General features: G+C 31.5%; 3 protein-coding genes across 13 annotated transcripts in view; 1 reads left to right on the top strand and 2 right to left on the bottom strand.

The window, feature by feature from the left end:
- Nucleotides 1-989: 989 nt before the first annotated feature.
- Nucleotides 990-57,332, top strand: LOC139498184 (sodium-dependent phosphate transporter 1-A-like). 11 transcript variants are annotated; one of them, XR_011657839.1, is made up of 20 exons: nt 1,059-1,083; nt 3,615-3,778; nt 5,443-5,531; nt 19,738-19,815; nt 25,460-25,658; nt 26,793-27,038; nt 27,721-27,806; nt 28,389-28,485; nt 29,911-30,030; nt 31,082-31,177; nt 46,250-46,336; nt 47,674-47,732; nt 49,137-49,194; nt 49,372-49,437; nt 50,435-50,508; nt 51,207-51,328; nt 51,755-51,940; nt 52,953-53,471; nt 53,524-53,868; nt 54,087-57,332. XR_011657839.1 is itself a non-coding variant. In XM_071286529.1 (17 exons), the coding sequence occupies exons 4-17, from the start codon at nt 25,466-25,468 to the stop codon at nt 53,188-53,190; spliced, it is 1,728 nt and encodes a 575-aa protein (XP_071142630.1). In that variant the 5' UTR covers nt 1,065-1,083; nt 5,443-5,531; nt 19,738-19,815; nt 25,460-25,465; the 3' UTR covers nt 53,191-57,332. The 11 variants fall into 11 exon arrangements, 5 of the variants coding, with proteins under 5 accessions (XP_071142630.1, XP_071142633.1, XP_071142631.1 ...); XR_011657837.1 differs by lacking the exon at nt 3,615-3,778 and having other exon boundaries at nt 990-1,083; XR_011657841.1 differs by lacking the exons at nt 1,059-1,083; nt 3,615-3,778; nt 5,443-5,531 and adding an exon at nt 12,079-12,131.
- On the bottom strand, nt 33,431-46,058 carry LOC139498183 (uncharacterized). Its single transcript, XM_071286527.1, has 7 exons — nt 44,703-46,058; nt 42,988-43,065; nt 42,318-42,392; nt 41,457-41,525; nt 36,781-38,595; nt 36,105-36,241; nt 33,431-35,143 (listed from the first exon to the last, which is right to left on the bottom strand). The coding sequence occupies exons 1-7, from the start codon at nt 45,115-45,117 to the stop codon at nt 34,337-34,339; spliced, it is 3,396 nt and encodes a 1,131-aa protein (XP_071142628.1). The 5' UTR covers nt 45,118-46,058; the 3' UTR covers nt 33,431-34,336.
- A 7,177-nt stretch (nt 57,333-64,509) lies between the features above and the next one.
- Nucleotides 64,510-72,089, bottom strand: part of LOC139499247 (uncharacterized) — a 13,780-nt gene continuing 6,200 nt past the window's right edge. The window contains exons 5-10 of the mRNA XM_071287920.1: nt 71,614-71,692; nt 70,540-70,673; nt 68,749-68,773; nt 67,853-67,947; nt 67,413-67,481; nt 64,510-64,769 (exon numbers count right to left, since the gene is read on the bottom strand). Coding sequence (XP_071144021.1) covers nt 64,510-64,769; nt 67,413-67,481; nt 67,853-67,947; nt 68,749-68,773; nt 70,540-70,673; nt 71,614-71,692 — 662 coding nt within the window. The remainder of the gene's footprint in view (nt 64,770-67,412; nt 67,482-67,852; nt 67,948-68,748; nt 68,774-70,539; nt 70,674-71,613; nt 71,693-72,089) is intronic.

Genomic DNA, 72,089 nt, shown 5'->3' on the forward strand with positions numbered 1-72,089 from the left:
ACTTCAACTCATCCACGATTTTGACACAACTGAGTTCGACACAACGAAGTTCGACAAAACACGAAGACCAAACGATTAACGATGCCTAAAGTATGTGATGATAAGTTCAATATGATGTAAATATATCAAATTTGCGTTATAAACACAACTATATTGTAAACCTTTTTAATGTTATATTTAACATTGCCATAAAAGCGGGAGGTTTGGCATGCCACAAAACCAGGTTCAACCCACCATTTGTCCTGTACTAAGTCCTGGAAAATGGCCATTGTTATATTATAGTTCGTTTCTTTGTGTGTTACATTTCAATGTTGTGTTTCTGTTGTGTCGTAATTCTCCTCTTATTTTGATCCGTTTCCTTCAGTTTTAGTTTGTAACCCGGATTTGTTTTTTTTTTTCTCAATCGATTTATGGATTTCGAACAGCGGTATACTACTTTTGCCTTTATTTTTCGATATTCGGAGTTTCTGACACTGGACCCATTTTAATATTTAACCTATAAACGACACATACATAGCAATCGTTTAAACTGTTATGTCGATCATTATTCTTGTAACGTCATTTTACCTGGTTTGTAATAACATGAGCAACACGACGGGTGCCACATGTGGAGCAGGATATGCTTACCCTTCCGGAGTCACTGATATCACCTCATGTTTGTCTTTTTCTTTTTAAGCCATGGCGTTGTGAGTTTATTTTCGATCTATGAGTTTGACTCTCCCTCTGGTATCTTTAGCCCCTCTTTTAATGAGGACATCGGGCTAAGGCAGAAGAATAGTCACAAGGTGTATTCTGCATCGGTATAAAAGATATCTTTAACGTAATTTAACAAAATGGTATATTGTTTTCAGTTTATTCATGTTCACAGTCATACATATATAATTTCGATGGTTATCTAACATTAATTTTGTTTAATGCATACCGGCCTTGCAATTGTCACGTGATTATCATTGATGCAATTTGATCTTTGCAAACGGCAACATCAAGTTATCACCTGACGTTTGTGACGTAGCAAATAAATATGTTTTCTTTTAAAGATTCTGTTCCCTTTTCTTGCTCATTTTAATTCGGTACTGATGCACGGTAAGATGGTTTTCTATTACTGTAATAACCCATCTCTTTTTTAATGTGTTTTGTAAGGATAAAGATGGTTGTTTAAATCTTATACCAGTCAAGTGTCTCAAACTGGGGCAGTAGGTTTTTCTTCAAATATCATATATTTGTTATTTCAATTGTTTTCGTTCATTTGATTATTTTCATATTTAAAAAAAACTCATCTTTTTAACAATTCTTTATTCGAGCGTCACTGATGAGTCTTATGTAGACGAAACGCGCGTCTGGCGTAAATATAAAATTCCAATCCTGGTATCTACAATGAGTTTATTTCATACTTTTTGCTTTGTATCTGTGATTATATCTTTATTTCTGCTCAGGAAAACATGGAAGATTTAAATTAAAACAGGAGAAAAGGATGTCATATTTTGCAAATGTATATACTGCAGCCTTTTGACAAACATTTATTGCAGATTTTGTTTTCAAGGATTGGGAATTAAAAAACTTTAAATCGTTGCATGACAACAGAACACCTTAAAAGTGTGTTGCTTTAATTTTGAAACGCTTTTTTAGGATTCACATCTATACCGACGATTAATTCCAATCCTGTCTGTTTTATTATTTTCGGGTGGAATCGAGTGGTTTAATGTCAAATTTATGGTCCTGTGAATGGTTGTCAATATATGTTTCTGTCTTTCAATGCTTTGATGAACACTATCCAATTTTCAGCTCTATAGCTGGTTTTTTAATCCTTCGCTCCTCTCATAATTCACTGTTTACATAATCTTGTAATTGGAAAAATCTGTATTCAAGATTTTAGGGAACTTAACTTATTCGTCGTGTAAACGTTTCGGATTATTCAACAAATGTTTGTTTAGATGCAAGATTGTTTCATCTTCTGGATTCGAAAACGAAAATTTTTGAACGTTCAAATCTTAAGCTAACTGATCAGGATATTTCAAATGTTTATATTAAATCATTTACAATAGGCAACGTTAAGTACCACGAATTTAAAAACCCGTATAGTTTACGTTCTCTATTTTAACATTACTCAAAAGTAACCATTTGGTAGAAATCGATTGCAGACCCGGCATTCGGAATATATATTTATTAGTTGATATGATATGTAGCAGCAAAACATAGCTTCTTTTTCCTATCGTGATTTTCTTGATAGTGGGTTACTGCTATTATATTAAGAGTTCCAAATGGTAAAGTTGCAATCATATGTTCGTATACTTCACGGACGCCTTCACGAGTTTATTGTTATGGAATATCTGTTTCACAGATGACGACGGTCATCTTCTAATTGTCGTTACTACAAACTCATCTCCTTGTCCACATATCATTACCTACCAAATTACACTTATCCCTGGGTCCTGTTTACAAAAGTTTGAATTTTTCGAAAAACTAAGGATTTTCTTATCCCTAGCATAGATTACCTTAGCCGTATTTGGCACAACTTTTTGGAATTTTGGATCCTCAATGCTCTTCAACTTTGTACTTGTTTGGCTTTATAAATATTTTGATATGAGCGTCACTGATGAGTCTTATGTAGACGAAACGCGCGTCTGGCGTACTAAATTATAACCCTGGTACCTTTGATAACTATTTGTACTTACATAAGCAACACGCAGAGTGCCACATGTGGCAATGGATCTAAAATCCCTTCCGGAGCACCTTAGATCACCCCCAGTTTGCTATGTAGTGTTTTCTGTACTGCTGTTTGTCTGTTTGTCTATTTTTTAGCCATGGCGTTGTCTGCTTATTTTCGATTTATGAATTGTTCTTTACTATCCTTCGCCTCTCTATTCAAATGAATTGTTTCCTCTCATTGGTGCTCTTAACGTCAACTATTGAAAATCCTTCAAAACATTGTTGAAAAGAGTTGAACACAAACAACATAACACCATAACGTGCATCTAGGTAGTTGTTTAAGAATTGAACAAAATTACTTTACTCAACTGAAACAGAAGTATATTTTCTGGAGGACACTTTTAGAATTCAAAACATTTGTGAGCAATTTATATGTTTTCTAATTTTTACATTTAAGCACTACAGTACACGTCTCGTATGAGTAATGTTACAAGCATTATGAAACAAGAAGAATTTTCTTAAATGTACGTGGGTTTTCAGTGCTCTTCAACATTATATTTGTTTGACGTTTTACTATATATATCTGAGCGTCAATGATGAGTTTTATGTAGACGAAATGCGCTTCTGGTGTATCAAATTATAAGCCTGGTACCTTTGATAACTAATTAGACACTAACTCAGTTTTACTTCAAACTCCAAAGCAAAAACTTGTACAAGTTGTATTAATAACGCTATGTTATATCAAAATACGTTAAGCATTTGCTTGATAAATATCACGTCATTTAAAATTATATGCATGCATTGCGTGTGCATCCAAAGCTATAACGTGATTTATTGGAAAATCGTTAACAGTGTTAGTTTTATTTAATTTGTTGTTTTGTTGGGGTTTTTTTTATATTTTGCCTGCTATCTAAATCCTCTCATTAATTAGTTTCAAAAAAGATTATCCTGCATTTAAAACGTTGAAGATCATGGTTTAAAAAAGTATAAATGTCGAGTGTTCTACTTAGAACATATATATGTACGTTTTAGAACACCATCCACCTTTCTGCATAGTGCGTACTTAGAGGTACAAGTAGTTTACCAATGTTAACATATAATAAAATCATTTAAAAGCCATGATAAACTTCAGGTGTATACAATAAATTAAGGGTATTGTAAAAAAAAACATGACCAGTTCAAGGCTATTCCTATATTTTGTGTCATTAGAAAACTTCAAAACTCAAGTTTCGACTTTTTTTCTATAATCATGAGTCATATACTCTTAATAAGCAGCACAGCCAATTTGACTAAAGATGCACATACTACTTCCCTTGCTGAGCACCTGATATCACCTCTGTTTTGGTCAAAGAGTTCATACCTTTTTATGTTTCAATATATAAAATGTTTCTCTCATAATAAGTTGAATAAAACTTGATAAGCGTGGTATCTTAGATGAGTTTTTTTATTTATCCTCTGTACATATATGTGTGTCGGTTTTAATACTTTGTTTATTCGGACATGTATTAGAATTAGACTTTGTATTGAATTAACGATTGAAAATTTGGTAGTTCGTAATGGTACCCCCCCCCCTCCCCCAGTCCCTCTCGCTCTTAACTTAATTGTTTGGGAAAAATTGATTGACCAATATGGATATATGTAAAATCGATTTCAGATAAACAAAACTTGCAGCGAGATCTTTCTCAATTTGACTGGGTTCGTGTTGATCATTCCTTACTTTTTCAAGTACCAGTAGTGTTTGTCAATTGTTCCTTATCGCTTTGTCCTTTTTTGCTATTGCATTTTCTGTTAGTCTTCGACTTATTCTCTGATTGTAACCTTTTGAATTGTATCACCCTATTTATGTGCAACCCAAATATTACCAAAAACATATTAGAATGGACAATTGATTAACTCTATATTTGTTAAGTGAATGGCATTTGTGAAAGCGTCTACCATCGTTAAAAAATATCCAATATATAGCAATACAAGTCAAGCTCGCGATAGAATGACCAAATTGGATATGTTCGTCAAATTACAATATCTACATCAGAAAACACTCTTACCAGGAATATGACAGCTGTCAAATCTATTCGTTTGAGCTTTTAATTTTATTTGATTAGGGACTCTCCGTTTGATTTTTCCTCGAGGTTCCGTGTTTTAGTTATTTTACTTTTCACCAACTTAAAAGATTTTTCAAAATGTGTCCATAGTTTCATGTCATAAGAACATTGACTTAAAAACACCTAGTACATGTTTAAAAAGTACATTGTTGGTACATCAAGTACAACTCTATTGCGAGTTGATTTACAATATGTTGATATCTAACTATTTGTAGAATTACATTTGATTACAGAAACCGGGTTTAAAGTCCAGTGTTGCATAGATAAGGCAAAAAATCTTAATGTCAAAAGCTATTTATTTTACTTATATTTATATCTGTTTTGTATTTGCATTGCACGTGAACAATAGGCTTCGATCATAAAATATTTACCACTATAACTTATAATTTAAGATAGACGCCAAAACTCAGTAAAAAATAGTTCAAAGTGGTAGTTCAACTATCATAGATTATAAGGAGTACTGGAACAATACACCAAGTTAAGGGTATCATAAATAAGCTAAATCTAAAATAATGAAATATAAATTTGATCAGTTCTAGGTATATGTAAACCTTAATACAACGCCTTCAAATTAAACAATTATCAATGTTGGGTATATGTTTATTTATGGCATACATACTACTTTTTGTATCTTTATTTCAATAAGCTATAAATCTATCGTTTGGTATATTTGTTTTTGAACATAAAATTGCAGTTAGATGCACAATTTGAAACCATATGCTGACCGATAAACAACTGAGAAGCAGAACACAAACGTATACTGGCAGATGATCAGCTCTGAAGGTACGATAATTTCTTCTATTTTCAATACGCATCCACATCATATCACTTGTATAAGGCATTCGTCTCAACTCGGCCGATTCTGTACCCTCATCTGGATAGAAAGAGAGTAGCGGATTCTACCGAGGATTGCCGAATGTTGTATAAGGATAACATTTTTCATTCTGGGGCCGGTAACAAGAAGCATTCCTATGTCTTACGAACGTCTAAGGGCGTCTTAAGGTTTAAGAATGTGACAATACCCAACCTCAGACCTTTCTTAGAATGATTGGCAGCCCTTAATGTTTTGAAAAAGTGCATGATTTAAGAACGATTCTTACGTCTACCTTAAAGCATTCTTTCTAATTCCGGTAACACAAAATCATTCTTAAATTTTTGTCAGTTATTAAGTGTTCTTGAAACAAACTTAGCAACTTAGGGGTGTACCAAGAACAATTCGCTTGATATTTTTTGTAAGAGTGGTCCCGACTACTCTTAGCTGTACATTTACTTGTTAATAATAGAACAAGTTGCTTAAAAAAGTTAATACGTGAATCTTAGGACTTTTTTGTTTTTTATCTAATTATCAATTCATCTGAATTGGAAATTATATATCAATGTTTTCTTGGCCATGTATATGGAGGATGGTAGTTTCTCTTTATTGTAAATCATTACAATTTTGGCTTGTTGAGAGAAGTGTTAAATATAAAGCAAGGAGAAATTTGTGACCTTTTTCAATTTTAAACCAAGTGTTCCAAATGGTGAAGTTTAAATCATCACTTCTTAAATTTTATGGAAGCCATCATGAGTTGGTTAACCAATATGGAATATCCGTTATACAGATGATACTGAATATGTTCATTATGTCGTAACTATAGTCCTGTTCCTTTTTCACGAATGTGACCTAACTACTTAGATTATTTATCGGCTTCGTAATATAATGAGCAACACGATGAAGCTGGATTTGCTTACCCTTCCGGATCATCTAAAATCATCCCCAGTTTTAAGTGGGTTTCGTGTTGTTGTTGTTTACCATTTTTTTTTTACATTTTTGCCTTTTGTGTCTTTTTTGTTCACGCATCGTTATTAATATAATTGCATTTGTTAAGACTGTCATACAAGTGAGAGGTGCAGCACTTTAACCAGGTTCAATCCATCCTTTTTTTACACTTTGAAAATGCCTGTAACAAGTCAGGAATATGACAAGTTTCGTCAATTCGTTTGGTGTGTTTAATCATTTGATTTTGCCATTTGCAATTGGTTAAGGACTTTCCGTTTTGAATTTTCCTCGAAGTTCAGTATTTTTGTGATTTTATGTTTTGTAAGAAGGCTTTTAAAATGTGAAAAAAAACATATTGTTTAAAGTGGAAAAATATAGGAAGATGGGGTATGAGTACTAATGAGACAACTCTCCATTCAAATTACAATTCATAAAAGTAAACCATTCTAGTAGTGATTTGACCGAATTGAAAGAAGGATAGAAACATAAGCCTAGTACGTCATTAATACACGATTCAAATCCTACCATTGGCCTGGAGAATAATAGGGCCCTCAAAAAAAAAGCACTGATGGATTGTCCCGAGACAAGCATATTTATTTTAGAATAATAATGTTCTATAAGCAGTTAAAATAAGATAATGTTTGAAGCGGTGCAAATTTTTTAATTCAATTTGACTTTTATCAAAAAAGGGCCGGAAAATAATGGTGGTCTGAGGCCAGAATTGTTTTCCTTAGATTAAATAGGTAGTTGATTGTTATGCGTATTTTATCGTTCATTATAACGTTTTTATGATTCATTGGAGGTAATTCTAATTTCTATGCGAGGAACCAAAAATGGAGACGCCGGAAAGTTATCAAGAACTCGTAACTTGATAACTATTACGTGTACGATGCAACTTAAAGGGGGAAAAAGACCGATCTTCGAACAACCTGAGGGAGCTTTGATTCACACTCTTTGAGTGATCTTCGAATTATCGTATCTTCCCCTTAATTCAATACTTACGACCTCTCTTAATAAAATTCCTTGTTACCGGTCCCAGGTCCTTATTCTGCCTTGAAACATATTCTCAGTTAAAGAGAGCTTTTTCTATATGAACTACCTCATTAAATAGTTGGTACGCAATAAATATACCGATATCTGCGCACATAACAAGTGTATCCTGTAAAAAAGCCCTGACAAACTATATGGCGTAAGGTGTAGTGAGTACTATTAAAATGCAACAAAGACTCATTACCACCAACTTAGTTTTTCAACTTTTCATTTAATACGATAATAATCGCTGCTTCGTTTTTTCGACAAACCTGACGACTTCAAACACTCTTCCATTTTAACATTATAAATATTAATGACTAAACGTGTATATTCTATATATAAGGCATATATTAAAAGTCCATGTTTCTTTATATCCGTCGATTATAGTACCCCTCAAATACACTAAAAACAACACAAACACTAAAAACACGGAAAGAAAAATTTCTAAACGGTCGTATTTGTAAAGAATGTGAATTCTGTTTTGGTTGTGGCCTGTTTTCTATTTCTTGCATAATCCCCCCCCCCCCCCCCCCCCCCCGTCATAAATAGATATTTCTCTTATCACACTACACAGAGTGTGATACGAAAAAAAGCTGTTACGGAGATCTGTGTTAATTTGATTGGCCTATACAGCATCATAAGACTATATTACAGCATTTCATTGCATATTCCTTACGTCATCGATGACTTTCATAGATAACGACGAATTACAATTCGTCCTTGGCAACGGAAATATGTGATTTCACCATAAACATACAAAACACTCACACTATTCGCCTGACAATCGTCTTTTTTTTGGTCAAATTTTCAAACATTCTGAAAGTCTTAATTTTTCTGTTAAAGTTTGCCACATGAAAAAAAAATATGAAGTCATACTGGAATGAGCAGAAGACCAGATCAACGATTCGTGATTCGTGGATTTTTTTATCCAACACAATGATAGTGTTGACCATAACAGAAATATGTTTAGCAACTTGTGAGAATGGAATATCGCTTGATATCAACTCTCGTTATTTAGTTTGAATAATAGCAATAAACTAGCGTTAATATCAAGAGATATCCCATTCTCAAATCGTTATGAAACCTATAATTATCATCCATGTTTATCGAAATTTATATAGTAAGTGACGAATCCGCTGCCACTTTTCAGAAATTTCAGACTATTTTTCCGACGTTTAATTGAAATACAATGATGTGTTGATTTTTCAGCATCCTTGTATTTATAGTTGCATCGAAATTTCGAAAATAATTTTAGCTGCATTCCCGCATTTGTATTGCAAGCTTAGAAAGTGGCCATTGTTACATTATAGTTCGTTTCGGTGTGTGTTACGTTTCAGTATTGTGTATCTGTAGTGTCGTAGTTCTATTATATTTGATACGTTGCCCTCAGTTTTAGTTTGTAACCCGGATTTGTATTTTCTCTATCGATTTATGAATTTTGAACAGCGGTATACTACTGTTGCCTTTATTTAGGATTCTCTCCCCTGGTCAACTATTAACCGAAGTACAAATCATTTATTTATACCACAGCCCATTCGATAACAAGTAGTCAATATTTTGTCCAGTGTAAACACAATTAAAGTACAATACTTTCGAGGGAAATGTATTTCCACAAATCCTTTATGTCACGATTTATTCTATAATCTATGAACCTTGACCATGTTGAGACACAAATTCAAGATACAAACAGGCAAATAAATTTCAACATTCTCAAATCTTACAAGTCATGATTTTACAAGGTCGTTGTGCCAAATGGGTGTGCTGTGTTTATAAACAGTGTTACGATAGTTACTGGATAATTCTGTCTTTTATCAGCACTTAATAATTCGTTTATCATAATTTATCAAATAGTTAACCATACATTTAAGGATCTCTGTGTTTTATACAATAATAACTTCATATAAAAACCGTAAGATGGTATTTAGAGCAATTCCTCTTGTGCTTAGTAGGAAAGGCATTTTCTTTTACAAGTTCATTGCCAAGTTAATAATGTAGGTGACCGATTTCTTATCGATGTTAATATTGTAAATATTAAACAAGTGTGCCATTTCCAGTCCTACACATTATTATGTATGAACGACGGTTCCATTCATTACCGCTGTTTAGTATTTTTCAGGAAGGCCTAGTTGAAAATGATAAGTCTTAAAAACTCTTGAAAATTTAAAAAAAACAAATCAGGAATTAAAGATACTAGTTATCAGAATACAGGAACACTAGACTACAAAAACAAACAAACTATCAATAGTCCACGAATCACGTCATACAAAACTATAGATAAGGCAACACAAAATCAGTCCATGGAACATCGTTAACTTCGAAACTCCGTATGCGGTACCACAGGTACAATGTCTCTATCAAAATCCAGAATATCGTCATGTATTTACACTTATCTGTGCAGATTGCGCAGGAATAATAATAATATCTAAACTATTAATAGTTTTATATATATATATATATACGTGTAACAGTGACTTGATTTTGTTCGATATATTTTGTAGTTATTTATCAGCAACACTCGATGTATCAGAGAAACATGATTAAGATATTTCCACAAAGAAAAGCAACTCATGCAAAGATTTACGTGTTGTTCTTCCTATATACACACTCGTTGGACACATTCAAGACTTCTATCGAATTAAAGAAAAACGTAATGTCATTCAATAGCTCTGTCTTTGGAATGAACAAACATGCGTAATGTAATGCTGCCTAATCGGGTTATTTTCGCGGGGGTGTAAATTCTCAGTCATTTTCGTGGATAGAACAAAATCGCTAAAATAAATTCCGCCAATTTAAAAGTGTTCATGCAAATATATTGATATCCGCCAAAATAATTACCGCCAAAATATTTCGTTTTGCTTAGTCTATAAAAATCGCGATAGTTTGCACCTGCGACAATAACCCGCTATACGGTATCCAGTATAACTACTGTAATGCAACCAGTGATGGCATTGGTTTTTGTTTAAAGTTATGTTTTCCAACTGGTAGAATACGTTTTTATAGTTTATAACAAGATGATTCTGTTAAAGGAAATTAAATTTCCGTTTCTCGGTTTGTGTTTCTACCTCTGAACATTTAGAGAATTTTTGGAAAATGATAACTTCAGAATTTTTAATCGATCATGTTCTCGTTTGTTTATTGAAACTTTCACACTCCACCTCTCAGGGAAAGCCTGGGATATATTAATTGTAGCATTTGTGAGACCTTTTGACCTTGTTTCCGGGATGTCTCCTCGGCCACTGTTTTGATTTAAGTTTAACTTTCCATGACCCTCAAGTTTCTAATGTCATTGTTGGGCTTTATGTGTTATCCAAAACATTTTCGAAGTAGTCCCTAGTCTTCAACAGGAAATAGGCATTTGGTCCACAGATATTTCAAACCTGTTAACTTGATTACAAAGACGCTCTCACCAAATCGGTCTTATATGTATATTCTACATTTTAACTTTTTTTATTCGAACTTCATTTTCGAGTTCTTTATAAGTGCAAAGCTAGTCTTGCGTACACAATTACCAGCCTGATATCTTAAATGATGTGTCGCGTTTTTAGTCTTCTGTACCTTAGGGCATGGTGAACCTTTTAATCATGTATAAGGAATTCGAATTTCAGACCTGTATCAAATCATGCGACGTTTGATGTGTTAAGTTTGCTAAGGGATTGTCTTTTTTGAATTTTCCTTTTAAGTTCTATATTTTTGTTATTTTATTTTTTCCCGTACCGATTGTCGGTGATAGGTTGCAATAAGTTGTGAATACACATTGAATTAATAATGTTCGATGCTCATAAATGAAATATGATTTTTGTAAAAAATAATGTATATGTTACCAGTTCTCATAAAATTGTGAAAAATAAACTCATCATAGACAACAGGATTTTTTGTATTTAGCCAGACGCGCGTTTCGTCTACAAAAGACTTTATCAGTGACGCGCGAATAAAAAAAATTAAAAAGGTCAAATAAAGTACTAAGTCAGTGGCGGATCCAGGGGGGGGGTGTCCGGGGGTGCGCACCCCCCCTTTATTTTTGCCGATCAATGCATTTGTATCGGGACATATGTTTTGCACCCCCCTTTGCCCTGGGTGCCCTGGGTTAGCACCCCCCTTTTCGAAAATTCCTGCATCCGCCCCTGTAAGTTGAAGAGCATTGAGGACCAAAGTTCCTAAAAGTTTTGCCAAATACAGCCAAGGTAATCTATTCCTGAGGTAAAAAAAAGCCTTAGTATTATAAAAATTAAAAAATTTTGTAAACAGTTAATTTGTAAATATGACCATATCAATGATAACTTATGTCAGTACAAAATTAAGTGCTGACCACTGGGCTGGGGAAAAAACTTAATACTTACATTTTATAGGAAATCTTTTGACCTAATTTATTGAACCTTTTAAAAGCAAACATCAAGCTATTTTCATCAATAGACGTACCCAAAGTTTGTTTAATCAAATTCAGAAGACAACCACCACATGCATACATTTTATTTTCATTGGTACGTTATATTTCTACACTCATGTTCACTACTACCTACATATGTTGCATAAACAAATGTCATTCATAATCTGGTTTTATGTAATGAACTTCAAAGGTAGATCATAAACCTCAGGTAAGATATTTATATTATATCATCATTACCTAAAGTATATATGATCATGGAGCAACGTAGAGCGAAGGGAGGAGAGAAAAATATGTAACTTTTACTATCTTTTTAAATTTTGATCTGATAATTTTTCTTTTTCTTATTGATTATGATAAATAAAACCATCTATGGCGGGACATTCATGAATAGTTTATAGCAAAGAGAAAAGCGGGTTTTTCCTATTTATATTATATACTCATTACTTTCTGGAGCTTTACCATACAGCTATGTATAGCGAAGGGAGAATGGAGAAACATAAAAAAAATCTATTTAAAAAAAAAAAAAGATCAGAGATTTTCTGGATTTTTTTTTTATTGATTGTGATAAATCAAACATTAATGAAGGGACATTCATAAATAGTTTATACATGTACTGTCGAAATGCGCATCTGGTGCAAGAAATTGGTACCAATAATTTTATTATAGCAAAGAGAAAAGCGGGTTTTTCCATTATATTATATCCTCATTACTTGCAAGAGCTTTACCATACAGCTATGTATAGCGAAGGGAGAAGGGAAAAACATAAAAAAAAAATCTATTTAAAAAAAAAAGATCAGATATTTTTTGAATTTTTTTTATTGATTGTGATAATTCAAACATTAATGAAGGGACATTTAATAAATATTTTCATGGAATTAGAAACGCAAATTTTGTAAAAGTTAAATTATAATAGGAACGAAAAAAATAATTTAGATTTTCACACAGCACAAATTTATCAAGTTCGCAAGAAACACAGAAGATTTCCTAATTTCCGTGGCACGAAGTGTATCGGGAATTAATTGTCTTCTCACGTAGTAGTTCGAAGGCGTATGAATTTTTTGGGCGGGAAAAATTATTGTGTTAAATGATAGGTGTATATATGGTCATTTCTAGTTCTGCCTTACTTGAGTGAACATCAAAATTTTTTAACATGTACGTTAAGAAACGTTTTTTAAATATTAAGTATATAAGTATGTTCAAATTAGCATTAAAGTTAAAACTCTTTTTTTTCTATATACACAAGCAGCAAGCTAGTCGACAATTATACGTTTGTGTTTTAGTTGTTTATTGGTAGAAGTGTTGCTATGTTAGGAACATAAAGTATAAAGAAGACATAAAGTAGTAATGTATCGTCTGCATACCAGTTGTGGTCTTATATCATATCTACTGGAGTGTGTTCAAATCATTTTTTTTTTCGGTTTGTTATGCCTATTTGCAGCTAAAGTTACATTCTTTATTATTAGCCGATAAATCATGAAATAGTTCAAAAAAGGATCACTGAAAAAGAAACATGACAAATTGTTTCTATCGTATATTCTTATGAATGGAAAAACAACTATCGTATTGCTAAATTTTTACAGGAATTTTCCCCAAAAAAGTATTAATTATACCTGATTCCAATCATGAAAGGGGTAGCATAATTGCCTGTCACGGTTTGAATAAAACCGATCAATTTAATTAATTGTCTTTATTTTGCGCTAAAAAAATACTATTTTCGATTACAATGGAGGACGTTTGCCATTTACACCCTCACCTGAATTAAACAATGGAATTGTATATTTTTCTAGTTTGTTGTGTTATGCTTTTAAGGGTATAGTGAGAAAAAAAAAACACATTTAATATACATTTTGTCCTTTACTTTCAAACATGTAAAACCAACCTGAAAAGGTGAATCTTCGTATCTCAGATTGACAGCAAGCGAATGCGTATAACACACATTACCGTGTCTTCCGTAAAACTAGCATAAATTTGTACATACTTAACATTTTTTTGGTTTAAATATTTTAGATGATATTAAGATAGTTTAGTTAAGATTAATTTTCATAATTTTGAGGTTATTTTTTCCGATAGCATTTAACATATGCTTATGATGCTAATGTTGAAGTACTGATGTTCCCAGAGTGAAAATGACAAATTTTAATCGAGTTAGGACATTCCAATGATAAAAGTTCAAATGTCACCATTTAAACATACTTTTTTAACATTTTCAAATGATTTTCATATGACCTGTTTGTATCTAACCTCATGAATCGGCATCGATACCTTGCAATAAAAGTCCAAATTCTTCATTTCCCGCAAAATATTTCCGAGAATAGATTTATATCCGGTTAACAAAGAAATATGGCTATTTATTGACTCTTTGTTTTTCGTTCACTTTTCTTGAAAGATTTGATTGTGGTCTAAGAAAAAAAAAAAAAAAAAAAAAAAAAAAAAGAGATCCGTGGTGTAGTGGTTAGTGCATCGACTGCTATCACAAACGGCTTCCTGGTTCGATTCCCGTTCGGGATGAAAATTTCAGGCTCTCCTTTGACACCATTTGCAAGTATGGTCTTGAGGAAACGATGATAGTCCGTCGGAAGGGGACAATAAATGGCTGACCCCTGTTAAGAGAGAGCCATATCTCTTGCACGTTAAAGACATCCTAATAAAGGCTTGTAGATTTCGAAAAAGAGCAGGTTATAATGCCGCTACAAGGCAGCACTCGCACCCGCAAAGTGGAAAGGGATTAATATAACTTGCAAAACTTGTTTCTCAATCCACTATACATAATTGTGTTAAACTAACTAACTGAGATATAAAAAAAAACAAACAAAAAAAACCAGCTGTATGTGTTTATGTTTAACCTCCTACACCAAACCCAAGAGGACGGAAAACAATAAAAACAAAAATTTATATATAAATCTGACGAAGCCTCTCATTGGAATTCACTGATGCACATCGTTGCTTTCTCCGAGTTTTTAACTTAATTATATGCAAAGCGGAACGCCCGTCGATAGAATACTTGTTTCCTAGACATTTTAAAGGATTTTCATGTTTTGAAACTTTCCTTATTTTTTATCTAAATTTATTAATCAATATAAAAGTTGATGTTGTTATTTATTTATCAGTTCAAGTATGTTTTATTCACCTCTAGGTATTACATGTTATGCACTTATAAACTGAGTGTTTTGTGCCCTTGAGATAGTGAGATACTGCGTTGAATGTTTGAAAGGATGCATGGAAAATTTGAGTGCTTTTGTTTATCTTGAATAATTATGTAGGCTGTACATAGTAAGCTCTTAAGATATTTCTTATACGTAAAATCTGTCATATTTTATTAACCTGGAAATTCCGAAAAATGAAAGAAGACGATTTATTTGATACATGTGCACAATTAAGAGCACAGTGTGATATATGATAGTATATACTTAAACATTGACATTTCCGAGAATAGATCTATATCGTTTTCAATGACACATATATGTATATTTATTGACAAAGATATGTGTGGGTTTTTTTTGTCGTCTACTTTCTCTGACAAGATTTGACTGTGGTCTTAGATATTTAAAAAAAAACAAAAAAAAACCAGAAAAAAAACAAAACAAACCACAAAATCAACACTATAATTTTTATATTTATGAAATACCGTCCACATGTTGTCAATAAATATCACGAGAACCATAAGAATAACGGTATCACATTGTTACTTTATCACATGATATAAAGCAGTATCGATACAGTTATATTGTACTCCTTCGACAAACTCAGTTCGGTCCCTAATTTCCCTTCATATATGAGTATATATAGTGTTGATTGATTGATTGTTGGTTGCTTAACGTCCAGTGGCAAATATTTCATGCATATTCAGGACGACGTATATATAGTGTGGAGGGCAAGTTTCAGAGGCGGATTTAGGGGGGGCAGGGAGCCCGGGCCCCCCTTTTTGGGAAAAAATTTTGTTGCTTATATAGGGAATCACTGAAGCGTGACTGGAGCGGGCCCCCTCTTAGGTCAGTCAGTGGGCCCCCACTTATGAAAATTTCTGGATCCGCCACTGAGTTTCTCAGTCTCGATCGTAGTTCGAGACTGAGAGACGAGCAAAGACTAAACCGCACAAAAGTCTTATAGTTAAGAAGTAGTTAGTCATCATTATCTAGATGTTTCAGCATTTCCAATATGTTTTGGTCGAAAAGTGTGGGAACAGTTTACCCCCCCCCCCTTTTTCAAGTTTCCTCCCACAAACTAAGTATATATGCAGCTTTTAAACTTTTTTGTATTAGGTTTTCAATTTGTGTCTGTCAATGTACAATATATATCAGATTAGACCTCAGGATAAGACAAGATAAGATATTATAAGAATAGATGAGATGAGATACGATAAGATATTTGATTGGTTTAAAATCCTCAATTTATAGACAATAGACATTCAATTTGGCTATATGTACATGCAATTATAAAACATATAAGTGAAACATACATCTGATCACATTTATCAACATTGAATAAAAGTTTATATATCCCACCATTATCAACAGGAAACTGAGTATATATGAAGTCTAGTTTGCATGCACATATACCGTGCAATGGAGATAAAATTAACTTCTTATAAATGCGCCGTCGAAAGTATTTTTTTTTAAGCTTAACCCACGCATGCGCTGCGTCGGAAATTAAATCATGGCTTTTAGATGACAACTAATTAGTTCTGGTAAGCATGTTTTGTTTTCTTTCAATAATAATTGCATGACATGAACATTTTGTTTTAAAGCACAATGTAGAGCGTTTTCTCCTTTGTTCCGTAAACCCGATATTCTCCTAATCCCCGAAAACTCTTTTATAAAAAGAAGAAAGATTCACACGTGGAATCAAACATTTATTATGTAACAGTAGCTGAAAAATAGATTACAGAATATTTTTGATAACACATAATTTAATTGAATATAGGAATCCCTTTTAAGGATTGATATCTGTCATAAAAATTGATCATTAAGTCGAAAAATAGTAATGTATCATTATTTGTCATATAAACTTATCGATTTCATTTGGTAAATTTTAATATAATTCTGTGTATTGACTTGTTTTTAGGCGAAGCCGATTAATTTTAATCGAATTTAAATCATTGTTTGTTAATATTTATTATCGCGAAGTAGATGATTGACAGAATTGATGGACAGCTTACAAGGTCAAATAAGTAAATATCAGAATCAGAATCAGAATCAGAATAATTTATTATAGTGTCACATACCAATATAAAACACAATGAATACATATAATAACATAATATGCAATTAAAAATTATTAAATATTACAATTAAAATATTGGTACCCAGCCAAATTACTGACTTATGAGACACTTTAAAAATATCACACATATTATAAAACAATTAAAACTAATGTACTAAAATATTACTATACACAATACCTTCTTCGATAAAACATTTGATATAAAGTTTTAGCTAAAAATGGTTGAATAGCATCATTTGACATTAAAAAAATAAATTTTTCCTGTAAATCAAGATCATTAAAAGAATCACAAATATCACCAGATTTTTTCATTAAATCATATCTTAAATCTGCATAAAAATCGCACCCTAATAAAAAATGTTTTTCATCTTCTACACAATTATCTGTACAATATATACAAGTGCGCTCATTTAAAGGAATTTTTGGCTTGGTGTATCTACCCGTTTCAACTGCCAGTGGTAAACAGCCACTTCTAAAATTTGACAAAACACGTCTATGCTGCCTGTTACGAACTAATTTTACATAAGAACTAAATTCTAAAACATGTTTATACTCTCTATAAATACGTAATTTATTACCATTACATTGATTTCTGTCATTAAACAATTTTTCAACCCACTCATTTTTATCTTTTTCACATAGTTTAGATTTGATATCTTGCAGTTTATGTTTAATGGAAAAAGTATCATTAATAACATTTTCAATACCTAAAATTTGTGCTTTCTTTATACAATTTTTATCCCATGACCTAGAACAATCCTTACTCCACATATGAACCTTATACGTAAGTCTTGTATCATAAGCTTTGCTCACTCTAAGAAATAAACGAAAAGTTTCCAAAATTTCTGCTGATTTCGTACTTGTAAGTCCCATATCACCTTGAATGGCTATATTTGACGCATTTGAAGCACTTCCTAAGAATAACCGACATGCTTTGTTCTGTATAACTTGTACCTCTCTCCAATTTGTATGTCCCCATATTCCAGAACCATAGTATAGAACAGGCTCAACTACCGACCTATATAGTTTCGTAAACACATCACAAGTCATTCCACCACACGAAATAAATTTAGCATATAAGGCTGAAAGTGCTCTGCTTGCTGATTTAGTAATTTCTCGTACTGTATGTTTATAATCCAAAAATTCATTCAAATGTAGTCCCAAATATCTGTAGGATGAAATATAATTAACTGAAATCACAAGTGAAGATTTACTCGGGGTTCTCGGGATTTATCGAGCTATTTGAATGAAAATCCTGCAACTGCTGGTTCTTCCCTAAATAATGCAAATATGTTCGGTACCAGTTACATAAACACGACACGAACTTCCCCGCTAAAAAATAGCGGTACTTTCAACTGACCAGGAAAGGGACAAAGGTCGCAGTAATTTTACGTATGTACGTAAACAAAAACAATGAAAGCGTGAATTTAAGATGCAGTCATGTAACTGGGTAGTGCATAAAAGCCATCTTTTAAGATTTTTTAGCGAATTTGAAAGAAAATCCGTTGGAAAATTAAAGTCTAAAGAAAAGAAAAAACAGATTAAAACGGAAACTATAATTTTCTTGGTTAAAATATATTGGACACAACGCATAATATAATCTTTTAGGAGAAACTGCTACTGAAATAACAGAATGAGATACAACTTCAAGTTTGTTCAAGTTTGAATGGAAAATGTTTAAATGAAATCATAAAAAGAGGGGGATAGGAGGGTGGGTCATCCTGATTATAACAAAAAAAATATTTTTTTCCTGGATCCCAAAAAATTAGTTCTTGAGTCCAAGTAAGTATAAACTTATCAGAATTCCCTTATAAATAAGGACAATATTAAATTGAACATGTTGAACTTGAAATGTAACGTAACAGTACCTAGATTGCACCCAGTACCCAAATTGCACCTATTTAGCAAAAATAGCAGCGGGAATCTTGCAAGATTTTCTAGAGACTAAACAATTTTTATATTTATGATTTGATACTATGCACGTCTTTCAACATAGGTAAAAATATTTAGATTTTAAAGCAAAATGTACCATAACGTCGCCATGCGATGTCATCAAAACGTCATCTTTTTAAAATTAGCAAATACATTATGTTTCAAGTATTAATTTCAATAATGAAGAGTAAGCATGGACAAACATCCAATTGTTCAAAATATTTGAAAAAAAATAAACAAAAGCTTTGATACTCGACTTTTGACGATGCAAATTTAAGCATGGATGCAATTTGGGTACTCCTCATTTCAGAATCATTGATGGTTTGGAGGTTTGTTCAGACCAATTTTTCTATAATTCCATATGGATTGAAAATCTAATTGGTGTACCTATATAATAAAGAAGGATAGGGCTACAAAATAAAAACTAAATGGAAATTGTTGTCTTGATCATGAAAAAAACGTAGTTCAAAAAACTGTCAAAATAGGTGCAATTTGGGTACTGTCACGTTAAAAAGGTTATTTTTAGTTAAAACAAGTAACAATTTCATTCGGACAATTAAGTTTGGTATGTATTTGTCCTACTGGACAGGTTGAAAAAAAAGTTATTGTAGAGGCCTGACATAGTTGTCATACAAATTGAACATTGTGAATATCTTTTACAGGAATTTTCCCAGACACAGCTGATATTTGTGAATCAGAGAAGAAGGAATAACAACTGGATAGATCGAAAACATAGATAGGTAAATATAATGTTTGATAAATGGTAATGACCAACTGTGTATTCAGAATTTCTGTCCGTAGTTATTTCAATATTGTTGCTCTAAAATGTTATGATATATATAAAATTAAAATCCAGAATGTAAACATTTTTCACCTCATTGAGTCGAATGAGTTCTGATTCTGACTCCTCCTTTTGGAATTACCTCAGAATTTGGTGTTTTTGAACCATAATGTTTTTACATGTACATGTAGTTGTATGTATAGTACTACCTGTGACATACTCTGATAAATGTTGGCCATAAAAATTATGTCCACCATGATGACCCTACATGTCCATCATAATACCTATAGTCGCCGTCACGTAAAATTGGTACCATGTTTTTTGTCAAAAATTTTTTAAATTTCAGCCGCGTTTACTCAAGATGATGTTTTTCATTTAGCGGAATTAAAATCCTTTCCAAATATCCACTACTGTCCTACCTTTTATTGTGTTTGCACTGTATAATCCTGACCTTCACATTTTTCAAGATTATTTACATTGTAAAACCGCCATCTTGGTTTCTATGAGGATCCCTTATGCCATAACATTCGTTACTCTCTGGTAATATCATTGTCATTGATGATACAATTTCCCGCGCTTTTTACGTAAAGATGACGAAAAGCTCCGAGAGACACAAGAAAATGGAGAGCACGTGGAACTCCACGGCAACACTTCCTGTAATAACAATGTCGGATTCCACCATACAAAATAATCTTGGATTATGGGAAGGTCAGGATTATACAGTGCAAACACAATAAAAGGTATGACAGTAGTGGATATTTGGACAGGATTTGTATTCCGCTAATTGAAAAACATGATCTTTAGTAAACGCGGTCGATATTTAAGAAAATTTAGACAAAAAACATTGTGCCAATTTTATGTGACGGCGACTATAATGTTGCTTTATAATACACAAGGTATTAATCAAAACCTAGAACATGTATATAAAATTTTGAAATAAAAAAGGTCTCCAAATATGATAAACATGCTGTTATATAATTAGCAGGGTTTGAAATTAGGAGGGCCCACTTACCAATGGCTTCTAAAAAGATAGTGGTGGGTTCCAACAGTTTCAACTTTTCTTGTATAGAACTATATACATGATATATATTGGCTACAATATTTAAGCTGTGGGCTGCCATTGCCAAAATCTTACTTCAATCCCTGTTTATAATAATTTTACCAAAAATATTCTGTTTTCATACACTGAGCATACATATTAAAACATAATGTAAAAACAACTATTCTAATAAAAGATATTTGTGTATTAAATATCTAATGGAAAAAAATATAAAAAAGTTGTAAACCAAGTTTCCAATCACTGTAACATGTCTTTGATTATAATATCCATTTCTTAAATTACATGTTCAATCTAAGTTAATCTATTGATGTTATTTATAATTAAATTCCAGTTGGCACTTAAAAAATACACTTCTAATCTTTATGTAGAAATAAATCTACTACTGAAATTTTGGGGATTTATGATAATTTCAAACTGCAACTGCAGGTTACAAAAAGTATTAAGTAACTTTGAAATTGTAATTTTATTGATTGCACATGGGTAAAAAGATAGACTTGTAGCAATTTATTTATTCATGGATTGATTAAATTATATATCAATGTAATTAAAGTACTTAATGGGAACAGATGTAAAAAATAGCAAACATTGATTAAACAATTATCAACTTTTCAGATGAATAGTTCAAGGAAAATATATTTTGATAGTATACATACAGCTTTGTTTCTGAAACACTAATAATTGCATATTGTAAAGTGATTATATAATCTACATTATTCTGTACGGAGGAACCTGTTTAACCTTGACTTTTTACTGGCACTTCCATGAAATGTACCTTATTTTGTTTATAAATCTTATGTATTGATTGTATGGGTGTATAGATAAAAATGATGATTTGGCTTGATTGCCAATGACGCAACTATTATCCAAGAATGAGGTAAACTAAAAATCTAAAGATTAGAGTTCATCATAACGACTGAATTGTGGAAGACAATCAATTTTAGTCAAAACATTTTTAGTGGAAGAAGACGTCAAGTCTTCTGAAGACTTAAGGGGCTGACCATTGGCATTGAGTCTCCGTATGCCGCATTCATTTCGTGTATTACAATTTCAAAACAACTTAGATTCCTGACACCGATTTTTACACATGATTAGGCATCTGAATCATTTAATTTGTAAATTATGATTGTAAAACAATCACTATCGTAAATATGACCCTTTTATTTATGTAAATTATTAGATTTCATCTCATCCACATGAACGTTATTTGTTTACTTGTAACAGGATGTTTTAACTGTAGATATTTGTATTACGCATGCGTGAATTTGGTATCGGGAAAACTCGCCCTGTTTACAAGTTCGCCCTTGAAGTTACGAATTTGCAATCCTGCAGACAAGAAGATTTTCTTTTTATATAAATAAAAAGGATATATAAAGTGTTGTCTTTATTCATGGTTTTCCTTTGTCATGTGTTTCCTTTGTCATGTGAATTAGATGCCCTTCGTAACATACATGTGAACATCCCGTTTAGGAGAAAAAACTCCTGTGTATGAAATTTTTCAGACGCCATATTTGATCATTTCTTACTACTGTACAGGTGTAATTGACACCTGTGTTAAATTTTACCTGAACATCAAAGAAGATGTATAATTATATGGCTTCACTTGACAGCTTGGGTGTCAAACATACTGGTAATCAACGATGTTTACCTCCGGCTAACTGCCGTTGTGTTATCAAAACGATGTGTATTGGGAATATTGAAATACTTTTTTGTTACTTCCCTTTGTTTTATCCTGTTTTCAGTTATTTTGCTTTTAAAAATGTAAATTGTAAAAAGACTATAAATGATTAATATTTTAATCAAATAATCATAAAAGGATGTTGATTAAATGAATTTAAATGATTTTGGACAAATAAAAAAATTAAAATTTATAAATTATTTTAGCAATCTAGACCTCCTTTCAAGGATTAAATTGAAGTTTATATCATAATTTTGTTTACAACAGAAATTTTATTTAATTAATTTACGATGTTGCAAATATACATGTGGAGCTTATTTCTTTCTTATTTGTCTATACATTTACAAATGATAAGGAGATGAAGACATGAACAAAAATATATACAGATAAGATATATAAATATAATGATTCATTTGCTAGCAGTGAACAATCACTTGTCAAAAACAAAACAAAACAAAACAAGAAACAGATTCTTCTTATTATTTTATTTGATTCAAATAGAGAGGCAATAATGGAACTATAAACATTACAATTTGATGGAAATTTGAAGAAAAAACACAATTTCTACATCATTTGGTTACATTTATGACAAAATTTATGTCGATAAAAAAACATGATGTTTTGACCATTCAGTACTTAACCCTTTCCTCCATTATGACGCTTTTTGACGCCACCCCTTTTACTCCATAATGACGCCTTTTGACGCCTTTGTAGTACCTCAGTTGAAACACTTTGACTACAAAGTGTCTGCAGTAGACTCAATAAAATTTGTATCCAATATGAAAAGGAATATCATAGGAATATTCTACTTAAATTTATTTAATGAAATATTTGTTTTTTGCAATGCATTTTAATACTTTAAAGCCTATTTTCAGCATTTTATTGAAAAAATCTATTTTGTGTTCATTTTTTACAGTGGGTTGTGATGATCTTCCAGTTAGGTTACCCTCATTTGGAGTGTTGTTCCCAACCTGTTAAAGGTCCATCTTTGTGCATAATTCAAAATTGGAAATTTCAACAAGCATCTAATATTCTTAATCTGGAAAATAAACCCTGGTCTGCTAGCTTCATGTATATTTTTTCTACCGATTTGATATATAATTAGAATCATGCAAACAGACTTAAGGAAAAGGCATGTAAGTTCATCATACAAATATGACACTTTTTCTAGACAATCCAGATCTTGCAAAATACGTCGCTAAAAATTGTAACCTTTAAAATTGTTGTGCAGTAAAAACCCATATGGGAACTTTCAAAAGTTGGCAGGTATGTAACAAGTCTTACTATTTTTATGCTCCATTTATGGGCAATATGTTTTCTAGTCTGTCCGTCCGTCCTGCTTCTGGTTATAAAGGTTATGGTCGAGGTAGTTTTTGATGAAGTTGAAATCCAATCAACTTGAAACTTAGTACACATGTGTTCCTCTTGATATGATCTTCTTAATTACTGCCAAATTAAAGATTTTACCTAATTTTCATAGTCAACTGAACATAGAAAACGATTGTACGGATGGGAAATCCATGTACTTATGATCTTTTCTTGTTTGAAGAAAAAAAATACATTTTAACGATAATGGAACAAAGCAGCCTGGGTAAGTGGGGCTGCTTTTATGGTAATTCAAGTTACCTTTTATTCACCTTCTTCCACTTCAGAGCTATCAGCTCTTTGATTTGTGTAACTCATTCCAGAGTTCACAAAACAACTATTTGCTTGGACAAATGACATGGATGTAAGCAACTTTACATGTAGGTCACTGTCCACTATCAATAATAGTTATCAAAGGTATCAGGATTATAATTTAGTATGCCAGACGTGCATTTCGTCTACATAAGACTCATCAGTGATGCTCATATCAAAATATTTATAAAGCCAAACAAGTACAAAGTTGAGCATTGAGGATCCAAAATTCCAAAAAGTTGTGCCAAATACGGCTAAGGTAATAATCTATGCCTGGGATACAAACCATACCATACATGTACAGTCAAACCAGCTGCTTGATAGACCACCTATATTATTCATTAACCTGTGAAATAAGATCATTAATTTTTGGTCCCTCTGTAGTGCATTTCATAAAGATTGAACCAGTATTAAAAAATCACCTGTCTTATGAGACCACTTTTGACCCTCCTTTTGGGTTGTCTCTTTAAACAGGTGTCATTGTATTTTCATCTTTAAACATGTTCTTAAAAGGCATGACAAAAAGTGAAATTATTTAAACCTTATAGATTAATGGTATAACATAGGAAACAAGAATGTGTCCCCAGTACACGGATGCCCCACTGGCACTATCATTTTCTATGTTCAGTGGACCGTGAAATTGAGGTCAGAACTCTAATTTGACATTAAAATTAGAAAGATCATATAATAAGGAACATATATACTAAGTTTCAAGTTGATTGGACTTCAACTTCATCAAAAACTACCTCGACCAAAAACTTTAACTTGAAGCGGGACGGATGGACGAACGAACGAACGAACGGAGCCACAGACCAGAAAACATAATGCCCCTCTACTATCGTAGGTGGGGCATAAAAAACAATCACTTAAAGAAATGGTAAGGTTATGCATATCAGTCTTCACGGTAAACTTTTGAATCCCAAAGCTTGAATTCAATTTTACAAAAATGTTGGCTTGAAGAGAAGAATTTGACCAGCCTGGGTCATAGGACTTGTAGTTAGGCATGAAGACTGCATGATATATATATATATATATATATATACACACATGTGTTTGTGTTTAGACTGGCCAAGATGGTCAGTATCGCAGAAAGTATATTATATGTTTATATTTATTTTTTTGACAGGAAATTATAAAGATGGTCAGTATTCAGTCTGATGTTTTATATGTGTTTATATTTACTCTTAACAGGACAAGATGGTCAGTATTCCCGAAGATGTATTATGGATGGTCATCGTAGGCTTTATTATAGCCTTTATCCTCAGTTTTGCTATTGGTGCTAACGATGTAGCAAACTCATTTGGTACTTCCGTAGGAGCCAAAGTTCTTACCTTACGACAGGCCTGTATTCTTGGTACAATATTTGAGATATTGGGTGCTATTTTAATAGGTTGGTATTATTTCTTACAGCATTTCCCGGTTTTGTAAAAATTAGACCCTGCATTGTAATAATTATGTAACAATGTGTAAAATTATTATTTATTTTATAAATTTTTCATGTTTTAGGGCTTTTCCATAAACATATATGTAAAATAGCAAATTATGCATTAATTTTGAATATTTCAAATAGACAAGAAGACCATTTTTCTACTTATACATATTTTTTTTGCTGATTATACATGCAAGTTAGAGTTCTAATTCATTGACTGAGTTTCCATTTAGTCCTTGACATTTTAAAGTTTATTTTTTACATAGTAGTTTATAGAAAGGCATATTGACATGCTATTTATGTTTAACAAAGTAACAAAGGTGTATTTTTATTTTATTAAATTGAAACTATCAAGGTTATGTAGTATTTAAGCCATTTATAGATTATATGAGAACTCTTGCGGTCAGTTACAATGCATATACATTTAGTTTGTAGTTATCTAAAACCAATTAAATTACTATACATTGTTTTTAAATAACTATGATAAATATAAGAAGATGTGGTATGATTGCCAATGAGACAACTCTCCATCCAAGTCATAATTTATAAAAATAAAACCTTATAGGTCAAAGTAAGATCTTCAACACAGAGCCTTGGCTCGCACTGAACAGAACAACTTGTAAGCTATAAAGGGCCACAAAAATTACTAGCTATAGTGTAAAACCATTCAAATGGGAAACTCAGTGAGTTTAAACATATTAATTGTACCAAACCTTCACACTTATCTGAAACAATAGTGTTATGTTAAGATGTTACTTCCAGTAAACTTGTGCAGGGGTTCAAATTAGTGTGGGTGTAAGGACTGGGACCTGTTTTCTTGGAGAGGACTTTTCATTCTTAAATTACAAAAGTCAAGGAACGACCATTTACACTAATACTTGATACACGACCTTGATTTCATATGGATGACCCTTCTTTTCAAATTTTAAATGATCTTTTTTAAATAGAAAAAAACATGATTTCAAAGATTCAAATAAAGGACAACTTAGTATTGTCCTTCAACTATGAGCAAATCCAATACTAATAGTCATGATAGTCAGCTATATAAGGCAGCAGCCTGACAAAATATTTTTAATTTATTATCTACATTTACAGGTTATCGGGTGTCTGATACAATAAGAAAGGGCATTATAGATGTGACATTGTACAAAAACGGAAGTGAGGATGTTCTTATGGCTGGAAACGTGGCTGCACTGACAGGCTCCTGTGTTTGGCTTGTTGTGGCAACAGTCCTGTCACTTCCTGTTTCTACGACACACAGCATTGTGGGAGCTACTGTTGGATTTTCTCTAGTTGTACATGGCACCAAGGGAGTCAACTGGATCAAGATGGCATCTATATGTATGTATGAGACAGAATATGTCATTTAGAGATCTATCTGTCATCCTTGTCATTCTTATTGAAACAGCTTTTGAATTATCTTACAAACATTTCACCATAAAACACAACAACAGTGAAGACTGAAATTTTTTCACCGCATTGCAATAACTTTATTGGTTGACATGTTTCTTCAGTGAGCGGAAAATTAATGTTACAATTATGGTTGTTATCTGATAAAAAAACAAATACTACTAAAAAAAACCAAACTAAATCATGAACATTTCTACAACTTAAGAAGGGATAAAGTTATGATACTGTTGTCAGGTCATTAAAGATTGCATATTTTGGCTTTAATATTGATTCACTTAATATGAGGTCTTTGCATCGGAACTAAACACATTTATTTTGAAAAAAACAGTTGTTGGCATGACGCGAGTTATGTTCTTCTCATATATTTTATGATAAGAAGATGTGGTATGAGTGCCATTGAGACAACTCTCCCTGCAAGTCACAATTTATTATTTTAAAGTAAACCATTATAGGTCATAGTATGGTCTTTAACATGGAGCCTTGGCTCACACCAAACAGCAAGCTATAAAGGGCCCTTTTATGTCTTATAAATTTTGTCCTGTGTAAATAAGCATCTGCCATGTATATCACATCTTCTTATATCTATATATGAATATTTAGATTTTTTTTTCAGTTGGATCATGGTTTATCTCCCCTTTATTATCTGGAATTGTGTCAGCGCTGACATTTCTTTTAGTTCATCACTTGGTCTTGAAAAAGGTAAGCAACATTCACAAGCTATTATTATAAAATATAATTAAGGCAAAGGTGCAAACTAAACACCCTCTTTGTTTTGCTCTTTACAAATTAATTTCAATTTCAAGGAAGTCTGGTGAAGATTTTAAATCATTTTTTACATGTCAAATCTCAAATCATGATGCACATGTCAAGTTGTTGATTGACACAAAAAGGGTATAGGGACCAATAATTAATGTTATCCCAGAACAATAATATACTTTAGGGGGCCTTGGTAGCAAAGTGGCATATGTAGTTCTACTACTGTAATCAGTAACCAGTCAACACTGAGGTTGTGAGTTCAAACCCCATTCCTTTCGGTGCATTCAACTCCAATCTTAATTGACTATGATTGTCAGTTTTCCTATCGAAAGTTGGTAGTTTTCTACAGGCAATCTGGCTTTCTCTGCCTATAAAAATTGAGCGCCTAGAAATAGCTCACAAGTGATACTTATAAGTGGCGTTTAAATACTAAAAATCAATCAATCAATCTAATTTTCTGTATACCAAACATAAAATTTGTTTTTCAGTTCATATATTCATTGATATTTTGTTTATATTTTTCAGCCCAAGCCATTAGAACCAGGCCTAAAATTACTGCCGATATTCTATGCCTTTACAGCTGCCATCAACTTATTTTCTGTGTTTTATAAAGGTTCTCATTGTAAGTTCTTTTTATTTTGCTTACTGTTAATATTCTTGTAAAAAATCCTTTTTTAAACCTCAGCTTGCAGATGTTTTTTAAACCTTAAAAATGTTATTGTAATTATTTCTTAAAACATAAAACAAGCAGAATTTCTCGTTGCATTGAAGACCTGTTGGTGACCTTCTGCTGTTGTCTGCTCTATGGTTGGGTTGTTGTCTCTTTGGCACATTTCCATTCTCCATTTTAGAAAAAGCAATTCCATATAAACATAACTCGTACCTTGTTAGACACAAAACAACTGACTTGTGGCCTACAGATATATGTTCCTTGAAGGAGTATGGGGATTATATCAAAGAGACAGCAAGTCAAAAACAACCAAAATACATACAACGATTTTTGCTTTACACTTTCTTGCAAGAGTAAATAATGGCCCTGTTTATGCATAAGTATAGTGGCATATATAGACCTTAGAAACTTTAATTCGCTGTTTTAGAATCTAATGCATTCTGGGTAATATTTCCAAAAGTGTACACCAAAACGTGATTGGTTTACAACGTGATAAACAATTGAAATTCAACCAATGATGTAACATTATTTCCATTTTGGTGTATGAACAATGAGATTACCCATAGTCCTTCAGATTCTGAAAAGGTGAATTGTCATGTCAATTCTGGTGTTCCTGATCTTGTTCCTTCAGACATAACGAAGAAAATTGTTTCAAACACTTGTTACAAATACAACTGTGCAAGGGCAATATGAAGAAACCACAATGCACTGCAATCACTGGTTCCTTGTTAATCTGCTTCCAAACCAGAAAATTTAACAGCAACAAGAAGCCTATAGCATTTTGGTAAATTCAAATGAAGAACTTCTTACTAGTACATGTATATGAAACACAAGTTATTTTTTCATATCTTTTGGTTGACTTTTGACTTTCTTTCCTTGTGTCAACAAAGTATTATCACATATTATAAGCAAGTTTAAACGTGGGTGTTCATTTCCTTATACACTTCATACTCCTATTTGAGAACTTGTAAATGGTCGAGATCCCCACCACCGAACCATATATATATATTCTTGTATGGGACAAAAAAACGAATTCAAATGGAATCAAGGGTGATTTCTTTGGGGATCACCCCCCTTTTTGAGAAGTTGTAAAGGGTCAAATTCCCCAGCCTTCTATATCACTGTTTGTCATTTAAAAAAGTATGAATGACATACAGGGTAATCCCTAGGCATCACTCGTGCATTTCACTTTACTAGACCAAACCCATTAGTATTGGACTTTGCCCAATGTCAGGCAATCTTGGTAATGACAAATTATGGGTGCTTTGTTTGGGAGATTTCTTAACAGCATCCTGTTTATTTCTTGGTTCATTTGATTGTGTTATTGCCATTTAAAGTAAAGAATTACATGAACTTACAGTGATTATTTTATTTCAGTGTTGCATTTTGACAAGATACCTTTATATGGAGTACTCATTTTAACATTCGGATCAGCATTATTAGTAGCTCTGCTAGTCAAATTTGTTTTTACGCCTTGGTACAGAAAAAGAATTCTAGGTAAGATTGGAAGATTTTACTGTAAATTCAGAAATAATGGTGTGCATTTATTATTGCGATTTTGTCATTTTAGACTCGAATGCGATTTTATTTTTTGCGCTATTGAGAAAAATCTTGTTCAATTCATATAAAAATTTTCAAAATCTGTGTTTAAATTATTGTGAATATAACCCTGTCTCATTTTCACAGTAATTTCTGAATTAACAGTATTCATTTTTAAATTTTCTCTGAAAGGCATTAGCGTAATTGTGAAAAGATCATTTGAGCTCTGAATTTCATTCTTTAGCACATGATTTATTTTGTTCAATTAAAGCAAATATATACATGTAATAGTATTGACGACAAAACTCTCAATCTTGAAAGAATTATTCCTGTGGCAGGACTTCAACAAATTTATGTCACACACTTTTTGATTCGAGTGTCACTGATGAGTCTTATGTAGAAGAAACACAAATAAAAAATTTCAATCCTGGTATCTATGATGAGTTTATTTCTTTCTATTCTGTTGACCATGTTGACCAACAAAAATGATATATTACATTTTCATGATTTTGGTCCCATACGTATTTACTTTTGCTCCTCATGTTATTCATATTTATTATATACGTAGTAGTAAATACAGATACATTGTATGTGTAATACAATCATTGGCAAGCTTACTGTATCAGCCAACCGTGATAATATCGATATCAGCACGGTTGCAAAGGCTTTATCACACCTTTAATCTGTATGACGTCACGTCATCGATTGCAGTCACTGTTGCAAAGGCTATTCTATATGACGTCATGTCAAACCTATAATCTGTATGACGTCATTTCAAACCTTCTTATCTATATGACGTCATGTCACATAAAAAATATCTACTTGATTTATATGTATATAATAAAGTGTATATGATATGGCTTTTTCAAAATCACACACCGTATCAACCCTCAACCAATATTATCCCTCGAGCAGAGCCTTGGGATTATATTGGTGTCTCAGGTTGATACCGATGGATATTGAAAAAGCCATATGATATTCTCTATATATTTATACTTTTGTCTTTCAGCTGAAGTTGCAAAAGTTAAAGACAAAGAATCATTAAGTTCTATTTCTGTAGACAATGAATTTGGGAAAAGTCGTGACGTTCTTGTACAAAGCTCTGGTAAGTTTTTAGATATTTTGATGAATAAAACTAAAATTGTATGTACAATTCACAATGTCATCTTAAGTTGGACATAAGATATAAACACTCGAAATACTGGAAAACACAACACACTACTGTAACATCAACACTGACATCCAGCCACGCCCCTCTTTTAAGTGCCTGTCTCACATAAATCCATGCAAAGTGATCCAGAAGCAAGGTTACAAGATCATCTTAATATTCTGTTGCAAGGAAGGTCTTATCATATAATAATTTTAGGAAAAAAAAAATTTCCAAAAATTTTCAAGGATATACCTTATAACGGGCTGTTTCTAAAAATAGAATTTCTATCAAGATTAAAGGTTAAAAACATGCAATTTTTGATAAAATGGACCTTAAAAATACATTCAATGAATATTTTGTAGGCATTTTAGTATGGCTTTATCATAAATATGAACCAATATGAAACTAATGATTATACTTTTGTTGACCTCTCAAATTTCCTTTTAAGTGCAGCAAGGTCACCAAAAGGTCAAATTTCAAATTTTTGAAAATTTTGCAAAAATTCAGGTTTTCAAAGTCTTCCCAGGAAAAGCGAGGATAATTATTTCCTTTTATTTTGGTCTCTTTACTATTGCTATAGCATTATTTACAAAATATAAAAAAATTGTCGTCGGCAAATGAATTTGTCTGCTTGAATTTTATTCCTCTTTCAGTCATAGTTATGGATTTTGGTAATTTTTGCATATTTTTCACTTGATAACAGAAAATTTTCAAGTAAGATCACGAAATTGTTAGAAACATTAAACAGCTATTAGCTTAATATTTTTTAATGAATTTTGTACATGTATTTAGTTTTTAAGAAAAAAAAATCAATTAAAGGGGAGATAATAAAATATTGAATTTATTGGACAAACTTTTATTTTCTGAATTTTTCAAGAAAATAAGGTCTTTAAACCTTTTATATTCTGGAATTATTTATGAAACACCATTCTATACTAGATATTTATCTGCTTATATAGTTTTATTGTCCAAAATATATGTTTTTCTCTATATAATCTACATAAAAAGCTAAAATATATTAATTTCATTGAATTTTCAAAGAGAAAAATGTCAAAATGTCAACACTCTTTTATTATACATAAATTTTTAGCTTGCATTGAGACAAGTCATTTAGATTCAGATACCTTAGTCACCATAAGCTGGTAAAAACTGGATTATCTGTTCATTCCTGCTGACAATACATTATAAGTTATCTACGTTCATATCCGTAGATATGGGTATTTTAACACCCTGAAGTGCCCCAGTACACCATGAGGCGTAGCCGAAGGGTGTACAGGGTACTGAAGGGTGTTAAAATACCCATATCTACGGATATGAACGTAGATAACGAATTTATCCCCGGTCTTAGTCCGAATCGGCCGAGTTCTATGGAAATTCGGGTACAAAGTGTACCGTGAAAACAACGTTTTTTACATAATTTAAAAAAGTTTTATTGAAATTTGTCAATTTTACATATTTTTTACGGGGTGTAGGGTACTACCTTTGGTAGAACCCTACAGGTAGTCAAATATACGACGTTTTTAATACGGAGACAGAGTTACAGGATTGAGTCAAATTTGGCGCTCAATGTTGTGAGAGTTACGTCATAGATGGTGTGACGTCAACATGGGTCATTTGCATAGCTAGGTATGTAGTCCCATTCCTTGAAAATGTGGCAGTCAAGTGATGCATTTAATGAAATGAGTGTAAATGATCGGCATAATAGAACAAAATCGTTAATGAATTAAATATTTAATAACAAACATCATGGATAATCTACAGAATTAAAATTTTCACAAGCAGCAATCATGGAACTAAGGAAAACTTGCGTGAAATTCCCCGGGATAATGGTTAGCAACGTCCGGGGATATGGGTTAGCAACACCCAGGGGCTATGGGTTTTGTAACGACGTGCGTTAACCAATCAAATTCCTAGATATATACTAAGCCGGGGATAATTACTTTTATAACTTTTTTTTTTATTTGGATTGAGAGTTGTCTCATTGGCACTCATACCACATCTTCCTATCCATATATACCTGCCATTTATTTCACAGGCCAAAACCTTTTGTAAAAATTCAAATGTTGAACCTTACAAAATTTCAGTACACACATGCATAAACAAAATGAGAAAAAAAACTTTATTGGGAAACAAGCAGAGAGGTGTCAGCATATACCCACACAGTAGATGTGCAAACTATGTTTCAACAAAATGACAAATGACACAGTATAAAAGAAAACACATTTATTAAAGGCAATAAGGAATATGGAATATGCAATGTTACACAATCTGGATCAGATAAGAAAACATGAACGATACACATTCCATACATTTGTAAAATGGTTTACATTAGCTATTTGGAAACTAAGAGTCTTTCATTGAAGAAATGTGTTGTTTATATTCCTTAGTATTCAGTAGGTACATTTGTTAATCTGAAAAAGCTTGCACACTAAAGCTTGCCTTGCCTCCTAGTTTCTGAGAAAATTTTTACTGATAAATTTGTTCACACCACGATCAAATTATTGATTTGGATCATTATATAGCACTGGCCAAAACAGAAAAATAATGCAAGTCTGGATTCAGCATATGCCACCACCTTCAAGACACATAATTTGGAGAAAAAAACCAAAGGTAACAATAGGGTGGAATTTTTTAGGCTGAAATGCCATTAGATTAACAAGATATCTCAATGAACAATGATGAACATTCTATACATATATTGTTGCATATACACACAAGGATTTGAAATGTTCATCTACAAATCTTAAATAGAATGTTCACAAATGCATTATTTGCTCATCCTCTTTGCTATGAAAATATTTTTAGGACAGCTCATACTGTATATATATATATATTGACTAGCAAATATGAATTTTAAAACCACAAAGTCATAGAACTTAGAAGTGGTAAATTACTTTAACATGTTTAATAGGTAATAAATAATATCAACAAAATGTAGACATTTCTGCAATCTTCTCTATTCATTACTTTTTCTAAATATTAGCAATATTGGTTATGAAACATTCTGTTTTTTATAACCAAGTTGACATCCCTAGTCTTGAACAAAATTTTCAAATTTCAAGAAATAAATCAATACAACTATTACCTAAATAACAGTTTAAAAAATACAAAATCTTATATGCCTACAGAAGAAAAAACGTCAGTGACAATAGACGAAACATCTGAATTTAACTCATTTACATCTAACATGTTAACAATAGCTGAAAGTTTTTCATCCTCATCAACAGAAACCTCACACAGTTCAACTCTTGGGACCTTTGATGCAGTTATGTTTGCTCTTGATTTTGAAATGAATTGAGCAACATATCCCCTTATTTGCGATGGAGTTAACCACTCTTTTTTCACAAACATCTTTTGCCCATTTTCATCAGTTACTTTACGAAGTTCTTCCGATAATTGATAGTAATTTGGTCGAGTACCAGTTTTTTCACACGAAATACAGATATTTTGCAAATATTTTTTAACATTTTCTGAGAATCTTGCTGTTAGCCTTTTTCCTTTTAATGCCCAGCCTCCTTTCTCGTTTATCTCGCCCATATTAATGTTGTGCTGATCTTCACTTGTACAATGGACAAGTGTTTCATTATATGATAAAACTGACTCACACTGACCAGCATATATTTGAACAGCAGTGTCAAGACATGAAACTGGGTTCGTTCTGTAGTTGTGGTTGCCAATAGTTAAATGCATTTCAAGATTGCAGGATTTGGCAAATACTTTGTCACATGAATCATCAGGACAACAAAAATATGGCATGTTATATTCACTCTCATTACTATTTACATCAGCAACTGGTTCTATAGGTCTTTGTTCTTCATTATTACAAGTATTATCAATTCCATCAGTATCATTTCTTGTTATTGGAATCGTTACAGTTCCTTTTGCTGGCTGCTCATTAGGCCCAGGGAATGGCTGAACCACCTGAAAAGAAATAAATAGAATTCTTACTATTTGTATTAAACAAAGACCGACGACGATTATAACACAACATAGATAGAAAACTCCTGCAATGAATTTTGAATATTAAATAAAACTGTTCGACAACAACCAAAAATTTCAGAAATTACCTATTGAGATGAAATACACATTAACCCATGTGAATTCAATTTAATGTAAATTATTTGTCTCAAAACTTCATGGTGAAGTTGTCATTTTTTAATAATCCTAAATGTATTATAGTCAGCTAGAACACATGTATAACTCATTGTTAAATATGTGATTAAATTGTTCATATTTTCAATATACAAATAAATATTTATCATTACTTTTTCTAATGCTATTTTTAAAATTATCATTTTTCAAAACTACAAATATTGCATGCATGAGGCCTAAAAAAAATTAATCTGTGTTTCCAGTAACATCACTTTGAAAAATAGGGTTGGAAGGTAAGATTTTTTTGATTTTTTTTTTACATTGTCAACGAAATTTGGAAAATTGTCATGGTTTTCCCAAGTCTGAATCCGTAATAAGTTTCAATACCGGAAGTCGTCCATTTGCAATGTTTTTGAAGCACCTGCTGTGCAAATTTCGTGGATTTTCACCTATTTGGAATACCTTATGACATTGATAAAATGTTTTACTGGTTTTCTGTGCCAGTGGAAGCAAGTTAGATAAATTATTATGTCGATTAACAGACATGACAGAAGCCTGTGTCAAAAAACAGGGTCGGTTGATATCCATTTTTTTTTTGAAGATCCAATAAAAAAATTATGGTCGGGGCTAGAAAACTGGGTCAGTCGGGTTACCAGAAACTAAAATTTTTTTTCTTGGCCTGAATCTAGACAATTTTGTGAAAATGATTGTTAGTTTATATGATACAAGCCCAGACATTTTTTTTAACTTTTAGATAGCTGTTCACAAGTATGACAAGCGCAAAAGTTACCTTCATTTTGTAAACACATTCCATTGATAGATGTGGATCTGTACTTGTCTTAATCATCAACCCTTCACCAACTTCATATGCTTTTCTTGCTGTGATGGCTTCACCTCCAAATGTAAAGTTATTCAGCATGCTAATACCTATCAAAAATACAGATACATGATCATAAACATCAAATATATTATCCAACATGTCTAAATTAAAAGACATCAGTATCTTTACACAAACACAAGTTTCAATTTTTCTCTTAGTGTTGTATTTTTAAAGAAAATTCTCAAATATCATCATGTCAGGGCCTCTTATCGCCAACCATAAGATATACATTTTTCTCATTGTTGAAGACTGTACAGTTGCCTCGTAACTGCTTACCTTACATTTTCTGCATTTGAACTTTAATGGATAGTTTGTCTCATTGGCAATCATATCACCATGATCATGATGATCACATCTCCTTATTTTCATATATATATATATACATTTTGTATATTAAAAATCATCATTTTCACATAATCATGATAATCATGCAAAATTTATTTACAATGAAGAATATTTTTTTAAAAATTTTGTAGCTAGCTATCTCAGGTATATAGAGAAAAGGGAACAGTTAAAAAATTCTATTTTCATTATACATATATGTGTCAAACTGCAAAAATCCCAAAAATAATACGTAAATATTTACCTGGTAATTTAACTTTTGCATGAGGCTCATCATCTTGGTTCACCGAAATAATGCTGACTTGAGTTCCCCTAATTCCACAATGGCTGTCTAACGCTATCTTCATATCTGCTGAGCTGACAACGTTATGGCCCTCATTTGCATATTTGTAAATGTGAAGACGAGACGTACCAGTTTTGCTATCACATAGATCTTTTCCTGACTGTGCCTCAGAAAAGTTATACTCCTTAATCAGAATAGGAAATATGGCATTGTTTTGTTGAATAAATGAAAGTAAGTTAGTGCAGTGGTAGCACGCTGCATTGTCACTCTTGAGGAATAGCTCATCTATTTCAGGATTGACAGTCTTGAGTTGATCGAGTAAGTTGACAAGAATATTTGCCACTGAAAACCATCCTTGGGTTCCATTCTCCAAAATATGAATGTAGCATTGCAGATCCAACTCATTTTCTTTAGATGTAGTAATAACACATGATATGTGCCAGCTGAACCCCTTCTTCCCAAAGAATTCAGATTGTGTTTCTCTATATTGGAACGGTAAGAATTTCATTGCCCAGTCCATTATAACCAATGCTTGTTTAGTTGTTAAGGATTTAAGTATGTTCCTTCTAGCACTCTCCTGATGTACAGTTCTTAAAAGATGTTTCTTCCATTCCATCAAGTGCTTTTCAGCCATTTCCATCTCGAATTTCATCTCTTCAAGGATGGTTGTTGGGATTTCAATCTGGTTAATTTTTTCATTAATCATATCTAAACAACTTTCAACCATTGCACATTTCTCACATTGCCTTTCATGGTTATGGTTGCAGGATGCTGAGAATTTTGGTTCTGTCGGGTCACTCAATGCCATTGTTGTGCAATGATCTGTACAGCCATCAAGTCTGTTCAAATGACTTTTATACTCATACTTTAGGAACTGGTTAATCAACTGTATAATGTCAGTCAAAGACTTAGATTCTGGTTGGCTCATTCCAAAAGTTTCCAGTTTTTGAACAAGTTTTGATAGCATGTCAATGGAGTTCATACCAGCTGCTGTTATATTGTCCAAACCTTGCAATGCTCTTTGTTTCGAAGCATGACATACTTTAAGAATCCTGTATAAAGATGCTCTGCTAAAGGTTTCAAAATCATATTCTTTGCAGAAACTTTGGTATATTGAAATGATTCTTGCATGTATCAAGTTCCTGATAACTTTCGGAATAGGTATTTTTTCATTTGATGACAACTTCAGAACGGTTTGGCCAAATCCAACAACACTTGAATACAATGGATTCATTATAAATTCAATGAAGTGAGTGAGTTTTGGCTTTGTCAGCTTCATTCTATAAACTTTTGGCTTATTAATAATATGTCCAGGACCCGTAACAAGTGCATGTTTACGTGCACTATCTATCTTAAATAGAGATATACCAGGAATCAGTTTCTGTAGCTCAGCCTTGGTGAAGCTATTGACAATTAAAGACAAGATTTGAGTTTGAGTTCTACTGTCTGTAACATTGTTGTATGCATTGATAATTGTTTTTGTGGTTTGATCAATTTCACACATTTCTTGAGTCTTGGAGAACTTCTTGTACATACTTTCAAGAAGAAAACACTCTTGATTAGGAGCTATGATGCTCAACACAATTTCTACACATTCAAAGGTTTTCTTTGAGTAATAGGACCGCATACTATTACTTATCGAGTTCCAAGGCTTTTGAAGTTGACTTTGTAATGGTTGAAATGTACTGCTTAATATCTCCATTGCCTTATTAAGTTTTTCCCTGGGTGTTCTCTGTGCCTCTAACCAATCCTGGCTGCATGTTTCTTGTGAAGTACCTATAACATAAAATTTCAGTGAAGACCTTATTCATTTCTTACATCAGGTCTTTGACATTTAGGTAAAATTATCATTTAAATTTATTCAAACCTATCTATTTAAAAAAGTTAGTATGTTATCATAAATATTTTAACCATATCACTATATAAAAGAAGATATGGTATGATTGCCAATAAGACAACTATCTACAAAAGACCAAAATGACACAAACATTAACAACTATAGGTCACTGTACGGCCTTCAACATTGAGCAAAGCCCATACCGCATAGTCAGCTATAAAAGGCCCCAATAAGACAATGTAAAACAATTCAAACGAGAAAATCAACGGCTTCATTTATGTAAAAAATGAACGAAAAACAAATATGTAACACATAAACAAACGACAACCACTGAATTACAGGCTCCTGACTTGGGACTAGTTCTTTTTGCTCTGTTCTTTCACATCAATATAATAGTGCGTTTATTTACTGGAACCGCAAATATTTGCCTTCACCTAGGGTTCCGATCCAAAAGAATGGCTGTATAAATTGTCCCATTAAAATGGAAAAACTTCATTGGGCTTTAATTCATACAGTTTTTACGAGTTTGCCCTTAATACCGATATTTTATTCCTCACTGTCATTGAAAGTAAAATACTTATCATAAAGGGAAAACCAGTGGAAAAATCAATGTAAATTTAAGCCCCCAAAAATCATTACTTTACCATCTCATATTAGCAGTATTTTTTCGATTCAGCATATTTAACAAACCAAAGAATTCACTTTTGTTGAATTTTGAACATTTTGAACCTTTATTTGAACCAATATGAAAGTAAGGTTCATAAAAAATACCAGTTAAATTCAGCATATCAACATGATCAAACAACCCCAAATTGTATTTTTTGTTGAATTCAAACAAAAGTTAGATTTTGGACCCTTTAGACCTGAATATGGACAACTTTGGGCTCAGTATTCAAATTCTAAATACCTGGTTGGAATTAGCATATCAAAGAACCTAAAAATTCAACTTCAACAAAGTTTAATTTTAAAAATAATTTTTGCAACTTTTCCACTTGTAAAGGGGCATAACTCATGTAACTCAGAACAGTAAAAGTGACGCCAACAACATTCAAAACTATTCTGTGTTTAGTGGTATTTAGCATTGGACCAACTTCAAAACTGGGCCAATAATAAAAAATCTAAGTACAGTTTTAGATTCAGCATATCAAAGAACCCCAAATTTTTAATTTTTGTCAAAATTAAGCTAAGTTTAATTTTGGACCTTTTGGACCTTAATGTAGACCAATTTGAAAACGGGACCAAAAATTAAGAATCTAAGTACACAGTTAGACTCGGCATATCAAAGAACCCCAATTATACAATTATTTATGAAATCAAACAAAGTTTAATTTTGGACCCTTTGGGCCCCTTATTCCAAAACTGTTGTTGGGACCAAACCTCCCAGAATCAATACCAACCTTTCTTTTGAGGTCATAAACCTTGTGTCTAAATTTCATAAATTTCTATTTACTTTTACTAAAGTTATGGTGCGAAAACCAAGAAAAATGCTTATTTGAACCCCTTTTTGGCCCCTAATTCCTCAACTGTTAGGACCAAAACTCCCAAAATCAATCCCAACCTTCCTTTTGAGGTTAATAACCTTGTGTCAAAATTTCATAGATTTCTATTTACTTAAACTGAAGTTATAGTGCGAAAAACAAGACATGCTTATTTGGGCCCTTTTTGGCCCCTAATTCCTAAAATGTGGGGATCAAAACTCCCAAAATCAATCCCAGCCTTCCTTTTGTGGTCATAAACCTTGTGTTAAAATTTTATATATTTCTATTCAATTTTACTAAAGTTAGAGTGCGAAAACTAAAAGTATTCGGACTACGACGACGACGACGCCAACGTGATAGCAATATACGACGAAATTTTTTTCAAATTTTGCGGTCGTATGAAAAAGCATACTCTACATCGGTATTAAAAGTTCAACCTTGAACTTGATTTTTGTTTTGTGGTAATGAACATTGTGTATAAATTTCATACCATTTGATTGAGTCAAACAAATGATACAGAACAAAAGGCAATTTTGAGACATACAGACAAGGGTTAAATATTATGCCCCCTCTGTTATGGTAAGGGCCTTAAAAGACAAACATACTCTCAGATCTTAGTCATAAGTCTTTTTTTTTATGTGTTATGTATGAAAACTAGTGTTGTCAATCTTGGCATTTGTACTAACTTCAGATTGAAAAATAAAAGGATTTCTTGATCTTGTCGAATAAAAGATGTCTGAAACAGATGATTGTGGCATTTTGTTTTTCAGTATGACAAATTGACTATAAAGGGTAATAACTCCTTAATAAGTCTGAATGACCATTTTGTTCATGGTGACTTATTTTTAGATCTTATTTAGCTGTACATTATTGCTGTTTACAGTTTACCTCTATATATAATTCAAGATAATAACCAAAAGCTGCCAAATTTTCTTACCCAATATACTATTTGCAGCCATGGTAGACATCTTGGTTCAAGGGTAGGGTCATTGGACACAAATGAGTTTCAGGTTATATTTTTTGGTCAAGATAGTTTTTGATAAAGTTGAAGACCAATCAACTTGAAACTTAGTACACATGTGCCCTATGATATGCTCTTTCTAGTTAAATTGAAAAATTAGATTTTTAACCCAATTTTATGATCCATTGAATATAGATAATGATAGTGGGAATCAGGCATCCATGTACTATGGACATATTCTTTTTGATTTACACTAATGAGATGAAATAGTACATTTAGAAATGTCATTGATACTATTTACTGCCTGCATTTATCATGTTTATTTATGGAGGTTATATTACTTATTCTATTTACTTATTACCTCCAGTGTAACATGAAAATGGTTCACTGCTTTCTGTATCCATTACATCATCTGAACAACTGTCTTTCCCTAAAAAAAAGGATAGAGAAATAAAAGATTAACACTTAAATCCCAATTCTTGTGCAAATATATAATAAATATGTATCCAAATTTATTTAATTCCATTATACAAAAGTTTGTATTATATAGTGTTTGTAGTAACTTGATCTCAGCATAGTGTACACATGATACATGTACATACAGGTTGCATGAGCATGACATTTAATAATGCCTCTTATTTACAATGTTTATCATAGTCAAAGCTCTTATTCTTATTCTCTGGCAAGGATAAACAACAGAAATTTGTTTTTATAATTCAGGATATTATACAACATGTGAAATTTGGGACTTAAATCTGACAATGAAAGTCTCATAACTAGAATTGGAATAGATAAATAGAAAATTATAAAAAAAAAATGTCTTCTTTCAAATCCAATTTTATGGTAAAATTACATCATAATTGGTTTTAATCAAGTTTTATTTATCATACAAAGTGTTGAGAGATAGAAAAACAAACATAGTTAACCATAAAATGTCCTGTCTATGACAATCCTAAGAAAACTATAGGTTTTGATTCAGTAATTGCATTGCTGAACCATGAAGAAAGGACAATAAACATATTACAAATGGATAACATAAGGCATCTGTATAACCAATATTTTTAAAACATGTTTAAAAGTGATAAAAACTATACAGTTTGTGTGATGCCTCAAATTTTGCTAATTTTGTATTGACTTAGTGCCATTGTACAATATTGATTCTTTTGGTAAAATAGTAAACAAATTTTTTTTTACCCACAAACATAGGACAGAATGTTTTTACCTAAGTCTTCTCTATTCAACTCATAAAACTGTCCATCATCACCATTCAATATCTGCAGGATCTTCTGCAAATGAACTGAAACAAAGAAAACTAGATTTAATGGAGCAATAGATAAAATAGTCTTCCTACCAGTAATTTTAAAACCTAAATAGAAATCTAACTATTTAGTAAACTCGTAGAATTGTCATTTAAGGGCCTTTTATAGCTCACTAAGCTGTATGGGCTTTGCTCATTGTTGAAGGCCCCACAGTGACCTACAGTTGTTAATTTGTGTCATTTGGTCTCTTGTGAAGAGTTGTTTCATTGGCACTCATACCACATCTTTTTTATATATAAACCTGTATCTAGTAGTTCTGTAATCAGTGTAATGGTCAAATACAGTTCAATAAGTTATTCTTATAAATTGTATATATACAAGTACATCAATCATATTCAACAAAATGTCAAAATTTTCTTAAAAACCAAGGATCAATTTCCCAAATTGATACAAGTAAAAATGGTTCATTGTTTGTAATAGAAATCTAAAAACTGCAGTTCACATGAATCTCCCTTTTTAATGAATTTATAATTTTACAAAATCAATCTTAATTTTTTTGGTGTATTTTTACTGCATTTAAAGCTCTGGTCTTTTGGGTAGATATAACTAATTAACTGACGAAATAAGTTTTACCTAATTCATCCTTGAAATTGACTTCTAAATGGCTAGACACAGTCTTCTTGTGTTTTGTTGAACACTGTTTACAAATTTCTGCAAAGATTAAATGAAACCATAAATGAACAAGAATGATGTACAAAAAATGTCCCCATGATTCAACTGACCTTCTCCCCCACAATTTACACAAAACAGTTTCCTGTAATTTTTTTGGAATACATAAAAGATAGAATAAGCAAGAACAATATATACTTTAAACATACATATACATGCATGAATATCAATATCAATTTTAAAGATATATTTCTATTTCCAAATAGTCTGGGAAAAGTACTAGTCTTTATAGCTGTAGTCGGACGGATATATATGTAAATAAAAACCATTCATTTTTTTTTTTAATATTTTAATAAAAATGTGTCTGTCTGTGACTCTGTGTTACAATGTAAGAGGGGCATTATTATGATTGACTTTTGTGACAGACCTTCCCTTATTCATGTTATTGGGTCTTTAACTTAACATTTTTCTTTTAGTACATGTACATATAATATTGTTTTACATAGATGATACAATGTAGTTTGAAGTTTAGTATGTATATAAATATCATTTGATACATAATTGTTGTACATGTAGGTACAATGTACCTACAAAGAGGTGGGTTTTTGGTATAGTATCTACATTTGCTGACAAGTTAAATTTGGTGATATTCATTCCTAATACTATAGTAAGCCTATAACTATTAAAGAGATGATTATGATTCTTAATTGGCTTTCTCTCTCTTCAAAATGTCAGAATCAGACAGATTTACATGTATGTAGTTTGCTACATGTACCTGATCAACAAAGCATGTGATGAGTTCAAACTTGAATGATAAGAACACATTTATCATGTTAATCTTTTAACTATTTATTTGAGTTTTTTGTAGTTCCAACATAGGGGTATCACATTCAAACTTGAAGAGCATTGAATTTAGAAATAGATATATTTTACACATAGAAATTTATGTAAACTGTACTGCAAATAATAATAGGGACCTAATTATGAAGTTGTTTTATTCTGTACAGTGATTATAATAGGTAGCTTTTGCTTTCAATGTTTCTTTGCTTCTGGGGTACATTTGTACATATACAAAATGCAGGACCATTTAAAGCTATATACACAGTGTTCCACAAATGAAATGTAGTACACAATTTACATTTTTTATTCTGATAAATTTGACCCTACATAAATCGTGTACTTCTGACATGGTTCACAGAACATTAAAATTTAATAGCACATTGGGGTACGTCTTATGGAGTCACTTAGTCAGGACACACATTCTGGTTAACAAATACATGTACAATATTCATGTACATGTATGTTGGTACAATATCAATGTACATTTCTCTAATGTACAAAATGTACATCTGTGGTTGAAATTGCATTTGGTGATTTGACATTGATGGCAAATTCTAAATTAAATAACCAAACAATGTAGCTTTCTATAATCATGTAATCTTTTTACACTCTTTTTGACAAACAGGAAGACTGCAGTGTTTGTTCCATGAATAAAAAAAGGGGGAGGCAGGATTGAAATAGTGTTTTATTCATACATTAATAAAAAAAATGTAGCCTTTTCTATGCTACAAAAATTAAACAGAGATCTTATTGACATATTTGAGGGTAAGGCTACAAAGATTGATTAGAATTCTTCAATTTACATTAACAGTTTATATGGTTGAAATCTAGAGTCATACCTGATCCAATTGGCAATATCTGTCTGGTCTTCAACCACAACTCTTTACAGACAGTTGGGTTGGCACCACGGTCTGCTTTGGCTTTACTACCATCATTGTGATCTGGATATGTACATTGCACTTTTCCTCTTCTCCAGTTTAAACCTAGTTCTGCCCGATGTGATTCACAGATGTTGAGGTTCAAAGATAATTTGTCAAGTGTAAAAATACCACTTCGGAACAAAATCAACAAAGATTCGGGACATTCAAGCTTCTCAAACGGTTTCCCTGGAATTGTTTCAGAGGACTTAAGTCCAATCAAATGTCTTTCTGTACTTCTTTGACACTCAAAAATATGTACATAAGGGTCCAAATTGTTGCATGTTACAGTTGAAAATTTGTGAAAATCACACACTCTTGCTTGGATTGCTGTCATAATTCTTAAAAATCAGTTTTAAATCTTCTTTGCATTGTGACAGTCATGAATAATTTGGCATTAAACAGTGATTTACCAGGTTAAATTTGAAAAAATGAGATGTTTACCATGTAACCATAGATGTCTTCTGGCAGACTGTAATTCCCTCCTAAATTTATGGACCTCCACACAGGAGATTTAAAGGAAAAGGGCAGATAACTCCATCCAAAAAACGGTAAAAATGCTTAACAAATAGCAAATTAAGGTTTCCTACTATAAAATAATTTTGTTTCTTGAGTAAATGATATTCAAAAATAACAACTAAAGCAAAAGAAAGTAAAAAATAAAACTAACAAGAGTAATTATGAAAAATTTTGATATCCATGAAAATTTGAATTTTTGAAAAATCACACTTTTTTAAATGAATCATTTGATATGAAAAAAGTATTTGCCAACGGTAATTTTTTTATATTATATTTCAGTGGGCGAACTGTCAAAGATGTGATAAAATTTCAACCAAAAAAATATCCTCGCTTCACAGTACTCTTTATTGAAAAATGGCAAATTTTGTCTTTTCAATAACACTGGATTTTCACGGGAATTATATATATAGTGTGGAAAAAATACTTTTCATGAGGGGACTTCTGTTGCATCAATAACATTCATTATAAACCCCTTTATAATGATATATTTCGTTATTTAAGTTTAAACACTGTATTCAGTGTAAAAAGATTATCATACAGAGGCATGTATTTATGGTGAATTGATATCTTTTATTGACTCGAGGTGCATTTTATGCAAATTAGTTGTTTCTAAAAATAGAACGAACACAAATGAAAAAAAAATTGTTTTTTTATATCCTCTTGATGTGTAGATTATTGGAACATATCAAACATGAAATTTCTCTGATACTGCTTCTGGACCATATTTCATATTTTGCATGGTTTAGACTGAGACAAACACTTAAACGTTTGAGAAAAAAATAGCAACTTGATAAATCTACATCATTTGGTTTATTTTAAAAGGCAGTTAAACACCAACCATCAATAAATCATCGCATACTCTTGAATAAAAAAATGGTAAAAGCGAACACCATTAACTTCAATTGTCAAATCTGACTACAAATTTTACAGAAATGACTTTTTTTCTTCAGTTCATATGGCACATAGTAGTGTTAAAGAATATGATGTGGATCAAAGTGGAACCAAATATCCACTGAAAGATGATAAAGAAACTGATGGTAGGTAAAATTAAAAAGATAAAATCATCAAGTCTTCATTTTATGTTAAATTTATTTTAATTTGTTAAAGGCAGCCCTGATGAGAATGTTAAAAGGCACTTTTTCAATATCAAACATTTACTTAATGTTAAAGGTTTTTTTCATTACAGCTTTTACATTAATGCTAGCAAGACAAATCTTTGTTTGTTTGGCTTACTTGCTTTGTTTGTATCAATGTTTGCTCGAGCATGGTAATTAAGATAGGCGGGGCTTCAGCTTGTATACATCATACTTAAATTTTATTGGACGTTAGTTGGAGGTTAAGGACACTAAATTTTAAAACATCACATGACACATATTCTCACATGTTTCCTTACCTGTAAATATACAATACAGACAGGATTCTACTTCATCGAAATTATCTTCCTGTTTTAAAATTAAGTATCCTTAACCTCAGACATAACGTCCAATAAAATCTAAGTATGATGTATACAAGCTGAAGCCCCGCCTATCATAATTACCATGCTTGAGCAAACACTGATACAAACAAAGCAAGCAAGCCAAACAAAGATTTGTCTTGCTAGCATTCATGTAAAAGCTGTAAGTAAGAAATTGTTTGTTTCTTAGATTAGATGATGAAATAAAAAAAAAAATCATAAATAAAAAAAAAACAACATATAATGGAAATAATTTGAATTTAACATTAATGAATTTCTTCAATTTTAAAAATTCCAAGTTCAAATTATTACTTGATTTTACTAAATGATTAATTTCAGATATTTGTATGACAAGTAAAAAGGGCTACAATACTTGTGAGGACTTGGATATATTTTCTGCAGCTATGCAAATCAAAATTTAAATAAAGCTTTTCTTTAAGTTCCAACTGCAAATAATTGCATTTTCTAAAACCCTGTACATGGTATAGTAAAGTTACTACCTAAATGCACCATATCACAAATAAAAAAAACAAGCATAAACCTCTAAAACCTCACATTCACGTACCCCACTTATTTATTTCCCATTATATGTATATATTTGTCATTTCGCTTTCTGTTTCAACAAAATTATTTGGCTTACTTTGATAATTTCTTATGTTATATGAAAAAAATGTTTTAGACAACCAATAACCTACCTCAAGATAAACATAAAGGACTTCATTAAGGTCATTGTAACACTTTGACAAAAAAGCTTGTTTTTTCCCCCGTTATTTCCATTGTGTTTTCACCAACTTAATATTTAAACAAACTTTGAAGTTGAAGTCCAATTTAAAATATTTAAAAACATATTCATATACTTATTCATCATTTAGTAATCGGCTTTTAAAAAGAGATTAAAACATAAAACTTGTTTATTTTCAGTTTTATATACTGAAGTTGAGGAGACGGGTACTCCATTTAATGCAAGCACACCATTGAAGGTAAGGCCACACTTCAAAATATTTTGGTTTGCCCAAAGCCTACCCAAAGGCAGAGACGGAGGGTAGGGTTCTTTTCCTTTTTTCGACAAAGAGAAATTGAAGTATCAGATGCTTTTTAGTCTTAATACCTAATTGAGGAAAAAAAATCACATCAGGACATTAAAAGATTTTGAGTAGGCACATATATTTTGGGTAGGTCAAATTAGGGCAAACAAATATTCTTTTTTTTATGGTCTAAATTGAAAATATTCATTAAGTTTATGGTTAATATTCATTTTGGTTTGAACAGATATTATTTTTATGCCCCACCTACGATAGTAGAGGGGCATTATGTTTTCTGGTCTGTGCGTCCGTTTGTTCGTTCGTCCGTCCGTCTGTTCGTTCGTCCGTTCGTTCGTCCGTCTGTCCCGCTTCAGGTTTAAGTTTTTGGTCGAGGTAGTTTTTGATGAAGTTGAAGTCCAATCGACTTCAAACTTGGTACACATGTTCCCTATGATATGATCTTTCTAATTTTAATGCCAAATTAGAGATTTTACCCCAATTTCACGGTCCACTGAACATAGAAAATGATAGTGCGAGTGGGGCATTCGTGTACTGAGGACACATTCTTGTTTATATATGCTTTTTAACTTTTATGTTAAACAAAAAAAATATTCCAGGCTTTCAATTGTAAATTAAGCAATTTTTGTTACTTCATTGCTTCAAAGTGAAATGAGGGTATGATTTGTGGAAACTATATAAAAAAGTGGTATGATTGTCAATGAGAAAGCTATCAACCAAAGTCCAAATGAAGTGGATGCAAGTAAGTATAGACAACCATACAGCCAGCCTTCAACAATGAGAAAAACACATATTATATATATGGCTATAAAAGGCCCTGACATAAAAAATATGAAATGATTGAATTGACAAAACTAAAAGACTTATTTATAAAAAAGCAATAAATGAAGCACACAGGACATACATGAACCAACAACCGCCACTGAACCCTCAAGCTCCTGGCTTGTCACAGGCATATTTAGAATCCCTAACAACAAAAAAGACACTATGTACAGATCTGAGAATACTATCAGTTACTGACAGCTAGTTCAAAGCCAATAACAACTGTACAAAAATATCATGAGTAAGGTTTAAGATAGCAATCAGTAAACATCCAACTTCCAATGGATTTAGTGTAAAAGATGTCATAAAAGTCAAGAGAAAAAACGTCACAGTTTGCCACAACACAATATCATGAATATATATATCAACAGATAGTGTAGTACCATGAAAGTGCATGTTATATAACAATAATATTTGTTTTCTTAATATTAAAAGATTTGATCTAGATTCAACATTTAATCGGTAATTTTTTAAAGCCTCTTTTTTTCAATCATTTCTTAATTGAGAATATATTTTTTACAGAGTTCTGCAAATGGTATTGAAGACAAAACTCCAGAAAAAGACACATTAACTACCTCATGTAAGTAAAATGCATAAAAATGCTTCTACTAGTATTATCTATTTAATTTTTCCATAGTTTTCTGATTTAAATGTGATAGACTATATTTTTTTGTAATTGTTGGCTGTTTATATTTACATGTAGTCTAGATCTGCATTTATAGTCCGCAGAATTAAATATTCGTCTTTTTGTTTTCAGTTTCAACTCCCTTATCCAATGATAATTCAGATTTACCTCTATTGGAAAAATATGACGAAAGCAAAGGTAGGTGTCAAACAATGCTTACATGTGTAACAGAAGATCTAGATTAGGGGGGGTGAGGGGGGGGGGGAGTATATCCACTCTAGGTCTGGCTATAAAACAAGTACTCTGTCATCTGTATGCTGATACTTTTCTATTTTTAAAATGTACAAAAAAATAATTTCATCACACATTAACCTATTACTACTGAACATATTTCTTCTTTCACGGTTACTTTGCATGTACAGCTTGACTGTAGTTAAATAACAAAATACCGAACTCCAATGAAAATTTAAGATGGAAAGTCACGTGTCTAATGGCAAAATCAACACCAAGGAAAATTTAAGATGGAAAGTCACGTGTCTAATGGCAAAATCAACACCAAGGAAAATTTAAGATGGAAAGTCACGTGTCTAATGGCAAAATCAACACCAAGAAAAATTTAAGATGGAAAGTCACATGTCTAATGGCAAAATCAACACCAAGGAAAATTTAAGATGGAAAGTCACGTGTCTAATGGCAAAATCAACACCAAGGAAAATTTAAGATGGAAAGTCACGTGTCTAATGGCAAAATCAACACCAAGGAAAATTTAAGATGGAAAGTCACGTGTCTAATGGCAAAATCAACACCAAGGAAAATTGAAGATGGAAAGTCACGTGTCTAATGGGAAAATCAAAGGCTTGACGCATTTAACAAATGAAAATAACTGTCATATTCCTGACTTAGTACAGACATTACCTGACGAGATAACAATGTGTGAACAAAACAAACCAGAAACGACTTGTTTATATGCAAGCACTATCTCTTTTCACATCTGTCATACATCTATATTCTTCTACATATAATTTTGAGTTGTGAGCTGGGATATGCTACGCGAGCCCTCAACTGCAATCTCTTCATTTCTTACTGTCCCTTTTAATATATACCCAAATCTATTAAAATTAATCAGTAAAACATGTATCTATAATTTATATGTATTTATTTTGATATTGGATTTAACTGTAAACTTTTTTTACAGTTTTTACCAAAAATAATGACGACAGTAAAAACAGTTCATCATCGTCAGCATCCTCATCAACAGAAGATGAAGAGGTATATTATTTAATGTATCTGAACCATTTTTTTCTCTGAGGAATTATACCTCCACTCTATAAGCGGGATTTTGGGGTATATAGCATTCACCTTTGCCATCAATCAGTATGTCTGAATATTTGTCCAACTAAAATTCTTTTGTTCCTCCTTTCCCCAAAGCTTCTAAGGGATGTCTCGCCACGATACAGCCTTTTTGTGCTAATGCGGCGTAAAGCATTCAACAATCAAATCAATCTAAACGGATGAAGTCATATTTTGGTTAACAGCTTGACAGTGATAAGTTGTAAAGTATGTGCTTTAAGGATCTTTCAGACACCTAATTCCTGTTCGAAACCTTTTTTAATTGAAAAGGAGGTATGGTTAGTCTCGTAATGCATTCATTCTTGATTTTCATACATTAAATGACTCAAAAACAATGTCCAATGATTAATGTCAAACTTTCAGAATATAGGTCAAAATATTTAATTTATTTTGTACTTGCTTTCAACTTTTGACCTCCATATCTTTAATTTAGCTGCAACACATCAATTTAAATTACACAGCTATATTTATAAGTATTTTCGAAATACATTTTATTTTATAGTTTAACGAAATGTCAAACTTTTTCCATTGAAAAAAATTCTTGTACGTTCCCTACTTAATGTCATCCAAGATAGATATTTTATATTGATAACAAACAAAATATTCATAATTTCCAGACAAAACGTATGATTGCAAGAGAGAATGTAAAAGATAAGCCAGAATGTGTTGCCCTGTTCAGTTTTCTACAGATTCTCACTGCCACGTTTGGATCATTTGCTCATGGTGGAAATGATGTCAGGTAAGTCTTCATGATTTAGCAGTGTCAATTAAATATTCATTGAACCTCCAGAATAGAAACTTGAAAGTCGCAATTGTTTAATTTGAAACATGTTATAAAGAGTAAATGAAATGGTTTGGATATCAGGCTAAATATATAAAAATAATTTGAAGTATATGTGGTATGATAGCCAATGAGATACCCAATGACATAGAATGTTAGCGACTAAAGGCCAATAAAGTGCCTTCAACAATGAGCAAAACCCATACCATATAACATGCTTTAAAAGAACCCGCAATGACAAATGTAGAACAGTCCAAACAAGAAAACAATAATCAAAAAAACTATGATATACAGTAACAAACGACAACCACTGAAATACAGGCATCTATATACATCATCAACTATAATTTTTAAAATTTCATTGACCTTGTATACCTTTTTCAGTAACTCCATTGGTCCTTTGGTTGCTGTGTGGCTGATTGGAACAGAAGGAAGTGCACTACAGAAGGCGCAAACTCCAATCTGGATCCTATTTTATGGAGGATTTGGTATAGCCATTGGTTTGTGGATATATGGCAGAAGAGTAATCAAGACAATGGGAACTGATCTTGCCAAAATTACACCATCATCGTGAGTTTCTTCTTAACTGCTATTTTTTGTTTTTCCATACTTTTAATAACACTTAGCGCAACACCCTGCCCTCTTTATGACCAAAGTCTTGTGTTAGATGTAAAGATATATAACCTTATAATCAATATGAACCTGTGAGGGCTTGAGAAAAAATTCATAGATGATTTTCGCAGGAACTACATTACAAGGATTTCTGAAATTTGGTTACAGGGTTTATAGAAGTCTGCTATATTGTGTGATGCAAGTGCAGATTCATCATTCAGCAACTTCCTGTTTAAAAAACAAGTTACACCATATTACACATGACATCCAAGTTGAACATTTTTGTCACCTTTTTCTCAGGAACTTTTTAGAAGGATTTCTGAAATTTGGTTTCATGCTTCATATCAGTTAGCTATACCATGTGATGCATTTTCAGATTCATCACTCAACAACTTCCTGTTTACCGTCCAATGTTTGGGCAGGGATATCATCAGTGAGCATGTTTTGTATGCCAGACAAATGATTTGTCTTCAAAAGACTCACTAGTTACATTTGAAATAAAAAAGATAATGAAAAGATACCATAAAGTATACAGTGTTTATAACAAGTTTTATTGTAAGAGCCCCACAATCAACTAGAACATGAAACATATTATATATATTTAGATAGCAAATTTGAATTAAAAATAAAATTTTACCACTTTATAATAATTACTGTAAATTCAGAAACTATTGCCATGTTTTTATTATTGTGAACAATGCAATAGGATTGCAATCCAAAAATTTTAACCTGCATTTTGAAACTTTTTATATGAATTAAACAGAATTTTTCTCAATGACACCAAAATTAAAATCGCATTTTAGTCTAAAATAACAAAATCACAATTAAAAAATCACGCAATAATTTCTGAATTTACAGTACAACAGTTCAGCATGTTCAGGTTCTTTGCATTGGTGCACAGGGGAGGTAACTATTGACAAAATTGAAGATTTTATACTTGTATTTTATATATTCATTTCTTCCATTTCAGTGGATTCTGTATTGAAATTGGTTCAGCCCTAACAGTACTTATTGCTTCTAACATTGGCATTCCTATCAGTTCAACTCATTGTAAAGTTGGATCTGTGGTAGCCGTTGGCAGGGTTCGGTCCAGAGAAAATGTGGACTGGAAATTATTCCGAAACATAGCATTGGCATGGATTGTGACTGTTCCTGTATCTGGCGGTATAAGTGCATTGACAATGTTTATTTTCTCTTTAGTCATGTAAGATCTGTGATGACTGAATGATGGAGAAGCAAAAATGTTGATAAAGTGTGCATCAAAAACCACATTTCTTGATATCATTGATAGAAAACTTGATTTAATATTTTCTAATCATTTTCCGTCAAAGATGTAGGAATTTTTGTGGGAATTCTTTCATCTTAAATTCTGTTAGCATAATATTTGCTGTGAGTGCATGGAGTAAATGTAAAATTGTAGTGTGTTGTGAAGAATGGAAGCAAAACTTATGTCCATGGGTGAAAATTAAGGTGCATGAATGTTTAGATAGTGCTGCTTACCTTATTTTAATGGATGAAAATTAAGGTGCATGAATGTTTAGATAGTGCTGCTTACCTTATTTTGATGGATGAAATATTAGTGCATACAAGTGAAGATAGTGCTGCTAACTTGTTTTTGATGGTTGAAAATTTCATTGCGTGCATATTAAAATAGTGCTTTTAAGTTGAACTTTAAAAGTTTTATGAATAAGAAGGCTTATACAGTTGTTATTCTGTAACTCTCTTGAATAATTTCACATTAAGAACCAAATTATGCATCAAAATGAATACACATCTATTTTTCTATTGGGCCTTATGCATTGTCCTTGCAATAATAATGATATGGACAATTTTCATTTATAATTTGTTTTATAAAATTTATGAAATTTAATTTTCATTTATTTTTTGTTTTAGAAAATTTCATTGAGATTATTTGAATCCAGGTCTTCCTGGATAGTACATATATAATTTGAACAGTTAAGGATTTTTAAGAATTTGATTTTAGTGTGTGGGGGTTGGGTTGGATTCAATATTTCTAAATGAAATTTTGAAGATCTCTAAAATAAAGTATATTGTTGGGTAAACTGAACATAATATGTTGAAATAAAATAACTTGACAAAGGAGACGTCAGTGAAATATTCAGGCTAATCATGCAATTTGATAGTCGATTAAAACAGGGAATATGAAATTATATACCTTGTTGGCCAAAACAAAAAATAAGAAAGATTATTAACTGATTAACTGTAATAGTAGAATTGTTATTCTAGCTTCACTGGATATAGGCTCATTGCCACTATAAAAGAAACCAAAAACATAGACTTTTCATTTAAAGTAAAATGTATATTTTATTTTTGTATGTATTAATATATCATTTATTAACAATTCTAATATATGTAAAGTTATATTTTTTATTAACTACATGTAACTTATATTAATGATCTGTAATTTTGAACTGTGATTTCTATATAAATCCAACTCATCTTATGTAAGTCAGCACTGCAGTTACTTCCCTTAGGACAATCCTAGAAACATGTATTTGAGGTTTGGACATCACATCATATTTTTCTGTGGGTTATAGGGATGTGAGCATTATGCATATATAGTTTTGTTACAAATAAAAATAATAAAAAAATGTGGTGGGTTTTAAATAAAAGTGTTGTCGTCCAACCCCCTACATTTTTCCTGGATTAATCCTTAGTAGTAAGAAAGCAAAAAAGTTATGCTGTACCCATTGTTGAAAGTATGGTAGAGGTTCCAGTAAATATGAATGAAAAGGAAATATTCTCCCTTTTGAATAAAGATTTATGATTCTGGTCATAGAAAAAAGTTTTTACTTTGTTGAGATACTTTTTCAAAATTTAATTAACTAAATGTCAAATGAAATCAAGGAGTACCAACTCTCAATAGTTCCAGTATGAAAGTAGTGCTGATTAATGCAAGGAATGAGTGCTGTTCTTAATTTAATAAAATATTTTTGTATTTTAAGCTTTGTTTTTCGGGTAATTGTTTTAAAAGTGCTCTTTTACAGCATTTTAGTTGTTGACGGTATCTATTGTTCATGATGTAAACTGTTAGATTGATAAGTAAGCATTATAATACTATTTACAGGATACGTACAAACTTGTGAGTGTTGAACTAGTTGACAACATCTTTGTGAATCACAATATTTCAAAATTATCGAGATGTATAAAAAAAAAATCACTGAATTCATTTTTCGTGTTCACAATGAGAAATTTTAAACTTGTATCATAAAAGGATAATATTCAAATGTTTTATCGAGCAGATTTATTTTTATAATCAGTTCCAAAAATCAGGCAATGAATATGAAAAAGCTAACATTTTTTTTCAAGTAAAACCATTAAAATAATGGGACTTGGGGAAAAAATAAAAAAAATAAAATAAAAAAAGACCAAAAAAAAAACCAATAAAAAAACATTAAAAAGAAAATTTAAAAATTAAAATAAAAGAAAGAAATACAAAATGAATGAAATAAATGTTCTTTTTCATATAAATTACATATTTTATTGCTGCACTGATATCCATTGTAAAATCTTAGATTATTCGGTGTTATAGAAAAGGGTTAAAAAGAGTAGATAAAGACCTACTGACAATAACATTTTTTTTATTGATCAAAAATAGATTTTCAATAATCATAATTGTATTATCAGTACAATATTTGGCCATTATTTATTTTCCATGAAGACCCCAAAAAATATATGTGTTGAGTTTTCTTGGCCAAAGAGGTGTATTCTTGGAGGGTTTTTTGTAGTTTATCTTGTATGAAATAAATAAATAAGCCAGTTAGTTGGCTGCAATTGTAACTTAAAATGCAATAATTTCAAGTGTAAATGTATAGATTGATTTGATAATATTCAGTTTATCAGATTTGGCAGGTTTCATTGCAAACATTACAAGCCAACAACTGTACATAGTACATAAATGGCTTTGTAAGGTTTAATTTTGAAAGAAAACATCACATTTAATACTATATACAGAGAAAAGCTTTGAATATAAATGAAATGCAGTTGACTTGTGATATTATCCAGGAGTTGTAGTTTTCTTTGTAGGAAATGATGACCAATTTTTTCTTATAAAAGCTATCTGTACTTTATTCCTGATAATGACAATTTTATCATTTCTGTAAGATAGGAGCAACAATCTTCACCTAAAATTGCTATAAAATGTCTTTTGCAAAGATTTTGATGTAAGTAAAAATTCTGCTATATCTTTCTTTTCATTTAGTGTTGCTTTTTTTTTCGAGGAGTGGGGGGGGGGGGGGGGTAATTTCATGGGTCAAATATTGTTTTTTATCATACTTTCTCTATTGATGAAAAGAAAAAATCATGAAAAAATATCCCCTATGAAAATTATTCAAATGAATAAAACCAGAGGATTATGAAAAATCTGACAATAATCCCAAACATGACAAGGGAACATCCTTGACCATCAGGAAGTATAAAAGACCTGGACCACTCCTAGGTAATATTCCTATCATTACTTTACTTGGACATGGCTTGTTGGAGAGATGAAAACTTGCAGATCTGTCAGAGATTTCTATGTCTTGTACTTTTTTGTGCTATATTCTTCATTTTCTGCCAACCACAGTACATAATAATTCAAGAATCTCAAATAATTTCTCATTTCCATTGTATATATTACATGTTAAATTATCACCTCATAACTTCTCATCTCAGGTCCACTTCATTTGCCTTTTCAGAATTTTTTGCATTCTGGGGAATATTTTCTAAAATGTACCCCAAAACGTTGTGATTGGTTCAAAATGTTCTAAACAATGGACATAACCTTTTTTTATTTTGGTGTACAAACAATGAAATTACCCATAGTCCTTTAGATTCTGAAAAGGCGAATATCCAGCCATTGTCAATTTGAATATATTGCTGGGCAACTTTTTTCTTTCTTTTTACTAAATAATCACCAAAGATAGTAAAAAGAATAAACAAAAGAAAATTGTGCTTTGAAAAAAAATATTGAACATATAATGTTATATTTTGTACAGGGGAAAATTTACAATAATATCAAACATGCAGTCACTTTTAAGTTAAAAGCTGAATGTATTGAAATAAAATGTTTTAAAAACACAATGAAACCGTATTGAGATTCTGGCGTCATTGTCATTAGTGCTTTTCTATCCTTTCATGTAAATGTGGATTTGAAGTTTATTTAGTTTGTGAAGCTAGTCAGTTGCTTGAACAAAGAATATTGAGATAGTGACACCATTTCAGTTGATGGTAATTTTTTTCACATTGAAATGACTTTCTTAGTGTACATTACATGCAGCTTTGTCTAATCCAGAAAAATCTTGGCTGTTGCATCTTGATTTATGCGAGTAAAACATGAAAGTCGACGGTAACATTATGAAAAAAAGAAAGGTTTTTGAATATTCATTATTTACAGCAAAAGGCATTAAGTGTGTAGGTCAAGTTAATATCAAACTGGCCTTTGGAGTAGTCCAGTCCTACAGACAGATATATCAGTTATCTGCCAGACTAGTCTACGCTTCAAGGAGGGAAGTATACCTATGCTAATAATAACTTCATTGTTCAGCTAGAAAGCAAGCTTGTCAAAGATATTTACTCTAACCACACACTGAATGAATTTTGCTTTAAAGATAATTCTTTCATAAGAATTTTTTAATTACAACCTAATATTCATTATTTAAAAATAATTCTTTAATGAATATTCATTATCTAAAGATAATTCTTTCATTAGAATTGTTTTATTACAACCTTATACCAGATGGCTTTCAAAAAGTATTTGTATATATTTGTTATATATTGATTTTTGTATGATTGAATGAATGAATGCCATGTAAATATGTATTTTAACATATACTTGTGTGTAGTGATTTTAAATATATATGTCAAAACTGATCAACGAAAACTGCCAATAATTTTTAAGTCGATTTTTTATTACTTAAACAGGAACTTCCTTCTATACAAAGTAATAAGTGACTTTTTTATTTTCTAACAGCAGTATTGAATATTCGCAGTCATTTAAGTTTTTTCTTTGAAAATAGTAAAAAACATATAATTGTATGAATACTTATGGAATTCCCATGTTTAAATGATCATAAAATAAATCTACTATAAGGCATTTAAACAGCTAGTCTTTTGAAGAACCTAGGGATTAAAGCATTAACTGAATATCAGGAATTATATAGATTGAAAAGAAAATTTAATATTATTTTTTTATTTAAAAAAATATTTAATCAAATCGGCAAAGACCACTAAAAATGTTCAGTTTTGTTTTACGGGACGTGCTTGTAGTAAGGGTCTTTTTCAGGAGCTTTTTTTTAAGAATTTCTGTTTCATCAAAGCTCGAAATAGGAATTTTCATTTTCTCCATTTGCTGTGTGCTGGCGTACAAATTTTAAATCCTGGCATCTATGATGGGTTTATTTTCAAAGGACAGGATTCTGTATGGAGATTGTTTGAACCATGAAGTTATATTTCTTTATAAAAAACGTTTTGTTATTTGATTTTGCCATGTGATTATGGACTTTCCCAATTGATCTTCCTCTAAGTTCAGTATTTTTGTGATTTTACTTTTTACTAAAATTTAATTCAGTTATTGAATAAGGGCCGTTAATTTAATCAACTAAAGTACACATTTAAAGTAAAAAAAAATATCCTCCTATTACAAAATCTGCTGTCCAACTTAAAAATATCTTGGGGGTTAATAAACTGATGAATTTGGCATGATTAGGATTGCTTAAATAAAAGTAAAAACAAGTTAATAAAGGAAACTTCAAGAGAGTTGAAGTACTTGCATTATCCTATAGTCCTGAGGAGAATTGGAACTATACAAATCTTTAACTGTAATGAAAGATATTGATTAATACATGTTATATTTTTATAAAAATATACTCGGAACATCTGTAAATTGTAACATTAAGATATGAATAATTGATTTTAAGATTGAATTGAAATTTTAGAAAAATCAGACACTGTTAATTTGTTTTGTTTTGATTTGTTGTTTTTTGTTATTTTTTTGCATATCAGTGTAATTCCAACCATGCTAGTTTTAATCCATTTTGTTAAATGAACATTGTATTTATAGTAACTATTGCCAACAACAATAAATTATACTATTTCTAATAAAACTAATAGACCGGTTACATTTATGTTTGTTTTGCTTTACTTTAGTATTTGATAATAGCAACGAAAAGTGTGCTGCATGTTCAGAAATATCTTCTTACTTTCTATAACATCTTTAATTATCCCTTTTCTTTGGTGGGGGTTTGTGTTGCTCTGTTAATTTGTCTTTTAATCTTGTACCTTTTTTATGCCATGGTGTTGTCAGTTTATTAGCTTACCCAAGTGAGCTTTTCTCATCACTTGTCCGTTGTCCGTCGTTGTTAACTTTTACAAAACTCTTCTACTCTGAAACTAGGCCAAACTTGGCCACAATCATCATTGGGGTATCTAGTTTAAAAAATGTGTCAGATGCCCTGGTGAACTAATCAAGATGGCCACCGTGACTAAAACATAGGGGTAAAATGTAGATTTTTGCTAATATCTCTGAAACCAAAGCATTTAGAGCAAATTTGTTGGGTTGCTACCCCTGAATTGGTAATTTTAGGGAAATTTTGCATTATTGGTTTAGAATGTTCTAAACAATGGAAATTCAACCAATGACGTAAAGTTTTTTTTCATTTTGGTGTACCAACAATGATATTACCCATAGTCCTTTCGATTCTGAAAAGGCGAATGGGTTGACTGATACGATGTTTCGGCGCCTCAACTCACTTATCACAGCGATCGTTAATCTTCAAATACTAATTAAATTCGCTCGGCAGGTGATGTGTGCATAACAGAGACCTTGTCAACGAACAAGTTCTCTCTGTTTTTGGAGTTATAGCCATTCTTACAGTGTTTGTTTGTAACCCTGAGTTTGACTCGTTAAAACTGATTTACAAGCGTTGCACATTGGTAAACTGATGTTGCCTTAATTTGACTATGAATGCAAATGGTATTCGCCATTCAAATTTATGTCCAAAGAGGATACGGCGAAAATTACATGTCAATCATGCTGATATATGGAAGTACAATGCGAAAATAGGAACACTAGTCCTTGCAAGAAAGTCTATCTGGTGAGAAGCATTTAACTAGGCAATGACATTTAAAAAAAAAAGCAACAAAAAACATTTTGTGAAAATATGAAAAATTTAATAAACCAAATCACAATTTCAACAATTAAAACAAATAACAAAAAATAATCTATGAAACTTTGTATTACAAATCGTAATGCTCGTATATTCCTGATTAGATATCATTTAATTGCAGTAACCGAACTGCAAATACCATAAAAATACAAATAGTGTTGAAAAAAATTCGTAAGGGTTCCACGGAACCCAGTGTCTCGCCTACTTTTGCTGTTAATCGCAGACTCAACAAAAATGAGGAAAAACATCAATAAAAATTTCCCTCTCGATACTGTCTTTTGATTGAAAGAAGCTTCCAAGTTTGGTAAAAAAATCCAGGATAGTTTATGAATCTAATAAATGTTTTATAAACTTTAACTGCAGACTGTATGTAATGTTAACTGGAAGAAAAACTAAGTCCATTTATAAGTAAAATACGGAAAAAGTGATTTTTTTTTTTACAAAATTGACTTCTGAATAATATCTTATGATCAGAAACAAGCTTTTGTCTAAGTTTGGTAGAAATCCAGGATAGTTTAAGAACATTGTAAAAATTTTAAAAACTTAAACCACAGAGTGAATGTTTTGTTTCTGGCAAAAAAACTAAGTCCATTTATAAGTAAAATACGGAAAAGTGGAAATTTATTTTTACAAAATTTTCTTCTTGATACTATCTTATGATCATAAACAAGCTTCTGTCCAAGTTTGGTACAAATCAAGGATAGTTTATGAAAGTTATTAAAATTTTAAAAACTTTTAACCACAGAGTGAATGTAATTTTTCCTCGCAGAAAAACTAAGTCCATTTATAAGTAAAATATGGAAAAGTGGAAATTTATTTTTACAAAATTTACTTCTGGATACTTTCTTATGATCATAAACAAGCTTCTGTCCAAGTTTGGTACAAATCAAGGATAGTTTATGAAAGTTATTAAAATTTTAAAAACTTTAACCACAGAGTGAATGTAATGTTTCCTCGCAGAAAAACTAAGTCCATTTATAAGTAAAATACGGAAAAAATGGAATTTTATTTTTACAAAATTTACTTCTGGATACTTTCTTATGATCATAAACAAGCTTCTGTCCAAGTTTGGTAGAAATTCAGTATAGTTTAAGAAAGTTATTAAAATTTCAAAAACTTTAACCACAGAGTGAATATTTGTGGACGCCGCCGACGACGACGGAATGTAGGATCGCTTAGTCTCGCTTTTTCGACTAAAGTCGAAGGCTCGACAAAAATCAAACATTTTTTTAAAGTTTTTTTTGCATGTTTTACCGGGTGAACTAATGTGGAGTGTTATTTACAACCGATTAATTATCCAATCAGATTACAAGATTCGTACAACTTAAGAAATAACAAAAGATATCATCTAGTTTTCCAAAGCGTTATTACTCCCGTTTAATGTTATTCTTAACACATCTGTTTGTGTAAGTGAGATATTGTCAATGCGGTTGTAAACTACAAGAGAGTGAACAACTGTCACTCATTTCTATGTTTAAAATTATTAAACATAAAGATATCGAGTAAAAGTTTTATCTAAACAAGAGCAACCTTGAGAGCAAGCCATTGTATTTATAACTTTTTTCGTTTCTTTTAGAAAAATATATGAATTGCGTGCTTCAGACTCTATATTATAATTTCCATTTGTAAAGCTCAAAGGTTTTTCTTATTGAAATAGTTATTTTGTTTTTGAAGTGATTATTACAATGTTGGCGGCTGTATTCCACTTTTTCTGTATTTTCATCTATTATATCATTCTGTATTTCTTTTTGTGCACACATTGTTGTCAATATTATCGAATTTCAATGCGACTACCATGTAAGAGAGAGGTTTTGCTAGCTGTAAAACAAGGTTTAATCCACCAAATATCTGTACCAAGTCAGGAATATAACAGTTTTCTATTCGTTTGGTGTAATTGAGCTTTAGATTTTGCCATTTTATTACACTATCTAATTTTAATTGTCCTTGGGAGTTAGGTAATTTTGTTATCTTTTCCTCATTCCAGTATGACGTCATGTGTACTTTTTCTATTGTCACCAGTTTAGAATAAGACTTCTTTAGACTCTTGTACGCTTCAGAATGTAATAAAACAGGACAGAAATATGATTTCCAGTTTAAGAATGTGAGTATTTTGTATATTATTGAAGAAATCACATAGATGTATGTTGCCATGGACAAATTTTACATCTTGAAAGTTATCTATAGCCTAACAAATAACCAATAGAAAGTCTATAGTATCGTCTTGTGATACTCGACAAGCCAATCAAATTAAAACAGATTTTGGTAAACTTTTTCGTATCACACTCAGTGTAGTGTGATACAAGAAATATATATTCATACAAGAGATAGATAACAGGCCACAACCATAAGATAATTAATGTTTCTAACTATCATGGGTTATCTTAATAGTTTTCCCGGTCAAAAGCGTTCACGAAATTTAATACAAACTCAATACTGATTAATTAATAATTTACTACAACCTATGTGTACCATTTTAAACGTAACATTGCTTAAACAATGGTAAGATATATATATATATATATATCACAAAAGTATCTGATTATATAAGGGATGCTTGTTTTGTTTATCCAAAACAGATTTTATATCTTCTTGTTTATAAAAAGCACTGTCAAAGTTGTGATTTGCAATCTTACTATAAAACTATAAAACTATAAAACTTGTCAGTATAAAATGGACATATTCAGAAATACCTATGCCCAGGTTACATATTACCATATTCTTGTTCTGTTTACTTTTCTGATCGTATAGCTTTATTTGCGTCTTTATTTGATGCCTTGTTTGTTATTTCACCTAAGAATTATTTTGAACTAGGCAAACTCATATTGATCTGTTTGGATACTATTGATCGAACTTTGTACATCAATACTGGTTGGAGGAGGCGCAGTTGGAATAGTTGTGTTTCAATGGTTAACATTGCCATTATGGTACTGCATAGGCAATGAGGTTTCTCCGTTCGGTAAAAATCTCCCTGAGTCATCATTTACTGGATTTTCTGTGAGCAGTATAAATGATTGTTCAACTATATAAAAAAAAAAACATCGAGATATTGTTACAAACTAGGATTTGTTTTGCTTATATCTTCAAATATAAAACCATTCTTTTACTTGAACGTATGAAATATTCACAGGAGTGAATGCGTCATTAATATGAATGAGACATCTTCATATAGCGAATTGGACAAAGCTGCTTACTTCTATTTAGCCATCAGTGTAGATCTGATGAATATTCATATTGTCTGAATTGTCTCTTTTTACAAAATCAATATAATTTTGCAGTAATATGAAAATCTTTAATTTATTCAGGCATTACGATACTATTACTCGCCCTCAATTGTAAGAGCTACCAATTCTTTTTATATCACCGTGGATTTTTGTATATTGTTTGAATCGTGTGTACGAATTTCTTATTAGCGTACTAGAATCAAGATTAGCATGATGAGTAGTGCATGAATCTTAAAGAAGACGCCAACCTGTAATTGAACCAGATTGCATCCTTTGATTTGTCAACTTTGCAGTTTTGAATTCAATAAACCACTGCTGCATATCCTGTGATATATGACTCACTTATTATGTTGTTTACTTGTCTTCAAATCAAAATGAAACATTTTAAAATGATCAGTTGTTTTATTTGCAGAACAGAACATTGAACAAAAGTTACTGAGATAATCTAAACAGATGTTGAAACGTTGTACAAATTAATACCTCAGATGTTAATCAAATAGTCAACAGTTATTACCGCAGTAGTGGAACCTAAAGCATTTGCCCTCCTTCACCATTTTTTTTACTTACCGTGAACCTGAGCTTCTACCCTGGCAGTTGGTCTTTGTTCAATGGGTCTCATGCCAGTTTGTTCGTCTAAAAATAAGAATCACTTGATAACCGATAGTTGTATTTTGAATGTTTGCTACCGCATTTGATTGCAGATTATTTGTGTAAATGAACTATATAGGACATATTTATATATCTTACATATACAACATGGTGTTATATATATGCACACATTTTTTTTATTTCCTTGCTAAACGCCTTGTGTTGTTGTTACAGTCGATGAGTATTATCTTTGATTTAGAATATGTTTTGAATTAAATCAAATATTTTTTGAAACCTGAATTAAGTACGGTCTTTCTTTTCTCGTAGCGGTGATATTGAATCTATAGTCGAGTTTGCTTTAACCAACTTCCTGTAGAAAGATTAATCCTGAAGTAAAACGTGTTCAGTTCAACTGAATTTGTTCATAAAGAATAAAGTTACATATTATGAACTGATATGAAAGCTTGGACTGCTGCAAACAAATAGAGTGTGTTTAATTGCCTAATTTCAAGTAAAATGTAGTCAGTGCATAAAACAGGAGATGTAGTTTACATTAATAATCTAGTGAATCGACATTAAATTCCAAAACATATAAAAAAATCGACTCGCCTTGAGGTTGTTGCGCAGACAATATGTTGAATCCAGTTTCTGGTGACCCTCCTACAGCTATTGACAAGAGATTGTCATCATTACTGTCATCTGTTTCTTTCACAAATGTTTCATCGTCGTCAACAGGGTCAGCCATTGCTTTTTGATCACGTTCAGTATTGCCACCATCAAAATGAGTAGTTGCGATTTCGATGGTTCCTGAAACTTAAAAGCATCTATAATGAATAAAACTGTTTTAAGTTGGATAGACAGAGTATACTATCATTCATAATGATATATATTTTTTCTATGTACTATCTTTTTTCAGAGTCTGGGTGAGTGTATCCAATTTTTACCAGTTATGTTTAGATTTTGTAAAGTAAAAACTATTTCACTTTTGTAGCGTCCAAAACCAAGTACTGTGGATTCATTATTATTCGTTGGATACCAATTTTCGTGGATTTCGTGGGTACAGGGAAACCACGAATTTAAATATTCAACGAATTGCAAATTTTCTAAAGGAATATATGCATACTTTGTCAAAACCACGAAATTAAATATCCACGAATATGCAAGTTTTCCTCAAACCACGAAAATTGGTACCCAAGAAAAAAAAGAATCCACAGTAGTAAGGACATTCTATTGATCAGTCACTTTCAGAATCAAATTTAAACTTGAGGGATGAATATATTCTGGTAATCATATATAAAATTTATTTAATTCGTAGTGATGTTCTAATTAAAAAAACGTCTCTGTATTGAAATCTTTTATTTGAACTTATTTCTTGTAGAGAACGCACAATTTCTTTAATATAATAAAGTTGTTTACGACATATTTTGAATACATATTTGAAAATATTAAAATGTTTTCTAAATTCAATATTAAAAAAATATCATATATTCTCATTAATAAAATTGAGAATGGAAATGGGGAATGTGTCAAAGAGACAACAACCCGACCATAGAGCAGACAACAGCAGAAGGTCACCAACAGGTCTTCAATGCAACGAGAAATTCTAGCACCCAGAGGCGTCCTTCAGCTGGCCCCTAAACAAATATATACTGGTTCAGTGATAATGAACACCATACTAAACTCCAAATTGTACACAAGAAACTAAAAGTTAAAATAATACAAGACTAACAAAGGCCAGAGGCTCCTGACTTGGGACAGGCGCAAAAATGCGGCGGGGTTAAACATGTTTGTGAGATCTCAACCCTCCCCCTATACCTCTAGCCAATGCAGAAAAGTAAACGCATAACAATACGCACATTAAAATTCAGTTCAAGAGAAGTCCGAGTCTGATGTCAGAAGATGTAACCCAAAAACATAAACAAAATGACAATAATACATAAATAACATCAGACTACTAGCAGTTAACTGACATGCCAGCTCCGGACTTCAATTAAACTGATTGAAAAATTATGTCTTCATTATATGAATATCAGGCACAATCCTCCCCGTAAGGGGTTTAGTATCATACCATCATAACATATATGAGAAGAATATAACCCGTGTCATGCCAACAACTGGTTTATTAATAATAAATGTGTTTAGTTCCGATGCAAAGACCCTATAAGTGAATCAATATTAACGCCAAAATATGCAATCTTTAATGACCTGACAACAGTATCATAACTATATCCCTTCTTAATTAGTCTATTTAAAGGTTTTGTTAGCTTCTGAGGTGAATACTGACATTTTTTAGCTTTATAAAAAATATTTCCATAAAATATTGGATGTAAAATACCTGAACGTATAAGAAGTCTGCATGTTGAGCTATATTTACGAATGATGTCCTGATACCGATGATAAAATTTAGTAAATGTTTTGACTAGTTTGTGATATCGAAAACCCTGGTGTAATGATTTTTCAGTAATACATAAATTTCTCTCGTTAAAATCTAAAACATTGTTACATAAACGAGCGAATCGTACAAGTTGAGATATATAAACACCGTAAGATGGTGAAAAGGGATCGTCACCATCTAAACATGGATAATTAACGACAGGAAATGAGAAATCATCTCTTTTGTCATAAATTTTAGTATTAAGCTTTCCGTTAATGATATATTTATCAAGATCGAGGAAAGGGCAGCGGTCATTGTTAGTATTAGCTTTATTTATAGTAAGTTCAACAGGATACATTTCTTTAGTATACATACTGAAGTCGTCATTATTGAGAGCTTAAATATCATCCAAATATCTAAAAGTTTTATTAAATTTGTGTATTAGAAGTTGTTTCAATGGGTCTTTGCTGATTTTTGTCATAAATTGTAACTCATAGCAATGCAAAAACAGGTCCACAATAAGTGGTGCACAGTTAGTCCCCATTGGAATTCAATAACTTGACGATATACGGAATCTCCTAAGCGAACAAAAATGTTATCTAGTAAAAATTCAAGGGCAGATATAGTGTCAAAGCATGTCCAATTGACATAGTTTTTTTTATTTATTGCTACTAAAAAATGACCTAAAAGAGTTTGAGCATATATATTCACATTCTGACTTTTTAAATGCCCATTTAATTAGGTGTGTGAATTTTTCTTAATGAGAATGTGAGGCAATGTGGTATATAGGGTAGAAAAATCAAAACTTTGAACAGATTCAAAATCACCAATATTAGCATGCAATTTATCAAGTACTTCCAACGAGTTTTTGACACTCCAAAAGTAATTATTTCCACTATTTTCGAAGGCCATATTTATAATGTCTGTAAAAAGATATAAAGCGACTTACGATAGAATAAACAATTCACAAATCCATGATGGCTGTCCCAGAAGAATTTCTTTCGATGTGAATCATAGTTAAGAAGTATGGTTACCTTCACTTATACAGTTAGGTCCAATTTCCAACGATTCCTTATACTTACGCGATTCATCTTTTGTATCGTTCTTATTCAATGGCGTAGATTCTCCTCTTTCCGTTTCGTCAATGTTTTCTAAGTGAAAATGAATAATATGATATAAATTTTCCGAACGTATGCTTTATTAATTAAATGCATATATTATAGAACGCAATGCATCGATAGAAGAGTTTGGTTTAACTTTCCGTGTTATTGCTGAAGTTTGATATATCGAATACATGATTTCAATTTTCGTATTGAGTTTTATGCTTTTAGTTAGTTAAGAGGGAGAATACCATTATGTCATTTTATCTTGGTGAGAGACATGACAGATTAGTAGTAGGAATCACCTTGTTCAAGTTTTTTTAATGAACTATGCATCATAATGACAAAGACATTACACAACAAGAATCGATAATAATTGTATTCTAAATAACGACACTAGAACTTGATCTGGGATAGCATACCTGATTGTTGTTTTCTCTGTATTTTCTTGTAACAGAAGATCATGTAGATTACAACACTGACAATTATCACCAGCAGAATACAACCAATCGTAATACTGAAATTATACATTTATGCATATAATATAGTGAATCACGTTTTGACTTTTTTTTTATTTTTTTCATTTTTTCATTACAATTGTCGAGATAATATTTTTTCAGTTGTATATATGATTCATTTCTAAATTTGTTAGTAATTAAATCCACTATTTGCAATCTACTATTAAGGATCAACCTGTATCATCAGGTGTGTCTATAACCATTTGACTTTTTAATTTTTAGTTGTATGAAGTCTCAACTAAAGAAGAAGGTGTAACATTCTCTCATTTGTTTCGTGTATATGCTAACGAGACAACCATTCACTAAATCATAACACATTAGTTCCTTCCTTTCTTTCTGAAATAAATAAGGAATGTGTCAAGAGGAAACAGATGTTGCCCCCGCTTGCATATAATATATTAAAGAGACATAGCTCAAAACTGTACAAGTGACGCTACCAACATGCGTACTTGATCTGAGTTTTGTTATAATTAGCGTCGAGTTTAATAATATTTTGTTGAGGCAAACAGGAGTTAGAAAACGGAAATTAGAAACTCACTTCCATTTGTAAAGGCATAACCCAAGAACGGCCAGAGTTTCTCCATCAAAATTCAAACGTGATCTGTGTTTTGTGGTTGTCCCAACAATTGTTCATTCTCTTAAAAAGCAGTCATTTGAGTAAAAAAACACCTGTCTAATTATTGAAATATGTTCATTTGTTACTAGATTATTTTAGACCAATGACCTGATTTGAAAATATATTTGATTGACTGATAATTATACTAGTGATAAGAGGCAGAGTAGTATAATAAAGTACATACCCAATAATATCTGAAATATCAAGCCCTGTAATGTAATAACAGACAGAATATTTATGAATTATTAAATATTATTTTCAATAACATATAGTTCCCCTATCTATCATCGAATACTTTTTAAAGAATATATTTCAAATTTTATGTAGCCATTAAGGTCATATGCATTTCTTGTTACATTTATATATACAATGTCCGTACATGTTTGTTGAACATATAAGATTCATTTCGGAACAAGACTGTGTGAGAGTATTGCATTTCTCTTGAATATTAGAATTCACGTTTAAGGTGGTATCCAACACTTTAGCTAAAATTAATTTGAGGCTTTTAATTATCTTAAAATTTTGACAAAGTATTTACTTTGACCCTTTTACAAAAATATAAAAATTTCAAAAAATTTGAACCAACCGTTTTATCAGAAAAATTACACTGGTTATATAGCAGTTTGACAAACACTTATTTTGATAATTGAGAAGCTTAATATTCCCTTAACAACACAACGTAATTAAAACGTTTAGCTGATTTTACAGAGTTATCTCCCTGTAGTGTTAGGTACCACCTTAAACTTGTTTCGAAATTTGTTTGTGATATTTTGAGTTATTTTGTTAAGACGACTGATAACAATGATGTGAATACCGAACAGACTAAATATGGTTATTTACATTATTCGGACTCTGTGCAAACCTAAAGTGTATTTTACTCCTGAATGTTCCCTGCAAAGGGCTTAGCAGAAATATAAAATGTTTAATCTTTAGTTTGAACTTAGTTTGATCGGGCGTGACTTTTAATAAAACTGTTTTCTATGAGTCCATCGAGCCTCACTTCTTTTAGATTAATATCTAAACTTCTTATCTAAAGAAAAAGTCGGTCTTCACAGTACATAGAACTGCAAATTTATTATAAAATTATGTAAGACAAATGAGTTTTTCCGATCTTGATGTATAAAAATATTCATGTTTTGCACATAACAGGCTTCATGTGCCTGTCCAAAGTCAGGAGCCTGTATTTCAGTGGTTTTCGTTTGTTTATATGTTAGATATTTGTTTTTCGTTCATTGTTTTTAAATAAATAAATAAGGCCGTTAGTTTTCTCGTTTGAATTGTTTTACATTGTTATTTCGGGGCCTTTTATAGCTGACTATACGGTTTGGGCTTTGCCCATTATTGAAGGACGCACGGTGACCCTTAGTTTTTAATTTATGTGTCATTTTGGTTTCTTGTGGAGAGTTGACTTATTGGTAATCATACGACATCTTCTTTTTTATATTCATACCAGATAAGAGGTTTTACATAGACTCGTGGATTCAATGTTTACCGGAAAGATCATTACAGCCTTGATACTAGTCTGGTTCTCGATCAAGTTAGTTCGAAGAAATTTTCTTTGGTATGCACATATTATATTTATTTGTAGGTTTAGAAATTATTCAGCAGACACAAATTCCCTTAGCCAGACTCGTTTCGACATGTATTTCAGACTCTTTTATAAGGTATAATCGTTGCTGGACATATGATGTTTGCTGATTGAAAAGTATATATGTAATCAAATTACTTTGCTGAAAAATGTAGAACTATTATTGCTTTTGGAAATAGCTTTTACATTTTGGCCTATATTGAACAATCATTATTGGTTCACTTAAGATTCATGATGTTTAAGAACAAAATAAATGTACCACGCAGTTTACAAAGTTACCTTAAAAAATAAAATATAACAAACATAAATGTTTCATTATTAAAGGTACAGATATAGTTTGATCAGTAGTAGATACTACAAATACTTTGTTTAAAAAAAATATATTACCATTGCTACTACCAGGATTTCTAGATGTGGTAATAGAGTATACAGTTGTTGTCCGCTGTATAACTGTTGTTACTTTAATACAAGTCCGATCCGACTTAGTGTTGCCGTTATCGACATTTTGCCCGGAATTGCAACTATTAGAATAAGTTATAAAACGTCAGCCACAATGCTTAATACACTTATGTTAAAATTAATCTTTTAAATATGATATAGAATGAAGCCGATAGTCAAACATGTACCACACACAACAACAACAAAATATACAGGTTGCCAAGTGGTCTAGTTCTGTTATTTTTTTTAATATCTAAACAAGATAAATCCATTTTTATAATAATTATTTTGTATATAAAAACTATATTTTAGGTGTATTGTCTTCTTTTCTGTTTTTGCTTTTTTAAAGATATAAATTGTAAAATTTAATTGTGCTTTACATTAGAAAAAAATATCACATGACATCGGAAGGGGTTGTATACGATTAAAGAGTGGACTACGTTATATATCTCTGGTTATATATAATGTGTTTTTTTGTGTAATGATAACTTAACTGTGGTGGGACAAACGTATACCTGCTAATGGGTATTCCAAAAACATGTGTTCAGTGCAGGAATATCATTTACTGCTGTTAGTCAACTACCAGAGAACATAGATACTACTTTCGCGTCATATTGACAAAATTTAAATAATAAAGATTTATGTTTGATTACTAGTTCGTAGGATTTTTATTATGCTTCATTTACAACATGTACAATGCTCTTCATTCTGGTACTTTACTATAGTCTACTATTTCAGACGCCTTGACTACACAGTAGGGAATTGCACGTTCGATAACATACTTTGGTCTTTCGACCAATTTGCATGACTTTTTTTGGTACATAAGAAGGGCAAAAGATACCAGCAGGATATTCAAACTCATAGATCATTAAAAGTAATTTTGGTATATTTTTCTTTACAAACTTTATTCATTCCCCTGTGTAACTGATGACAATTTTTTTTGCAAAAACATGTTGCGTGTGCACGTTAATTATATTTTTCGTTGTTTTTACCTGTTTGTCAACTTTTGAAAGCTGTACTCACGTGATATTTGTTTTTTGCTTGCATAGATCTTTGCTATATTCATCTTTATAATAGTTTTCTTTGCAGGGTTCACAGAATCCTTAAGAAATAAATGATTACAATTTATCATACATATTTGAAACAAATGTATATCTAACACGCCATCTAGGTTCAACAATCGGAATAACAGTACTGTAGTTGAAGAGTTGCCACCGTCAAATCAAACTTTTGACGTTGGCAACTCTTCAACTACAGTACTGTTGTTCCGATTCTAATGTATTTCAAAAAGAAATTATACGTTAAAGATTGTAAAAAGGTGTATAAATTTGAAATAAAATAAAATTCTGCGAAAGTTAATACTGATATTTGCGCAAAGACGTCATGGCTAAACGTGACATCATACAAATGAAAACTTACATTACTTTTATGATTCAAATTTTGATAAAATCACACCAAAACGGCGCTTTTAGGTAGGTGTTGTTTAAATTTCGATTCTA

Source organism: Mytilus edulis, chromosome 12 (genome assembly GCF_963676685.1).
Source record: "Mytilus edulis chromosome 12, xbMytEdul2.2, whole genome shotgun sequence".
Lineage (NCBI taxonomy): Eukaryota > Metazoa > Mollusca > Bivalvia > Mytilida > Mytilidae > Mytilus > Mytilus edulis.

Excerpts from the sequence above, each read along its gene's own strand:
- LOC139498183 (XM_071286527.1), bottom strand. The coding sequence starts at position 45,117 with ATGACAGCAATCCAAGCAAGAGTGTGTGATTTTCACAAATTTTCAACT. Across the intron at positions 43,066-44,702 it reads GATATTGCCAATTGGATCAG|AAATTTGTAAACAGTGTTCA; the intron begins GTATGACTCTAG and ends TAATCTTTGCAG. Across the intron at positions 36,242-36,780 it reads TGCAAAAGTTAAATTACCAG|GTATTAGCATGCTGAATAAC; the intron begins GTAAATATTTAC and ends TATTTTTGATAG.
- LOC139498184 (XM_071286529.1), top strand. The coding sequence starts at position 25,466 with ATGGTCAGTATTCCCGAAGATGTATTATGGATGGTCATCGTAGGCTTT. Across the intron at positions 30,031-31,081 it reads GTACAGAAAAAGAATTCTAG|CTGAAGTTGCAAAAGTTAAA; the intron begins GTAAGATTGGAA and ends TTTGTCTTTCAG. Across the intron at positions 51,329-51,754 it reads CATGGTGGAAATGATGTCAG|TAACTCCATTGGTCCTTTGG; the intron begins GTAAGTCTTCAT and ends TACCTTTTTCAG.